The sequence below is a fragment of the Anopheles funestus genome, chromosome 3RL (genome assembly GCF_943734845.2).
Source record: "Anopheles funestus chromosome 3RL, idAnoFuneDA-416_04, whole genome shotgun sequence".
NCBI classification, from domain to species: domain Eukaryota; kingdom Metazoa; phylum Arthropoda; class Insecta; order Diptera; family Culicidae; genus Anopheles; species Anopheles funestus.
Window position 1 is genome coordinate 50,047,311 of NC_064599.1, and position 72,089 is coordinate 50,119,399.

Below are 72,089 nucleotides of genomic sequence, written 5' to 3' on the forward strand. Positions count from 1 at the left end.
ACGCAGAACACGCACATGCACACAGTCCGCGTTGCTGGATTTCGTGATCCGAGAGAGTGCAAAATGGACGCGTTGATTTGAGGAGGTTTAAAATAATGAATTATTTACGAACTGTGTCCTCAAAGGTATGTAAAAGTGTTGAAAAATATAGAGCACATTTATTCGAAGCTAATTATGTTCTTGTGTTTCGATTTCAAGTGTTTCAAAAGACCATTCAAGGGTGGAATCAAACAGCATCGTCAGCCGCAACAGCATGCAACAGTGAACAGTGCAGGAAGGTTGTTCATCTACAGCCATGATTCATCATATATGTGTTTTGAAGTTTTTTTTGTTCTTTTCAAGTGATAAATTTGATTAATTTACTAATTTAAAGTAGTTAAAAATAATAAAAAAGTGAATTAACAACACTTGTTAATATAGTGAAAAAATATTGTGAAATAAAAAAAAATATTTGAGGTGTAAATTTTTGTGTACGTGACTGTCGAAAGAAACGACGAGAGAAAGAAATGGCGCACGATCGGGTCGCTCAGGCCCATCTGGCAGAAAGACACTCACGGAGCTCATAAATTGATCGACTAATCGTTCGACCAGCTGAACGACTAGCGAAGTTATTGGTCGCGTACACATTACGGCTCATGAGACGTCCAAAAAAGCCGAAGTCATACAAAATTTCAAAAAAATTGGGTCCTGCCCTGGACGCGTCCACAAATCACGAGGAGAAAGAGGATTCGGGAATTATACCTGGGATCTTCGCGAAGTGAAAAAGGATTTGGAAATTATACCTGCGATCCGCATCAGAATACCACGTACGCTGCATTCGGGGTAGCAATCGGTAAAGCGTTGTTTTGCTTAAGCGTGCAGTAAGCATAGAGGGTTTGTTTCGGTTTTCTACGAAGTTACTTGTGGACGTGGCCAGGGCGTGGGCGTTGTGTGTGTACGCTCGCATTCGATCGATATTTCCGAAGCGACCCGACCGCGCGTCGTTGAATCCGAAGCGACCCGATCGTGGGCCGATTAATCCAAAGCGAGCCAATCGCGTACGCCGATTATCCTGAGCGACCCGATCGTGCGCCATTTCTTTCTCTCATCGTTTCTTTCGACAGTCACGTACACAAAAATTTACACTTAAAATATTTCTTTTTATTTCACAATATTAACAAGTGTTGTTAATTCACCTTTTTTATCATTTTTAACTACTAAAAATTAGTAAATTAATCACATTTCTCACTTTAAAAGAACAAAAAAACTTCAAAACACGTATACGATGAAATCTTGGCTGTAGATGAACATCCTTCCTGCACTGTTCACTGTTGCATGACGTTGCGGCTGTCGATGCTGTTTGATTCCACCCTTGAATGGTCTTCTGAAACACTTGAAATCGAAACACAAGAACATGATTAGCATCGAACAAATGTGCTGTATATTTTTCAACACTTTTACATACCTTTGAGGACACAGTTCGTTGATAATTCACTATTTTAAACCTCCTCAAATCAACGCGTCCATATTGCACTCTCTCGGATCACGAAGTCCGGCAACGCGGACTGTGTGGATGTGCGTGTTCCGCGTTTGCTTCTTCCTTTTTTCTTTGTAAATTGTTTGAAAATCACACTCGGGTCGCTCGGTCAGCACGATCAACACCAACACATTGACAAAACCGCTCACCACAGGGCACGAACGGCAAAAACCACTCAAAAATAGCGAGATGGAATGATGAAAAAGCGAGAGGTCAATATAAAATCTTCGGAAATTGTCAGATGGGGGATAATCGGCGCACGCGATTGGCTCGCTTGGAATTCATCGGCGCATGCGATCGGGTTGCTTCGGATTCAACGACGCGCGGTCGGGTCGCTTCGGAAATATCGATCGACTAACTTCGCCTAGTCGTTTAGCTGGTCGTACGATTAGTCGATCATTTTATGAGCTCCGTGAGTGTCTTTCTGCCAGATGGGTAATCTACACAGGACAAACCGAATGTTTTTTACCAGGCCTTGGTAGAATCTGTCAAATCGATTTTTACACATTCTACCATGGTAAAAACCAAGCAGAAGTACATAATGTAATCGGCCCTTAACGAAAACGTTCTCATAACTGTCTTGTGGACAAAATCGAACAGTAAGCGAACCAACAATCATCGAGTTAGAAGACTGTTCAATAACGATAAAAACGTCACGTTTACGAAGAAGCCACAACGATCATATGTCGGAGAATACCTAGCACCCATGTATGGAAAAGTGATGCACACGATTAAGCAACCCATAACAAACAACGAGTTCGATCGTATCGAAATCGATAACATGCGGAAGATAACAAAACTGCAAGAGATGAGCAAGTACCTACATCACGATGAATACGCAATCATCATCGGCACAATCATCCTTCTATTGGGAATATGCTTTGCATACCAAATTTTCATACTAAAGAGGAAAAATCCAATAAGGGTATTACCGCAGATCATAAGAATCGAAGAACGACCAATAGAGATGACATCCAACACTCCACCCAAAATCACCCAGAAGAAAAAGACAGTACAACTTCCGAGATTGAATGAAGATGCAACACCAACGTTGGTCACACATTCCAACGTTCGACTCATTAGTTCCATCACGGAAGTCAGGCAGACACAGGATACTCGTGTTACCGGCCTGATCTACAACGAAGGGTCGCCACCATGGTAGCAACGATCGTGAGGTCGCCACCACGGTAGCAACGTTCAACGGTACAGCGTGGGGTCGCCATCGTAGCAAGTGATAGCACAACCCCACAACCGGAATACAACCCTCAAGAACGAACGAAGCAACCACCGGAAAGTCGATGGCGCGATCTACGGATGACGACATCGAAGGACCGCGATTGGCTGAACGGTAAAAACGCTGAGTGTATAAGAAAGTTATTATAAATTAGGGCCAGATAGGGAACAAGCTTTAGTCTTTAGGCTACAGTCGCAGGCAAAGGTGTCTCCAGTATAAATAAAAAAGAAAAATAAAATAAAAATTTATTTCTTTGTTAGTAATCGACCACGAATTACATAACTTATAGTTCCGTTATTATAATGCAACACAATGCCATGGTGTCCGAAAATAGTCTTTAAAGTGCAATGTAGTGAGTGTGCAAAATGAGCATAAAACATAAACGGACGCGGAGCAAACATAAGTTCGCCTATGATTTTTTTTAACATCTATGCTACACTACCGACATACATATTATCAACGTTTCACTTTGTGGCATTGATCGTAGGACACAGTCTCTTGCTGACCCTCAACGGAGAAAGACGTAATTTGGCTATCGTTCTAAACCGGGATAAAACCTGATTTGTTTGGTTGTGTGAGTGAGGTGCGCTGCTGCTTGACAATTATTGGTGCGTAGGTAAATTGGTGTACAGGTATAGTGGACTGTCATAGGCATTACGGGTATTAGTGGGGTGGTATTAGTAAACTTGACATACTTCTGAGTACGTACTAACATCTTGAACGATCTGCTGACCGAAAATGTGGTGGCCGCCTGTCGGCCAAGAGGGTCCTTCCCTCCCCACTTCAAGTAGGGACAGGACTGTTCCTCACTGGATGGACAGTAATGATTCTTTCGGAGAGAAGAGGTATTTAGTTCTCAGGGCCGTGGATAATAATGAACTTCCCAAAAACCCCTGGATTATCAGTGACACTATAAAAAGAGTCACCGGAAAGGTAGAATGTGGCCGTCCTTTGGACGCACAAAACACGAAAATTTTAATAGAAACCAGATCTGCTATTGCGTTCGAAAAAATGCAAAAGATCACTAAACTTATAAACGATGTACCAGTAGTAGTGGAACCGCACCCTACACTTAACAGTGTTAAGTTTGTTTTCTCCGCTAACTCTGTTGGCAGTATGAGTATTGAGGAAATAATGAAACACCTGGCAAATGAAAAGGTTACCGATCTGTACCGCTTTACAAAAAAAGTAAACGATCAAATGTTAGCAACTAACACATTCGTAGCCACGATGAACGCTGTGCGTGTACCGGAACACATTCTGATAGGCATGGAGCGCGTACCAACAAGACCATACTATCCAAGACCAATGCGCTGCGGCTTTTGTCTGCGTTTTGGGCACACCAAAAAATACTGTAAAAATTCCGAAATGTGTGTGAACTGCGGATTAACTGCTCACGGTGCATGTCAATCGGAGGCTAAGTGTATAAATTGCGGTGGATCTCACAACAGTCTTGATAGAAATTGCGAACATTACCTAAAAGAAGTTGAGATAATTAAAATTAAAGTAAACAGAAACTGCACTTTTAAGGAAGCTCGTGACTTAATCACTCTCCAGAGACCAAAAACAACCGTAGTACAACAGAGAATTGAAGAAGCCCAGAAAACCGACCACAAAGACAAAATTATTGAACAACTCACAATCACAGTTGAAAAATTACAAAAACAAATTGAATCGCTTACAGAAACCATAAAAAAACTATCGACTCAGAAAACTGAAATCACGGACAAATGCATTACTGACAAACAAATATCTATCGAAGAAGATGAAGAAGACGATCTTGACTCTACGTATGAAAGCTCTGTTCATAGCGACAACTCAAGCTACAATCCTAAGAACAAAAGATGCGCCGCTTTTTCTCCCGATGAGCAAAAACCACCCACTAAATCTCCAAAAGAAGAAAAGACAAACATTGTAACTCGCAGGGCAAAAAACAATCATCGAAAATCTAAATTTAAATAACATCCCGGAATTTACTATTCCATACATCCAAAAACATAGATTCAACCCATTGCAATGAAATGCTGCCAAATCTTTATTCTCATTCAAATCAAAAACCTAAACCACTCGCCATTTCATGGAAGCATGACAAAAAATTTAGATGAACTAAAAATTATAATAACTAAGTATAAACCACCTTTTGTGGCCCTACAAGAAACAATGAATCCAGCCTCTATCGCATCTACCCCGTTAAAAAATTATGATTGGACATTTAAAACAAACAAAACCCCTCATCATAACGTAGCAATTGGAGTACTCAAACATATACCGATGAAAATCTTAAAATTGTCTTCAACTCTACCAGCCGTAGCCGTTAGAATCAAGGCGCCATTTGAAAGCACCCTTTTATGTTTATATCTTCCCCCAAACCACACCAATCTATCAGAACTTGATTCCAACATCCATGCTCTTATAAATCAACTACCTAAACCTCTTTTAATACTAGGTGACTTAAACGCCCAAAATAGGGACTGGGGATGCCAAAATTCAACTCGTCGTGGAATGCGGCTACAAAATATTTTTGAACTGCATAATTTGTGCACACTGTTCAATAGTTACCCGACCAGAATTGCTCCATCAAATGGGACAACATCTACTATAGATTTTTGTGTTACTTCTTCTTCCTTAGCTTCAAAATGCTCTATTTCGGGTTTGAAGGACACTCATGGAAGTGATCATTTTCCAATCCTTTTGAGTAGTAAACATGATGCTTCCTCTGAATCTTTTAGACCCCGATGGAAGTATAATGAAGCTGACTGGGATAATTATCAAGAAAATATATCCTCTCTTTTATCAACTCACGTATCAACCCCTGACATCTCAACCTTCAGTGAAATCATCATTAAAGCAGCTTTAAACAGCATCCCAAAAACAAAAGGAAGATATCGCACTAAATATACAGTTTGGTGGAATAAAACGGTAGCCGACGCAATTCATGCAAGAAGATCTGCCCTCAGGAAATTCAAGAAAGCGAGTAAAAATCAAAACAACATGTTTATAGAAGTTTTAGCAGAACAATATCGGGAAGCTAATAGAGTTGCTAAATCAGCCATTCTCTCAGCCAAAACGGAAAGTTGGAATAACTTCGTAAAGGGCATAAACCCATCCATGACCAGCAAAGATATGTGGCACCGTGTAAATCTTCTCAAAGGTAATAGTACACATAATAGCCCAATTTTTATAAAAAACAAAAAGCCAATTTCCGATCAAACCGAAGTAGCTGAAATTTTTGCAGATCATTTTTGTAAAACATCCGCGACTGCCAACTATTCCAAAGCGTTTAAATCGCATAAATCCCGTTGCGAGATAAACCCTATAAAATTCAATGCTCACAAAGACCAGAGCTACAATAACCTTTTTACCCTTCAAGAACTTTCCTGGGCTCTTAAAAAATGTCAAGGAAATTCAGCTGGGCCCGACGATATTGGATATCCGCTATTGAAAAAACTTCCTTTTGAAGGTTTGTTTACCTTACTGCGCATTTTTAACAACATATGGAAATCAGGCAACATACCTGAAGAATGGAAAGTAAGCTACATAATTCCTTTGCGTAAGCCACACAAATCGAACCACGAGGTGGACAGTTTTCGACCAATATCGCTGTTAAATTGTACTAGCAAAGTTTTGGAAAGGATGGTTAACAGAAGATTAACCGAAGAACTCGAAGCAAGAAAACTAATTAGCCCCTGCCAGCATGCTTTTAGATCTGGTCGCGGATCTATTACCTATTTCGCAGCGCTCGAAGAACTGCTAAATGAAGCAAAAACGAAACATCTCCACACGGATTGTGCGATTATTGATCTCAAAAAAGCTTTCGATCGGACATGGCACTATGGGATACTTCATCAGCTAAAAACCTGGAATTTTGGTGGTCGGCTCACTGGGTTTCTTCAAAGCTTCCTATCTAATCGCTCATTTAGGGTCCTAATTGGCGGTAAACATTCTAGTAGCAAAAAGTTGGAAAATGGAGTACCGCAAGGTGCTATACTCTCTCCAACTCTGTTTCTTATAAGCATGGAGTCCATAAACTCATATCTAACTTCTAATATAAAAGCATTTATATACGCCGACGATGTGACATTAGTTGCCACTTCTAAATCACCTGAGGAGTGCAGAAAAATCTTACAAAACGGAATGAATGGTTTACGGAAATGGTCAAAAACAAACGGATATGATATTTCCCCTACGAAATGCAAAATATTGCATATCTGTGGAATTCGCCACAATAAGAAACCTACACCAATTAAATTTGGAAACATCGCCATCCCAAATGTTCGTAAAGCATCAATCCTAGGTATTATCCTCGACTCTCGGTTGACCTTTTCAGCCCATTGCGCCCACATTAAATTGACTTCTAAAAATCGTCTCAATCTCTTCAAGATGCTAGGATACGGCAAACACCGCGCGTCACGAACTACTATGTTAAATATCCTTAAAAGCTGGTTATTGCCTAAACTTTTTTACGGTATTGAATTTGTTTCTTTAAATAGACACAAATTCGAAAATACAATCGCCCCATTATACCACACCGCTATTAGACTTTCCACTGGTGCCTTTATTACCAGCCCTATTGCATCATTAATCTGCGAAAGCGGCCAGCTCCCTTTCTCGTACCTTATAACCTACAGATTAGTGTCAGCAGCAGGAAGACTGTTGGAAAAAAATACGGACACCGAAGCTTTCATCAAAAGAGCTAAGGATTTATGGTTTGATCTCACAAGTCAACTATTCCCCGAGATCACCAAACAACCTCGAACTGGATATCGTCCCTGGAAGAACAACCATCCTATAGTTGACTGGTGGATGAAACGATGTATTCAAGCTGGTGCAAATTCTACTACGGCAAACAAATACTTCATTGAACTAATAACGGAAAAGTACAGCCAACATCATCATATCTATACGGACGGATCTGTTTGCGACGACTCTGCTGGTTGTGGTCTATACTCAACAACATCGAAATGTGCAATAAAGCTTCCTGATCACACCTCAATTTTTTCGGCTGAGGCTACAGCGTTGATGATAGCAGCTGATGAAGAGGCGCACCCTTCCAAACCTAACATTATTTTTACAGATAGTGCTAGTGTCTTGACTGCCATAGAAAACGGAAGATCAAAAGACCCATACGTTCAGTCTCTCGATGATCTTCCTCCTACGCTAAACATAACTTTCTGCTGGGTTCCAAGCCATGTGGGAATCAAAGGCAACGAAAAGGCAGACGTATTGGCAAATGAGGGACGCAACACGTCGTCCTGCGTCACACAATCAATATCCAGAAGAGACATGCAACGATGGGCAAAAAGAGTGTTAACTCAAACATGGCAGCAAGAGTGGAGCAGAAATCTGGACGCCGCACTGAGATATATAAAGCCATCAGTTAGTGCACACCTTGATCTTCGGAGTCATCGGGATCAGGTCGTCTTGTCAAGACTACGTATAGGCCACACGTATTTTACACATAACCATCTACTGGCAAAAACGGAACCACCACAATGCGTGTACTGTGGTGATAGGGTTACCGTTCGGCATCTGCTTGCTGATTGTATCGAACTAGATGGGGAAAGGAGGAAACTAGTAATGGATACGGGAATCGATGTAATATTATCTAACGACGATAAAAATGAACGAAAGGTGCTAAGCTTTGTAAAAAAGATAGGAATTTATGATCGAATCTGATGGATAACAAATTTTGCATTGTTACTGAATTTAAGTGAATTTAATGTATATGTAGTAGAATAAACGTTAAGAGGTGAAGGCAGCCATAAAAGGCTCAAAACCTCTATAATTTCAATAAAAAAAAAAAAAAAAAAAAAATTGATCGTAGGAACAAACTCTCAAACCACAGCAGCAACAGCAGCTGGAGGATCCTTTAATCCCAGCCGATTTTCCCGTCACCGAAGTAGGCGGGAACAGTGGAAGTGACGAGTCGCGACGTCGTCAGACGAGGAGGATATTTTCATCGCTAAAGAAACAACTTTGACCAAAATCGGTTGGTTGCAGTGATCTGCTTCTGTTGTTTTTCAAAAAGGGGAACTGTCTCCGACTTACTGTTTAGAAAACGGAGAAATGTCCCGGACCCGAATTGTTATAATTTTGTTTTACTTATAATTTCCTTTGGAATAATTCCAAGCGGTCCGGTGGGCGTACAGCTGAGAGCCAACTCACTACAAAAGCATCGCACTGCACAGAAGAGCAGTAGAGCATCGTGATACAGACCGGATCCGCGAAGTCACTTGCAGCTTGTTTTAGCATGCCGATCAACTGGTTGTCCTTAGCGTCTACTTGCTCTAGTTAGTTGTGGAAGATCATCTTTTCGTCAAGAAGCACTCCTTGATTGTTAACACAGCTTTTCCGCTCAATAGTAGATTCATTTAACTCGTAGTTGTAAACTAAAGAGAATCGCTTTCTCGCGAACGTAATGACAAGACACTTTTTGACGCACAATTCAAACCCATTTTAAGAACACCAGGAACGGAATGACACCACAGTGGCCCGAAGCCGGAGTTGATCTGATCGGTCGCGGATCAGCAGGAATCATTATCAGTAGGAAAACCATTGTTACGTGCAAGCAACGTGTGCATAAAAATCCATACGAGGCCGGCTTGGATTCATGTTTGCTGAACTTGTTACATGAACGGATCAGATTTGACTCCAATACAAACGACTGCTTCTTTGGGAAGAACCGAGAAAGTAATTAGCTCAACGATCTGCACTGTTATTTGTGAAGTGGTCATAACAAAACAGTTTCATTTGTTTTAAAAAAGAGAAATGAGGGATCAGAAAGAATCATCATTACCTTACCAAACCTTTTGTTTGAAAGTTTGCAGTTTCTAAAAATAAATAAAAAATTCATGCACTGCAATAACCAATTCTTATTTTTAGTTCATTTCATCACCTCACATAAGGCTAATTATAATTCAAATTCTAATACAAACTAATGCAAACGTAACAGCCCAAACCAACTTACTAACTAACTAACTAAGTCCAAAGTACAAAATATTATCAATTAATTAACAATTAACAATTAAACGTAATTCAAATAACAAAGGAAGTAATTAACGTAATTCATCCTAATCAATAATTTCTTCTCCCGCACTACATTTTCGAATGTACTTCAGCATATTTTTATAATATCCCTTACAATCTTCTGTTGAGATAAGTGCTGCACCATCTTTAATGGCCTGCATTAAATGGTCCTCATTTTGTGGTCGCGCTCTGGATACTATATTCTTCCACTTAGAGAACATGTTCTCAATCGGGTTGAGGAATGGAGAATATGGCGGAATGTATTGTAGCTTGATGTTATTTGCTTCAGCAAATTCATGCACTTGTCGCGATTTGTGAAACGCGACGTTGTCCATGAATATAATTGGTGAATTCATGTCTTTTTCTTCAATTTTTTCTTTCAATTCTTGCATGAAATCCACAAATGCTACTGTATTAAAAGCTCCATCGCGCGACCGATATGTCAATACACCATTCCTTGTCATGGTACAGCATATGCTTATGTTGCGAGATCTAATAGACCCTACAACATGAGTAGCCGGAGTTCCAATTTTGGAGCGGCCTCTATTGGTTCGCAAAGACACATTAAATCCGACTTCATCTAGAAAAATGAAGTTATCTGGATCCTGTTCCATTTGCAACTCCATAAATAATGATGCATATTGCTGTCGCACTTCTACGTTGGCAGCGTCATTTCGGCGTTGAGGAAGGATTTGCACCCGTTTCAAGGAATAATAGAACGCTTTGATGTATGCATGCAGCGTGGATGGTGCTACACGTATGTCAAACTCATGCAAACATTTTTCGGACAATTTTTTCAATGATATTGAGCAATCATCATCAATCCACGATTGCAAAATGGATATTTGTTCGTTAGTAAGCTTCTTCGATTTGATGCCACCGCGTTTGTGCACATCATGCACAATTTCGCCGTCCTTCATAAATTTTCGGATTATCTGGGATACCGTTGCGACTTTGTAGCCCATCACGCTAGCAATATCGGTAACCCGACGTTGATCAAGGTACGCTTGCACAATCCGTTGCTTTTCTTCGTACGAAATCGTTGCTCGTTTATTCGTATTCATGTTTTTTTTCTTCTGGTTTTAACAACCCAAAAAAATGAGGTTTTTCCGGAGGAGTTGCTCTTTGGCAAAATGAATATTTTATTACAACCAATTCACCAGACAACACCTGCAAAAGCACCTGCAAATACGTTGGTTTTGTGTGAGCTAGAAAAGCAAGTAATACACATTAGCATGTATGAAGGAAGGTGCAAGCAAAACGTAGATCGAAGGAATTACCTGTACAGTTATAAAAACTCTGACCACCAACTAATATGTATCGTATTCAAATGATTTGGACTCATAAAATGCGTGAATTGCAACACAACCACTAGTAGCTTGGTATTTGATTTGTTTACAAAATTGACAGGCTGACCCAGTGAAAATGCTGTAAGTATCAGCGCAGCTGCCAGAACGCAGCAAATGAACGATTCAACAACATTGTCGAACTTGTCAACGCCATCTTCCGTACAATTCAATAACTTTCTGAAAGAGTCAATTGTATGCTCGAACGATTCAATAGCTGACTGAACATGTCAATATAATCGACGAAAACCCTGTATATAATTGTTGCAAACGCAACAGGGCAACAAATAATCCGAATAGGAGTTCGCGCTTTTTAATATTGTTCCTTTTATTACTTTTACAAATTGTTTTGAAGCAGAAGCAGAAAAATTAAAAAATTTAACGTCTTCCTCTGTCGGATGTTTCTTCGCTACAAACTCCTATTTTCGTTCGCGCCCGCTCATCGCCTCGGTCATCGACATAGCACTCATCTTCCTGAGTGCATACCGGCAGGCGCACTCGCGTTTGGTAAAGCGGGCTCGTTTCACGCGCACGGCTGTCATCCTCCTGTCAATCGTCATCGACGTTGCTTTTGTCAACACTGGCCCCCAGTGTTTCAGCTTGTTGAAACACTTCCTCGTTGGTCGATGTCGATAGCTGCTATTTTAACAGCCGGTCGTTCGCATGTTTTTCCGGTTGCCAAACGCACATGTACTCGCCGAACTGCTCCGTCTTTGGATTGTATCGCGCGGATTATCCGACCTTTGGGCCAACAACCTCGTGGCAGATTTTCGTCGATGATCAGGACTACGTCTCCTTCTTTCAGTGGTTCACGTGGCTGGTACCACCTCGTCCTTCGGGTAAGGGTAGGAAGGTAGGCTGCTACCCATTTTCGCCAAAACATGTTGGCGTAGATTTGCGACGTTTTCCAATTGTTGCGTATCGTATCTGGTGAGTCGTCAAGTGTAACGTAGGGTTTTACTCCAGCCGACGACCCTAAAAGAAAGTGATTAGGTGTTATTGGGGCATCTTCCTCACTATCAACTGGCACATCCGTCAACGGACGAGCGTTCACGATGTGCTCGACTTCGATCAGCCAGCTGTTCAATATAGCGTCCGTCGGTTGACTCGTAAACTCGATCCTCGACCACTAGAATATATAATATATATAATCCGTCTTTATCTTTTTGGATTCGGATTCCCAGAAACCATTTAACGTCTCCAAGTGTAGTTATGGAAAGTTTTTTACGCAATGCTTCTTCGATCTTGGATATTTCATTACGAATTTTTGACACTACAAGTATGTCATCTACATAAATGAGTATGAACACTCTTTCTTGATCTTTTGAATGTTTTTCAAACAAACAAGTATCCGCACTCAATTGCTTCAATTCCATTTCGTTGAGAATATTTTTCATAGTTTTATGCCATACGTTTGCAGCCTGTTTGAGACCATACATGCTCTTACGTAATTTGCATACGAGCTCCTCCTGTCCGGGTGATATGAAACCTTCGGGTTGCCGCATGTAGACTGTCTCTTCTAATTCTCCATGTAGGAATGCTGTCTTTATGTCGAAGTGCTTCACTAGTAAGTTTTTGTGTCCGGCTATTACCAATAATGTGCGTAGCGTTGGTAACATCGCTACGGGTGCTGATATTTCTTCGTAGTCCCAACCGTACCTTTGGGCAAAATCTTTAGCTACTAGCCTTGCTTTGAATCGATCTATATTACCGTCTGCATTAAGCTTCTTTTTAAAAGTCCGTTTTGAGCCGATTACGCTGCATCCTTTCGGAGGGTTTACTAGTTCCCTTGTTTCATTTTCTATCAAGGAGTTGTACTCATCTTTAATGGCCTTAATCCATTTATCTTTTTCGTTTTCAGTAACTGCATCTTGATATGTGATTGGCTCGTGACTTGCTACGGATAATCCAACTTCAAAATTTTCATACATAGTTGATAGTTTACCTCTCGTTGATCTTATCGGACGTATGTTGGGCTTCGTTACGGAAATTTCGTCTATTTCTGAATCGTTATAATGACTTAGTGTTTCAACGTTTTCTTCTTCATTGTCTTTTGAAGGGAATTCACTTTGAGGAATAGGATTATTAGGATTAGTTTTGACGATCACTTCGTTGTTTATGTTAGGGTTTTCCAAAAATTTTACATCTCTACTAATCATGATACGATCAGTATCTGTATTTACAAATCTGTACGCCTTGTGGCTCTTTCAGTATCCCACAAAGGCCAGTTTCATAGCCTTGGCTTGCATTTTCTTCCGTTTTTCTACGGGTATCTGTACGTATGCTTTGCAGCCGAATATACGAAAGTGTTCGAGAGATAGTTCTTGTTTATGCCATTTTTCATAAGGTGACATTCCTATCGATTTGGATGGCAATCGGTTCTGGATGTAAGTTGCGGTCATTATAATTTCACCCCAAAAGCGTTGATCCAATTCTGCTTCCTGTAACATGCAAAGCGTCATTTCTTTTAGGTATCTATTTTTCCTCTCTGCTACTCCATTCTGTTGCGGAGAATATGGTGCCATTGACTTACACACTTAAAAATATTTCACGACCTCGGTTGAAAAAGCTGCCGAAATTCTTCGGCTCTTTCATGGTTTGCTGATATGTCAGTTGAAAATTAGCCGTTGCCGAAAATCAGTACTATTAACAACTAAAATATTCACTTGCACTTCGAAAGCAGCACAAAATATGACGGCCGAAGAATGACGATGCTGTCAGAATGGTTTTCTACACACACAAAGATATTCCATGAGCTCGATGTGTAAATACATACACAACGCGGAGCACGTCGAACTTCGGCAAAGTGTGAAAAGAGCGAGACAAGAACATGCTTGACGAACGAAAAAAAACAGAGATAGCTTGTGTTGACACGCAAGAGTATAGGCCAACGAGGGTTGGAAGGGAATGAAACGAGGTGAAACGCATGAAAGCTTGACCGCTGGGAAGTACCGCGGGCGTAGAGAGTTGCGTTTGCAACACTCTCTCTTCGTGGCTTTAGCGACCTTATAGTGTACCTTCATTTAATAGAAACTTTTGTAGATTTTTGTTCGTATATTCACCTACGCCGTCAGACCTGATAGCACGTGGTTTTCATGAGAATTGCGTCCTGCAAAATTCGACAAACTCCCGAATCTTTTCTTCAGCTTCCGACTTATATTGTAGTAAACACGTAAATACTATTCTGCTGAAATCATCGAAAAGGCATAAATAATATTTATTTCCTCCTTGGCGTACTTACGAAAGGGCCGCTTAAGTCGGTGTGCACCAAGTCTAATATTTCGTTCGTTGATTTGTTATTTTATTAGTTAAATTCAACGGACCGTATGACCCCCCAGAAGCGTTTTTGTTAGTAATTTTTACATTGATAGCGTTTGATGTTACATTGAACACAAATCGCGACAACCCACTTGGCAAAAGTCGTATCAAGGCTAATTAGCCGGCTTATTAAAGGCTATCTAGCAACTTAGATAGCCTCGTTCGTGGATCGTTCGCGGGGGTGGGGGAATCGGGTACAGGGGGCGGGGCGTATGCCGTATGTACGCTTGTATATAGCCTGCAAGCTTGCAGGCTTATTTATAATAAGCGTTGGTAGCCTAATAAGCTTCAGTGTGTCCCGTTCTTTCCTTCGCTTTTTTGCTCTTTCTCGCTTTCCCTTTCTTTCCTATTGCTGCATTCGGGACACCCTCGTCCTGAACACACCACGACCGTGAACGAAATAATTACCAGGAAATACATACGATCCCTTTTTTTATTGCACATACGCTCATCATGCGACGAACACGTAAAAAAAATTGCCGGCGTTCTGCGAAGCGGACGGTGGGATGGGGTGCCTATGTTCGGCAGAGGTTTCTGTAAATATATAGAAGAAAAAAACGGAGAGACATGAGAAATTTTTACACTTTGTTTTTTTTTCTTAAACTCATTTCGAGTGTTAAAATGCGTACCTCTCAAGACGGCGAGTATTCAGCACTCTCTCCGATGTGGTTTGTCCTGGCATCCTGCGGTTTAACTCCGGCTTCACCCTTTCCGCTTCACGGCCAAACTCTTTCCATCAGCTGATCAGCGAGATCGGCTCGATGGGATTCACTATGCACAAAACACATGGATTAGAATTAATTCACTAATCACAATCACTAGTTTTCACATTACTTACCGGACCAAAGAATCACTTCACAAAACACGATAACGCTTGCGCACACACCTCCGCCTCCAGCAAAGGCCAAACTCATATGAATACGCCAAAGACAGGGCAAAAGCAATTTTGCAGTGAAAGAAAGGAGACAGCGAAAAACAATATAGTGACACACTCCTCGACAGGCTTCAAAGTGTGGAACCAAAAATTGTCTAACACTTCGGCTATGGGACCGTTCAGGTGTCGGGTGGAGTGGTGATTCAGGTTGCGGTGAGGGTTTACATAGAATATGGGAGCGTGTGTGAGTGAGGTAGGGTGGTGGAGTGAGAGTTTGTCGTACGATCGCTCGAAAGTGAGGGTCAGGGGTAGCGAGAATGAAGAAATTTCCCCCCTCTCATGCGATTTCTGCCAAGTGGGAAGCGTACATACGGCATACGCCCCGCCCCCTGTACCCGATTCCCCCACCCCCGCGAACGATCCACGAACGAGGCTATTTAAGTTGCTACATAGCCTTTAATAAGCCGGCTAATAAGCCTTGATGTCGTACGACTTTTGCTAAGTGGGTGAGTGGGCCATATCTACAAACCAAACATACGACTCGATTGCGGAAGTCATGGAAGTAATACGAAGAGCAAGCAATTGCAAATTACCGAAAGATGCAAGAACCCTGCTAAAAATCAATCGAGACCCTTCTGCGGAAATTATTGCGGTACAAGCAGGCCAGTATTGGTATCGTGGAATTCAAAAATGTTTTTCAAGTGAGCTAAGGTAATTTATCATACGCAGAGATTCTAAGCCTTTTTATATTTATGTATATATTTTGTTTACTTGTAGCAATTCAAACCTTCGTATCGATGCAACGCTTAAGCTTAATACATCAATCGATGGATTACCCATTTTCAAGAGCAGCGGCCTTCAATTTTGGCCTATACTTGTTAATGTCCATGGAATGCCGGAAGCACCTGTAATGATAGTTGCTATTTATTGTGGACCAACAAAACCAGCAAGTATCGAACACTTCCTAAGGCCGTTTGTTGATGAAATGAATTTTCTCACAAAAAATGGAGCAGTCATCAAAAACAGGAATGTCAACATAAAAGTACGTGCCATTATAGCCGATTACCCAGTCCGAGCTTTTATCTAAAGTAATGTGAAACAATTATAACATATGAACTTAATACGTTAATGAATAGTTTATTATTTTTTTCAACAGGTGTTATCAGTTTCAATGCACTTAATGGCTGTTTAAAGGAAGGGAAGAGCATACGAGGAAGAGTAGCATACTCCGAGTGTATCGCTTCAGATCGCACAGATGAAGGATTTAGAAAACATATGTATGGTAGTCATCAAAAATTCGATTCTCCACTGTTAGATTTAGAAGACTTCGATATGATAAAACAAGTAATAGTAGCAGATATATTACATTTAATTGATTTAGGAGTAACAAAACGAATGCTTGTAGCCAGGAAATTAGGAAAATTTGGTGTGAAAAAAAAGTTATCGCCTACACAAATGAGATACATAGAAAATTTCGTTCATTTAGTGATTTAAAGCAGTGCTCCCCAACCTTTTTAGTACCGCGGACCACTTCTTGTTCGACATAAGTATATCGCGGCCCTTATGTGCCTTCTATGAACGGACTCGTAATGTATGTATGCCGCTCTTAAAGCGATTTTTTAAATACAACATTATCAAAAATTATAATTGTCCACAATCTGATATATCGAGAAGTGTAGAATGATTTCTTCACGTAAAAACGCTTGAAATGGTAAACAAAAAGTGTTAAAATAATCGGTCCAACGACGGAAAATTTATTCTGCGGACCACTTCTACTTAAGCCACGGACCACAAGTGGTCCGCGGACCATAGGTTGGGGACCACTGATTTAAAGTATTGGAAAGGAAGTGAGTTTTCATCCTTTTTATTTTCACTAACTCACTTTTCCATTTGCCGTTTTGTTGAATCTTTGCTTTATGAAACGATATTAACGTTGTATCTTTAGCGAGGCCGCGTAGCCGAGGGAACAAACACTATCGAACGAATGCCTTACTATAAACACGTTGGAGTTCAAGACCGGATCATGTAAGGATATCAAATACAGCCAAATAAAAAGTTTATCTTCAATAGGCACCACAATACACTGATTGGATATGATGGAACACAGACGCACGCAAAGAACAAAAGAGTGTGAGCGCATAAGGAGGAATATCAACAACGGCAACAAGGCAAATGAGAAAATGGAAGGGATAAAAAAGGGAGGAAAAAAACCCATAGGATCATTTTTTTCCCTCACAATGGTTTTTTTATTTATGACGTTTTAAAGACAACCAAGGTACACATATCATATTAGGTATCGATCTCGTTGTCAAAGTTAGCCTAACCATCTCGTTATACGGGCTACTTTCCGTAGCCCGAAGGGCGCCCTTTCGGCTACGGAAAGGCGCCTTTTCAGGTGACATTTGCAAGCTGGGTAGTAACGATAGTGAATCCCGTCAAAATCGAATTGCACGGTTTTTGTGACGCTTCAGAACTTGGGTATGGCGCATGCGTATATGTTACAAGTTCGGATCGTTGTGGAAAAGTGGAGTCTAGGCTTTTCATGTCAAAATCTAAAGCTGCGGGGCCACGACAGTTGAGGATTCCCTCAGAACTCAAAACCTCAGGAACTCATGAGTGATTTTGAGGGATTTGCGTTTTGAGAAAAACCTGGCCGATCTACAAAAACCTCAAAAACTTTTTGAGACTTTTTTTGAGGAATCGTTTTGACAGTTCCGATGCCACAGCTGTTCAGAATGTAAACAAAACATATTTTTGTTTGCGGTTTTTTTCAATGAAAGTACACTTTTTGTGTGCCATTGTTAATGCAAATACCCACTGAAGAACTAAAATTAACATTAATTATAATTTAAAACCGTATTTGTGTGTTTATTTTTTTTGTTTTTTGCGACGGTAAATTGTTCATTTGTTGCACAGTGTGTGACATAATTTATGTATACGTTTTAATTTAAAAACTAAACTTTTTATGTGAAAGACTATCCATGAATCTCGTTCTTCTGATTGATAAAATGTTAAAATACTTTCTTTTCTTTAAAACAACTTTTTATTGACCATATTTTCCATCGAATTGATCAAAAAACACCTTCGAACAAAGATTACAATTACATGAAATACGTAGCATTTGTCAAACACTGTTTGTTGTCGCTGACGAAAAGAGAGGCAGCATGAGTGATTGCTTGTGTGACAGAATTTGAGGAAAACCTCAAACGGCCACGGCAACACTGGTTTTGAGACGCTTTTTGAGGGAATTGAGTGACTGAGGAAGTTTGAGGGAAAGTCTCAACTGTCGTGGCCCCGCAGCTTAAGGTCACACCGCTGGACACTAAACACACGATTGCGAGACTCGAATTATGTGGAGCACATCTTTTAGGTCAGTTGCTCAACAAGGTATGCAATTCATGTGAACTTTCGATTCCAACTTATTGTTGGACTGATTCAGTATGACAGTGATTCACTGGTTAAACGAAAATACAAAGGCTTACGAACAATAACTATTGGAGACATGTTCCGGGCGTGGAAAATCCCGCTAATGCAGTTTCGCGAGGGCGATGGCCTAAGGAGGTGATAAGTGATACGTTGTGGTGGCAGGGGCCAAGATGGTTGTTGTTGTCAGAGGACAAATGGTCTGTATTAAAGGAGACTGTTGTAGATAATGCTGAAGTGATGATTGAAACAAAAATGGTGTCAGTGTCAACGAAGAGTGAAGAAAACTGCATTGATCGGCTCATAGATAGTTGCGGGACATTCAACAGGCTAAAAAGAATTATCGGCCACTGCTGTCGTTTTATAGACGGTCTGAAGAAGGGTACGAGACATGAGAAGCTGAGATTGTGTCATTTAAAGAGGGCAGAGACAATAATTTTGAGTCACGTACAAAAGCAGACATTCAGCGATGAGTTTCAAAAGCTATTGAAGTGTATTCCGGTCATCGCCATTGAGATGGTATTCTCCAATGCTGGACGAAAACAAGCTAATTCGTGTGGGTGGTAGATTATCAAATGCTGATTTGGAGCACAGTGCGCAACACCCGGAAAGCATCGGTTGGCGAGCATGATTGCTGAACACTATCACAAAATCATGCTACATTCCGGTCTGCGGCTGACATCTACTACAATCAACCAAAAATATTGGATTCTGGGCGGTCGTCGTGTTATAAAAAACGCAATACACAATTGCGTACGCTGTGCACGATGTCGTCCGAAGCTGGTGCAGCAGCCGGTGGCAGATCTTCCCATGAGCAGAGTGAGGCAGGCGACACCGTTCGCTATTACTGGAGTCGACTACGCGGGCCCTATTTATGTGAAAGGAGGTCATCGACGTGCTACAGCGGTTAAGGCATACGTATCAATATTTGTTTGTTTTATTACTAAAGCCACACACATTGAGTTGGTATCAAAACTAACTACTCTTGCCTATTTAGCCGCGCTGAGACGTTTTGTTGCTCGCCGAGGATTAGTAGCTGAAATGTACTCCGACAATGGGACAAATTTTAGAGGAGCATCAAACCCAGTGCTGCAAAATGTCATGAGCATCACGTGATGATCACAACTGAAAACAAACAATATCTCGACGGCAAGTGATGTTCATTACTGATAGTCAATGAAAACATGTCATGACTTGCCGAAAATGGCAGGTGACTACTTGAGTCAATCCAGGCTGCAAAGAACGCATAAAAAGACCGATTTTTGTGTTTATACCACTGATTAGCGAGTTGACTAGTTTTAAAATCGTTTTTAATGCATAAAAAGCGGAAAATCATCATGAAATCATGTATAAAGATAATTTCTCGATTTTATGCGTAAGTTTTGTGCACAACCAGACGATTTAGCAACAATTTTCATTTTTAAGCCAACATCTTCGGGCATTGTTGTTGTTGGTATTTGTGCTTGACGTCTGTTATTGTTTTGATTCAGAACCGACGAGCCATCCAAAGGAAGTGAACTCAACAAACATAGACAGGAAATCCAAGTGTTTATTTTATAAACTGCTTTTGATTGCCGTGAAAAAGTCAAGACCTGTTATTATGGGAGACCAATTTACAAAACGGGTCAAATACAATTCATATTTGTATCGTTATCGCGATGAAACCGCACGCCGGTCAGCTTCATCAAAGCAGGAGGAGGAAGAGCTAGCTGCAGAAAACGCTACAAATGGTATGTGATATAGAAATGTTGTGTTTTTCCATGTTTTAATACGACGTCTGTTTTGATATACAGTTATTCCAAACAATCAAAATATGGATGCTGCGCCAATACCTCAAACTTCAGACGAAACTGGACATCATGTCGATGAAGCAGTACTCGAATCAATCGAAACGATAGATGAATCTGACAACGAATTTGAGGTCTATTTAGTTGAAAGCTCTGATGATGAGCTAATGTACGAAGATCGCACAGATGGTTATTGTGTCGAAACCGCTTTACGTCGATGGGCAATAACTACGAATCAAACTTATGATTCCATAAGTCAGGTTATGGAAATCATACGTAACGTGAGTTCCTGTAAGCTTCCAAAAGATGCTAGAACTTTGCTGAAGACTAATAGGAATGTCTCTATCAAATTTGTGACGATAAACGGAAGCCAGTACTGGTATCATGGCATAAAACAGCGTATGCTGGATCACCTTAGGTGAGTAGGCAATATACGTTGTTTTAAAACTGGTTGCTTAAAAACTGCTTCGATTTGCATTTCTATTTGCAGCGATATAAACCTCCACTCGTGTTGTAAGTTGCTGCTTAATGTTTCTATTGATGGATTGCCCATATTTAGAAGCAGCAATCTACAATTTTGGCCAATATTGATAAACGTTCATAACATACCGGACGTGCCAGTTATGACCGTTGCAGTTTACAGCGGATCCACAAAACCAGGAAACATCGAACAATTTCTTCAACCCTTCGTAGATGAAATGAATTTTCTCACAAAAAATGGCATTATCATCAACAGCAGAAAGTTCAACGTTGAATTACGTGCGATTATAGCTGATTCACCTGCGCGAGCGTACATTAAAGGTAAAACCACAAAAATTACATTGTTCATTGCATAGGATATAATACATTTTTTCCAATAGGAGTTGCTGGTTTCAATGCACGACATGGCTGCTTGAAGTGCACCACGGTAGGAAGAAGCCTGAATAGAAGAACTGCATTTTCTACCCATAGTGGACCAGATCGAACAGATGAGGGGTTCAGAATGCGCATTTATGGTGAGCATCACAAAATTGATTCACCATTGTTAAAGTTAGAGAATTTTGACATGGTGAAGCAAGTAATTGTTGCAGATCCATTGCATCTGTTAGATTTAGGAATAGGCAGACGAACAGTCGTTAGCTTCATGGAAGGAAAATTTGGCTTAACAAAAAAAATAAGTCGCACACAAATCAACAATGCGTCTGCAATATTGATCAACATTAAATTACCTTATGAGATACATAGGAAGTTTCGTCCTTTAAATGATTATAAACACTGGAAAGGCTCAGAATATGCCTCATTCTTGTTTTACGCCAGTATTGTGGTACTCCGAGAGATAATGTATGACGAACAATACCAACACTTTATGTTGTTCTTTTGCAGCATTACACTGCTTTCTTCTAATGTTTACAAAGCATATTGGCCATTAGCGAACAGTTTGCTTCGAATTTATGTATAAGAATATGCCAAAATTTATGGCCCAGAATTTGTATCGAGCAATGTACACAATTTATTACATGTTTTTAATGACGTACAACAATTTGGTCCACTTTCCAGCATTTCATCTTACCCATTTGAAAACCATTTGCAACACTTAAAACGTTTATTGCGAAATGGCTGGAAATGTTTAGAGCAGGCGATTAACAGATTATCCGAAAGGGATGTTTATATTACTCGTCAAACTAATGAAAGCTTAAATTATCCTTCTCTTCATTACAAAGCTGGAAAAGTTGCGTTGCATGTTCGAAAAGCCTTTTTACTAAAAAATGGCGAACGTAACGAATGGTTTTTTTACTAAATGCGGTAAAGTTTGTCAATATATAACGGCACACCAAGAAGAATCCAACATAATAATCGTTGGAAAGAAGTTATCAAGAACTATCGATCATTTTGATTATCCTCTGAATTCAAAATTCATGCATATACATCGTGGAAACTTGGCCAATGTTGAACAAACAAACTCCGATCTTACCATTGACGACATTAAATGTAAATTGGTAATTATTGATCTTTCTCGAGAAAATGATTATCTTTTTGTTCCCTTGGTCCATACGCTAGTAGAATAATATGTAATAGTAACAAATACAATTGTAACAAATTGTATGACAAATAAAAATACGACGCGATACGTGTGGTTATAGTTGTTTTTCTTTAATTCGAAAGTAGAAGTATATAGAAGTTATTCTACATATGTCGATGTCGATGATGCGTGGATTTTCTTTTTCCTGACTAATGTAGCCTTTGATCAGCATGCTTCAGCTTATTTTGAAAGAAACATTTGATTTTTTGTGTTGTCGAAGTTACTCCGTGGAATGTTCCAATGTTTTTTAATAATGATAAAATATTTACATAACTACACAAGGGAATCTTGTTGTCTGGATATCCGATACCCGTCCAGCTCATCTCCGTCGTAAATGCTCTTCCGAAAATTATGTCCATTGCCTCATGCAACCTCTCTTCGGAACTATCGGTTGGTAACTGGCATTCCAAATAGTTCTTCATTTCTTGCTTGTATTCCTGTACTGTAAGTTGTTTTTCTAATTCTTCCAACTTTTCTTTAGTGGAAATTGGTTCCCAATCGAATGTAGATGCTGGTACCAATCCCGGCCTAGGAGAAAGTTCATCAAGGATCAAATCCAGCTTGGCTTTTATCACGCTCTGGTTTTTCTCCAACGACGTCACTTTTGTGTTGATTAAATTTTCTAGGTTCTGTTGCTGTTTCTGTATTGTGTTTACTTTTTCCATTACCGCGTCTATTTTCTTTTCCATAGAGTCTATTTCTGTTTGTGTTCTGTATGTTGCACTCGGTGGTTTAGATTTTGAAGCCATTGGTGCCCGGTTAATGTGTGTGAGGTTTGACGACTGAGGTTTGGGTACATTGGAGATGCTGCGTAACGGAATGCATTGAGAATCACTATTTTCTGGATAGTTGTCTTCGCCTGTAGTCAGTGTTTCTGATAGTTTTGCCAACAAATTGGCATGCCGCTTTGGTTGTGGGGTTTGAGCTGTAACACAATAACAAAAAAAAGAAAAATACAGTTTCCCGATTCTACCAGAAGAGGTGAAAGTATCTCCTTGGGATCAAAACTTCTATAAAAGATATACACACGCATTACAAACACACACGATTCTACCAGACCGGATTTCATTATTAGATTTACCTGCAGTCTGAGGCATTTCTGATAGAGCATATCTACCGTTGCTCATTTTAAGATGTACTACTTTGCGTTGTGTACTATAATAAAGGGGTATAGAAAATGTTAATTAATTGTTGGCTTACGTTATTGAAATACAATACATACTTTTCCATTTTGCTGTATGATGGCTTTTATTGGTTTCCTATTGCTCTGATATCAACACAGCCGTACGGACCAACTGGATCGAGCGCTACGCTTCGCACGTAACATTCATGTAAGTATAAGTTCAAATCTCATTTACTGTAATAATCATATGGAATGAACACTAAAAAAAGAACACACTCTACCAATACCGACTCTCTGTAATACCGACCACCCAATTCCGGTACATGAGGATGAATAGGAGAGAAAAAAGATGAAAGAGAAGAAAACAAACTTGTTTTTGCTTGCAAAAAAAAAGCATTTTTATTTTCTTCCAAAATTTGATAGATATTTGCCAAGATACGTATATATTTAAGGTACACCATGACATGACAGTCGGTCCGATGAGGTGTTATTAAGACGTCTTTTAGTAATTTTTTTATGGGTAAAAAGACTACAAAAAGACGTCTTTTTATATAACGTTTGTAGCTTGGGTCATGACTGAAAACTGAACTATAACAACTCACGTACACAACTGCGATGATCATAGGTGAAACGTTCATGAGACGTGTGACCTGGCTGGTGACATTTTTGCAACCAACTCTCTCTTGGTCACTCACTTTGTCATGACTTTTACTGCCGGGGATCATCACGATAGTCACAGAACATATGCGGCGTGTGCGAGCGATGTTTGGAATGGTTTTTATTCTATTTGCTGGTTCAGCCGAAGTAAGCATTTGATTAGCAGCTACTGATCGTACTGCTGGCTGGCCAGATGATTTCAAACTCCTCAACTAATTTGATTTTGCCTCGCGGTAATCGCATTTGCTGTCATTTAGGTAAAATCCCATACGAACAAAGGCGGCATTTGTATCAAAGTAGATATAATAAACAAGCGGGCTTATAGCTCTTTTCAGCAGGCCATTTTTAAATTTGACGTTTCGCGTTATGGTTTCAGTGCGTACTCACACAATGATACACAGACTAAGAAACATTTGAACTTTGTATGATTTCTAATTCCAGTCGAGATACTTCGTGACATATTGTGTTGGAAATCGTGGGACGATATTTTTCTAAGCTGCAAAACGCTGCAAAACTTTTTGATATCGCCCAAAAGCTTTCAATATGAATGTGCTCACACACACACCCTCAAATAACCGTACCGCGATCTGTCAACACGGTTCCTGCTTTTTTTACTGCGCAGTTGTCAAATCGTTAAGGATAAGCCCACTTTGCCGATCACTATGGGATAGCTTGTAGTTTGTGGTCAAAATCTCTGTTTGCAAGATGGTTTTGTTAATTTTATTTCATAGGGATAAGAATTTTTTCGATCTATTTTCATTATTCATTCAATCCCAATATTGCATTAGCACTTGAACAGCTTCGCGAAATTTCGGATCGATTTTTTGTTGCGATATTTACCAAACAGGTTGTAGTTTTTCGAGGTTCCAAAATGTAAGAGGATTTATTCCATTTTTCTAGCCCTATTTATAAGTTTTTTCATGAGTGTTCCTATCGTGAGAGACCATCTCACTACTCACTATTTTCTCACTACTCACTTGACGAAACTAGCTTTCGTCAAATGGCCCTCTTGACGTCTACGCGTCAACATACTCCCCCCCATGACAGAACGTCATAAAGAAAACAAAACAAGTTACACGTGCTACTAAGCAGACGGCTTCGCAACAGGTAACAGACAAATTTTAGTTACTGGACGCGTAATTATACCTTTCGCCGTTTTCAGCTTCACTACACGCGTAAGCTGATCCTCTCCGGGATGTATTTCGACAATGCGTGCGAGGGGCCATCGGGTGATGGGAAGCGAATCGTCCACTAGGATGACCAGTCTGCCAGGTACTATCTCACTACGATTCACCACCTTGTTATCCTTCTGCATCTCCTGCAGATATTCTGTTGCCCAATGCTTCCAGAAGCGTTGAACAAGCAATTGCCAGCTCTGCAATTCGTCTAACGTGTAGGCCTTCAAGCGGGTGTAGTCGGGAACAGGCACCGCATGCATCGACGTGCCAATAAGGAAGTGCGCAGGAGTAAGCGCCGCCAGATCATTCGGGTCATCCGTCAGCGGCAACAAAGGACGCGAGTTCATTGCCGCTTCTATCTGCTGCAGAATGGTGCAGTACCCTTCATACGACAGCCTCGAACTGCCTAGGTGCCGATAGAGATGTCGTTTGGCCGTCTTTACCGCGGCTTCCCACAATCCACCGAAATGTGGGGCCTTAGGTGGGGTAAAGTGCCAAGTGATACCCAAGTCGGAACATTTGGATGCGATGACGTTTTGTAGCTGTTCGTTCTGAAACAATTCAAACAGTTCATTAAGTTCGTGTGCTGCACCCTCAAAGTTTTTCCCATTATCCGAGTGTATATCAGATGGTAATCCGCGCCGGGATGTAAACCGATGCAAAGCGGCCAAGAATCCTGCAGTGGTGAGATCGCCAACCAGCTCCAGGTGAACCGCCTTGGTTGAAAAGCACACGAACACACACAAGTAACATTTAGTGGCAGCAGCTCTCTTGTGTGTTGGTTTGAGGTAAAACGGCCCGGCGTAGTCCACTCCGGTTACGGAGAACGGCCGGCTTGGGGTGATGCGTTGGTACGGGAGTTGTCCCGTTTGTTGTTGCGTAAGCGACGGATCTTGTCGTATGCAACGAAAACAATTCCTTACTATTCCTTTCACTAGACGTCGTCCGTCGAGTGGCCAATACTCCTCTCGTATCTGGGAAAGCAATAGTCTTCCCCCGCCATGCATAAGCTTTTCGTGGTAGTGGACTGCGATGAGATGAGCTAGCTTATGGTTCTTGGGGAGCACGATGGGATGCTTAGACTGGTAAGGAAGCTGTGCAAGCTTCAAACGCCCTCCCACTCGTACTATTCCTTCTTCGTCGAGAAATGGATTCAACCGTCTTAGAGGTGAGTGTTTTCCCACGGTTTCTCCTATTTTCAGTAGTCGGATTTCCGATGAAAACTCGTCTTGCTGCGCCAGTTTGCATAGTACGATTTTCGCTGCTTCGATGAACTTGGGTGTAATCGACAATGCAGCGGAGGTAAACGGTGCTGACGGTTGCGTACGTATCTTGTGTTTTGTGTTGTGTATAAAACGTGTGCAGTATGCGATTATGCGTAACAATTTGGTATATGACGACGACAAATTGAACCAAGGGTGAATGGTATGTATATTGGCGACTGCAGCACTCACCTGACGAGTTTCCATATCCGTTTCAGTAGCCAGTGATGGATTCGAAATAGGCCAGTTAGAGGCAGGTAAAGCCAACCAATCGGGACCACAACGCCACATCGAACTTTTCAGCATCTCAGCTGCGGACATCCCTCGGGACACCAGGTCTGCAGGATTCGATGTACCGGGAATGTGCTTCCATTGTCGGGGATGCGAATAATTCTGGATCTCAGCAACACGATTCGCCACGAATGTTTTCCAGGTGTTGGGTGGAGACGCAATCCAGTTTAGCGTCACAGTTGAATCCGACCAGAAAACCGATTCGGTCGCATCGATTTTCATCGCCCGTCGAACACGATGATGCAGATGTACTGCTAGCACGGCTGCGCAAAGCTCCAATCTCGGTAACGTAACACGTTTCAGTGGAGCCACCCGAGATTTCGACGCGAGCAGAGTCACTCGTACCTGTGCCTGCTGGTCCTCACAACGAGCGTAAATACAGGCACCATATGCAACCTCTGACGCGTCTGCAAATATATGGAACTGTATTTCAGAGTTAGGTAAAAGCACATAACGTTCACTTTTGAAGTCAGCCAAATCCTTCCAGTCGTCAGTAACCGATTTCCATTTGTTGCAGATATGTGCAGGAACCGGATCATCCCACCCGATTTTCTGCAGCCACAACTCCTGCATCAGCAGTTTCGCGCGTATGATGACTGGAGCGATCAACCCAAGAGGATCAAACATTCGAGCAATGTTTGATAATATGGACCGCATGGTGATGCTGGTGGTTTCCATTGTTACCGTCGACTCGAAACACAAAACGTCGAGTTCGGGCTTCCAAGCGATGCCAAGTGCCTTTACCGTCTCGTTCGGCGCAAACTGCAGCGATGACTGTGTGCCGATGTGTTCCACTGGTAAACCGGTAAGCACGTCCAAACAGTTGGATGTCCACTTTCTGAGCTCAAACCCTCCCTTGGATAGCAACTCAGATAGCTGCTGACGAAGCTTGCGAGCTTCATCCACGCTGTTGGCTCCACCAATGAAGTCGTCAACGTAGAAATTGTGTTTCAGCGCAGGTGTAGCAAGTGGATAATCAGCACCTTCATCTTCCGCCAGCTGCAACAATGTACGAGTGGCCAAGAACGATGATGGAGACAAACCATATGTCACAGTATTCAACTCGTACAATTCAATCGGCGAATGCGGTGAGAAGCGGAAGAAGAGGCGAACCAATTTTCGATCATCGGGATGCAAAATGACTTGCCGATACATTTTTGCAATATCAGCTACAACAGCGATCTTGTAGGTACGAAAACGAAGAATGATGTCGATGAGTTCATCCTGAATTATGGGTCCAACCCGTAAAGCTTCATTCAGTGAATGTCCAGTCGACGTTTTAGCTGAGCCATCAAACACAACTCTAACCTTTGTAGTGGTACTTGATGCATTAAAAACTGGATGGTGTGGTAAATAATAAGCAGCTGTATCGTCACATTCAGTGCTTATACGAGACATGTGCCCCAGTTCCAAATACTCCTTCATGAACGTTTGATATGATTCTCGAAGTGCAGGATCGCGTTCCAATCTCCGCTCAAGAAGCTCGAAACGACGGATGGCCTGTAATCTAGAAAGGCCGAGCTTTTGATCGAAGTCAGGCTGCTTTGGTAGGCGTACAATATATCTGCCGGTGTCGTCACGTTTGGTAGTGGTCTTGTAAAGGGTTTCACAATACCGTTCATCCGGTGAGTATGCGTCATTCACCGTTAAATCTTCTAATTGCCAAAATCGTTGTAGCGACTCCTCCAAAGATGCCATACAGACGACCCTATACGAAGCGTTGGAAACGGTTTTAGGTGCAGAACTTCCAACGGACGTTGCGCCGCTCACTACCCAACCAAAGACACTATTTATCATGACGGGTAGATGAGGTGCTGGATGGAACTGAGATGCATTCTCGAAAACTGTATGGTAATGACGAGCGCCAAGAATGATGTCAACGGGGGCAGCTTTATCGAACAACGGATCTGCTAAAGCGAAACCAGGTGGTATGGTCCAATCGTTGCGGTCAATATCGCGCGTCGGAATATTCGCAATCAAATTGTCTACGATCAACAACTCGGTGTTCACCGTAAACGAACTGGATCTAGAGACAATCTGGGCGTGTACGGATTCACGTACTGTTTTTGTAGATTGCCCAGCTCCAACAATAGTAATGTTCACATTACTTTTCTTTAAACGTAGCCGATGAGCGAGTCGATCGCTTATTAGATTCGGCTGCGATGCGCTGTCCAACAGCGCTCGCGCAGGATGAGCTATTCCGAAATCATCAATAATGTTGATCAACGCAGTTTGGAGTAAGACCTGCTCGGGTGCTTGCTGCAAAGCTGCTGCAAAAGTGCGTTGTGCGTTGTTGGTGGCTGTGTGATCTCTAGTGGTGTCGGGTGTGTGGTGCGGAAGTGCAGTAGTACTAGTGGTGTTGTGTACGTAGTGCAATTTCGTGTGGTGTGCCGCATTACAGTAACGGCATTTGTGCGGCGATGGGCAATCACGAGCCCTGTGATTCTCTCGCAGACAATTCAAACATAAACGCGCGGACATGGTAAAACGGTGACGCTCCTTCGGGTCCATCCCTTCGAATTGCGGGCATTTAAAAAGATAGTGCGCGGATTTGCATAACGTACAATTTGGCGTTTCATTTGATGTCGAAGCAAAACTGGCTTGGCGTGAAAAGGACATTCTCGGTGAGTGACTCAGGTCATGAACCTGTGACGTATGACGGTTGTTTACTAACAACGTCTCCAATACACGCATACGACGGTGAAGGAACGAAATTAAACTATCGTAACTCGGATCGGCGTTATTTGATGCGTGCTCTTCCCAATCGCGTAAGGTGATTATTGGGAGTTTAGTGCATAACAGATGCTCAAGAATGCTACCCCAAGTGTCCGTGTCTTCTCCCAAGTGCTGTAGAATCTTTTTATGCCGCTCAAATTCATCCACAAGATGGTGCAGTGTTGAAACGCTTTCCTTCTGGGCAGCAGGAATGGCAAACATTGCTTGCAAATGGCGTTTTCGCAGCAAATACTCGTTTGAGTATCGCTCGGTTAGCGTGTTCCATGCTAACTCATAATTAGCTGCACTTATGGTGATAGATTCTATCACTTGAGCCGCTTCACCTTTAACCGCGGCGCGCAAATAATGGAACTTTTGTATTGCCGGCAAATCTATGTTTGCGTGTATCAGGCACTCAAAGGTATCGCGGAATGTCAACCATTGCATATAATCTCCCGTGAATTCGGGCAGTGCAATAGTGGGTAGTTTGATGCCCTTTAACGGATTCAATCCGGTGCTCGTTTGTGGGATCGGAACTTGTTCTGATGGTAACTTAATCTGTAACTGCGATTGTACGTAGATCAGCCTATTCTCGAAATTCTCCCTTAGAGCAGCATTTTGCGCTATTTCTTCTGCAGTGGCAGCAGAATCTTCCAAACCTTGCTGAACACTTTCTAGATCAAGGCATAGCTTCTCGAACCTTTTTACACGTATTTCCACCTCTGCTTGGTCCCGTTCAGGAACGAAATCCTCCAAAAACTTCTCGTACCGCGAAAGAGACACCAACAAAATTGTCCGTCGGGACGCCAAGACAACGGGTTGCACGGGCATTGCGTAAGTGACTATGAGTGCGTGGGATTGACAGTGTTTTGCGTGCGGCGGCAAAATCAGCTGTGCGTTTCACAAAATCACGACGAATGTGATACGAAAGCAGGAAACGATGTTACGGTAACGGTGTGATGATCGAACTTCGCGATTACAAACCAGGAGCAAGTACCATCCTGGTCACGGCACCATGAACAGCTTCGCGAAATTTCGGATCGATTTTTTGTTGCGATATTTACCAAACAGGTTGTAGTTTTTCGAGGTTCCAAAATGTAAGAGGATTTATTCCATTTTTCTAGCCCTATTTATAAGTTTTTTCATGAGTGTTCCTATCGTGAGAGACCATCTCACTACTCACTATTTTCTCACTACTCACTTGACGAAACTAGCTTTCGTCAAATGGCCCTCTTGACGTCTACGCGTCAACAGCACTTTTTGTTAAATAAACGAGAATTAAATATTTAAACATAACAAAAAATAAGCAATCATTTATCCGGTGTTTTGACGAGTATTGTTTTCTTTTTGTATCATTGTGAAAACAGCATGTTGAAAAGTCAGAACCCATTTACTACAATTTGATCCTTGCAGTAAATTGGAAACCCATTCATTGTTTCAGTGCAAAAATATATATTTAGATATTATGGAAGCTTCTGGAAGCGGTAGTAATACCACCAAGAAAAAATGTTACGCGTCTACCGCCTGGAAGCTTAAAAAGAAGGTGGAAGATCGTTTTGTGTGTAACATCGATAATATAAATGGTTGTCGGTATGAACAGACACGATACGAGGGAGGAAATTTTATACGCCATTTTCGACTTTGTCATGAGGAGCTAGCGCGGATTCATGGATTTTTCGACAAGGAAAACGATCCATCAAAACGAAAAAAGTCAGTGTCGAAGCGTTATGTGGCAATCGACCACGAAACCATGTTTCGGTCTAGCGTGGAGCTTGCGACTGTTAATAACCTCCCATACAACTGCTTTGAATGGCCTGCATTCAGGAGGGTTTGGGGAGCGTGTTGTGATGCCCTAGGAATCACCATAAATCGAGACAACATAAAAACACACGTCCGTGCGGTAGTTTCGAGAGTAGTGGATTGGCTCGCCAACGAGATGCGTGAAAAGATTATGTTTGAAAGTGGATTCTGTGGTACGTTACAACAGGCATGTACTGAGTGTTAACGCCCAATACGAGCAGAATGGAGAAATGGTGTGTCGTACTCTGGGTAAAAAAGTCGATTTCTAAAACGATGAGATTATACTGTTGTTCCATAATCGTGTATTGTTACTGTCTTTATTTAAATTTTGCAGCAATGCTAGAAGTTAACGAAAGCCAGACCGCCAAATTCCTTAAGAATAGAATAATCGTCATATTGAATCGTTACAATCTAAGGTTGGAACAAATACTATCAATAACTACTGATAATGGGGCAAATATGCTGGCTGCTGCCAAACAATTGCAACAGCAGTTTGTAATTGTTCAGTCACAGTTGGGGAATGGAACAACTGACGATGATAATACCACAGCAGAAGACCATTTCATGGAAGCCCTAATATCAGAGCTAATCGAACAATTTTCTATCATCCGTTGCGCCATCCATGCTCTGCAGCTTGCCTTGAATGATGTTGTTAGTAATGATGACACATTTATGTAAAAACGAAAAATGTTAGTTGGGGGAAGACCACAGGATCACCCTGTATCGAAGGAGCGCAGAAAGAACCCCGACAGGGTATAAAAGGGGATCATTCGCAAAGGAACAGGAAGAACGAAAAAGGTTGTGAAATAAAGTTGGTTGCTCCCGTAAATTCGTCCAGCGACTTTGTACCTTTTTCCTCTTTTTACATTTATAAAATCGCTTACTTACATTGTCAAGCAATGCAAAAAAGTGAAATACAATCACTTTTTCGAGTACCACAAGGAAAAACGTCCTCCTATGTGGTCGCCCACACGCTGGGGTGGAAAATATAAGATGGTGCGGTTTATCTGCAAACGCGAGCAGTTTTTCTATGCACTTGGAGAACAGTACCCTGAACTAGGTAATTTTTAATAAAAATCATTTTGTTAATTTGTAAATAAAAGTATTTTATTTTTTTCCTACCCAGTTATCGATGGCGAGTCATGGAGCATAATTAAAGAATATGAGGAGGCCTTCAGACCATTTGACACAGTCGCAAAGCTGATGCAATCTCAACATCAGCCATTTTCAGAGTTTTACATGCAATGGCTAAATGGTATCCGTGAACTGACACAGCTCAAAAACAATCGGTTCGTGCAACTACTGTCAAACGGATTGATGAACCGATTGAAAATGTTGTAGGGAAACCAATTATTTCAATCCGCGCTGTACTTGGATCCGCGATTTCATTTCTTGGACTCACAAGTACTCACTTACGAGGAAAAACAAACAACACAGGTAATTTATGTAAGAGGTTCTACACTTGTTATGTGTCGAAAAATATAATTCGTTTAGATCCGCTACCCTCATGGCATTCTTCATGGCAAGACAGCATCGTTTCATTGCATTGTTTTCCATATTATTCTAATTGTTAAAATAAATACAATAGTTCAGTATTTGTTCCTTCTAACAGTGCAACAAGTTTACAATCGAGTCCACCAAAGATTCACTATTATGTGGACTTATAAAGTTATTCAAGGGACTTGAGAATTTTAGCGCCCTTTCGCGATTTCCTCTGAGGCGAGGTTAGATACTTGTAGAATCCGGTCTTGTAGATTCCTGGTCGTGTATACATATATAGTAGTGTTCCGATTATCTGGGGTCGCATCAGCAACAATTCCACAAATACAAAAATTATAAGATCGGAATAGAAACAGGACTATATGTACTGTAACACACGGTACTGTACATCCTTCCCAGTTCCCAATACACAGCTCCCAATAATGAAATAGTCTTAGGAACAATACTTTGAATGAACGCCATGTCAACAGCTAAACAGAACGTTAAAAAAGTAACACTATATTCAAATCTACATTTTTCTGCAGGAGTATTTGATTCGCATTTGGGAGAGAATTGTTTCACTCCGCTCGACTACATCTAGTGAGCCAGTGCCAGATACATCTATGAATGAATCATCAACGTCAACAGTAAGCGATATGGACGATTTCCTCACCGACATGTACGGTGGTACGCTGATTACGCCGACGAACTCGTCAATATCCCTAGACAATATCCGTCAGCAGATTAAAATGTTGGAGATCGAACCTCGGCAGCCGCACACTTGTGACGTGTGGAAGCATTGGTTGGCTAGAAAAACAACGCATCCGGAGCTTTTTGCTGTGGCTATGGTGATTCTCTCAGCGCCTTCGAACCAAGCATCAGTCGAAACAGCGTTCAGCGCTTTAGCTCTTGTGCTGACGAGCCATCGAACAGGTATGGCCGATGATCTGTTTTAGGATACGCTTTTGGTAAAGCTTAACCAGTCCATCGTTGAAAAAATAATGCCAAACCTGTATCCATGGAAGGACTTCAAATAATATGTTAATTGCGTCTAATAATATGAACTAATTTAGCTAATTTGAGTATCAGCGATTTTCATGAATTTTTTTTATTATTTTTTTTATTCATAAGGAACGGCCTGGCCGTATTGCTTTTTCATGAATTATGATGTTCAAAATTTAGGGATTTTTCAGATGCTTAATTATGTTTAACCGTTAATTTTCTACTATAAGTTTCTTATGAATACCAATTTAAATATCTAGTTATTATGAATTGGTTCATCAAATATGTTTAAGAATTATTATGTTTATGAATTGTTACGGCTATGTTCTGTACTACAGTTAAAATGTTATTTTGTTCGTTTATAATAAAGATATATGAACTAGAAACACATCATATGCTTTCCTCATTGTCTGTCAAAAGTTGGGGCCAGTAAAATCAAACCTGTAATGTAATCAAAACTGTTATTAATATTAAAATAATAATTAAATTATATTATTAATATTTTTTCAAGATATTACTATTTTGATTGCCACATTAAATAAATGAAATGAAAATTTCTACTTATTCTAAGGCCGAAACTACCGTTGTCGGTCAGGCCCGGCCTTAGCTACAATTGGGGCTTGGCTTTCTGTGACTTTTAAGTTGCCCACATCAGGATAGTTAGTCCTGCGTAAGTTGAGCTCGGTTTATTCGAGTAAAATCCACTTCTCAATCAACATTGAAATGAATTGCAGTTTAAATTCCAAATTTTATCTTAATTGTCTGTAAATTGCAACCAGCAGCAGTGCGTGCAGCCACCGAAAAAAAGATCAGCATACACATTGTAACGATGCCAAAAAGTTCAAACATCTCCAAAATTAAAAAAATAATTTCAACGTCGCGCTGCTGCTGTGCCACCTTCTTCTCGATCGCTTAGCAGTAGCTGCTAATCAAACGCTTACTTCGGCTGAACCAGCAAATAGAATAACCGCATATGTATAGTATAACGCCGCATATGTCCTGTGACTATCGTGATGATCACCGGCAGTAAAAGTCATGACAAAGTGAGTGACCAAGAGAGAGTTGGTTGCAAAAATGTCAACAGCCTGGTCAAACGTCTCACCGATCATGAACGTTTCACCTATGATCATCGCAGTTGTGTACGTGAGTTGTCGTAGTTCAGTTTTCAGTCATGATTGTTGACGACAATAACAGAACATTTTGCTCACAGTGAGAAAAAGTCATGACAACATGAGAGACCTAGAGTTGATTACTTGACGGTTTCCAATCATGTCACACAACTAACTCACTATGTGATTATCACTTGTGATGGTCGCAATAGAATACGTTACGCTGACATGGATTTTGTTTCAGTCACGATTTTTTGCGATATTGATAGTGACATTTTGCAGCACTGATCAAACCACCGGAGCGAACTTGTCGAATTTCTACGTTCCGAGTCACATCGAGACAAAACAACAGAATGGTGCTATGAGCGCGGAATAAAATGGAGTTTTTCACCACCTTCTTCCCCACATTTTGGCGGACTATGGGAAGCAGCCGTCAAATTAATGAAGCACCACCTAATACGTGTAGTAGGATCTGCGAAACTAACATTTGAAAATATGGCTACGTTATTGGTCGAAGTAGAAGCGTGTCTGAACTCTAGACCACTAACACAACTGTCAGATGATCCAAATGATGTAGAAGCATTAACTCCGGGACATTTTCTTATAGGGTGCAATTTGAAAACGTTACCAGATGTTAACTTAGAAGAGATTAATGTTAATCGTTTAAACCATGGGAGGCAGGTTCAACACTACATGCAAAACATATGGCGTAGGTGGCACTTAGAATATTTACAATAATTGCAAAGAAAGACAAAGTGGAACAAGGCACCGATGAAAATAAACCCAGGAATGTTAGTAGTGGTCCAAGAAGATAATCTTCCAGTATCTAGATGGCCTTTAGCGAGGATTCAAGAGGTCCACCCAGGGAAGGACAACATAGTACGTGTTGTGACAGTGAATTTCGGAAACAACAAGATAGGTCGCAGAACAGTCACAAAAATCGCAAATTTTACCGGTATTCGATTAAGTTAATCATCATTACATTACATATTAGCTATAGGAATGGAAAAACTTTGTTTTTGGTGGCCGGGAAATGTTAGTTGAGAATTATAGCAAGCTTATTTCGAGAAATCCTAACCAAGGTTACAAAAGAGTTAAGATAGGTAGGAAACATTACCGTCGAATTCGGAAGTTTCGAGTAGGATCGGAAGAGCTTTCATAGTGCGTGCGATCGGTTAGCTACGATAGTGGAAGAATTAATATAAGGAATCTAAAAACGAACCCCATCGATCGAAGACGTTTAAATTGAGCTACCGAAAGGGAATTGGTCCCAACATTGTGGAATTAACGCGTCGTATGGACACGGTTCCAGCCACCGGTACAACAATACAGTCGAGCAGACTATCCCGATTCTGAACCAGAGTCAACTTTACGCTTGTCAAGCAAATCTAAGAGATTTGCCTACGTTCTCCGGACGGCCGGAAGAATGGGCAACGTTTGTGTCCAATTTTGAAAGAACGACGACAATGTACGGCTACACTGACGAGGAAAACATCGAACGCCTGTCAAAGGCTTTGCGTGGTAACGCGCGAGAGCTGGTTGGACTGAGACTAACGTCCAACGATCTTCCTTAGGTTATGAACGTGTTACGTCGCCATTTTGGACGCCCTGAAATCATTGTAAATTGTCTGATCCGAAAGTTTCGTCAGCTTCCTTCGCCAAAGCTTGAGCGAATTAATTCTTTGGTAGACTTTGGCAACGCTGTGCAGGAGATGGCTGCAGTAATTTCAGCTCACGGTATGTACGGATACGCGTATAATTAGACCAACACATTTCATCGTCCAGTTGTGCTTTGTATCTGCTCCGGCTTTGCTGTTTTTCGTGATCAGGACAGTCTATGTGGTTAGCATTCATTGCTTAAAAGAACTCTTGGTGCACTTAACGAACTTAATTGCCTGGATCGACTTTAGTTTGTTGTGACGACGCGTATTTTGTTCGCATTGTGTTTGCTACATTAAGGCCGCTCTAAGTGTCATTACGATTGCCGGTTGTGTTTGGATTTGGCTTCTCACTTGCGAGATAGCTTCTTTATTCGAACTAGTGAAGGATGACATTTTGACCTCTATTGAATCATCGATCTCATCATTGAAATCTTTCGTTATGAGAGAGCTTAAATCGGAGTCTGCTGCTCTCTCTGACAAATTGGCTCCGTTATCTCATCTGTCGGAACATCCTGCACCTAAACTGATCACAACTACAACTACTGCAAATACTACAAACACGGCTCATCGCGATTTCATGGACACGTATACACCATTGCCACCGGCGCTATTTACCACCACACGCACTTCACTATAAAACACGATGGATAATGGAAACGATACTTGCTTACTAATAATGGGCTGTTGTCTTCCCAATCGACATCAATACACCATCAGGATAAGCGCAAGTTACCCATCACCAACACAATGGCTCTCGGTTTCACAGCTTAACAAGCGCACTAGCACTGATCCTCACAATAAAGCATGGCTTTATTTCACCAACGTTAAGCCTAACGTGTGTGGGTTACATCTATGATAGCCACCAATGATGTAGTAGTCCATCGGCTTACAAAACGTGGTGCTAACCTTGAAAAGATGTCTTTTATCTCTTTCAAGGTTGGTATACCATTATCACTGAAAGACACTGTGTTATCAACGATTGATTGGACACTACCTTTAACGGTCCGTGAGTTTGTTGTCGATCTTCGGAAAGGGTGCTGTTTGATCCTTCGTCACTACCTGGGTCCATTATTAACCTTCACGGAGATCCTGTTGGACCTGTTGCTGCTACTGTTCTGAATACTGTTGATACCGTTACTCTTGCGTCAAGCTTAGTGCGTCAGTGCCCAATTAAACCAATACATTCACCAAGCACCCCATCGCAGTCATCGGAGCTCCTAAAATCGCTACTGCCGGATTTTTTGGACTCACCACCTCAAGCCAATTTATGGTTTATTACCAAAATGTACGTGGGATGCGAACTAAACATGTCAACTTGCAGCTTTCATCGGAAGAAAATGATTACGATATCATCGCTTTGACTGAGACTTGGCTAAATGATTCCTTTTCTTCCAACCTGTATTTTGATTGCGAAGCCTACAACGTTTTCCGATGTGATCGAAGTGTCCAAAATAGTAATTGCTCACGTGGTGGTGGTGTGCTTCTTGCTTGCGCCTCTCGTTTTTGCTCAGTGCTTATACCAATTATTCACCCCTCGCTGGAAACGTTATGGATGCGTGTATCACTAGCCGGATGCCGTTTTTTCATCGGTGTTATATATGTACCATCATTGATGCGTTATAATCATTCGTACCTTGCTGAGATTTCTATGTGCATAAGTGATGTGATAGCGATGATGGATCCTGAAGATTACCTCTTACTGCTGGGTGACTTTAATCAAACGGATATTGTCTGGATACCAACGGGTTCTAACAATAATATTGATGTTATCAGCAATATCACGTCATCTCGCTTCGAGCATTTTATCCCGCTTAGCAGTTCTTCTGGCAGATCATCGTTTATGGACATAGTTAATGTGCAAGGTCTTTACCAACTGAATGGTGTACCAAACCCGAACGACCATTTCTTGGACTTAGTTTTAACTAATGTTCAGGCCGCTGCGTGCTGTACTGTCTCTCCAGCTATTTCAACATTGCTGCCTAAGGAAACTCATCACCCTCCTTTAGAAGTCTCCGTGGTTCTATCCACAGACCTGCATAGTTGCAGTCGTCCGTCGTGTGCGTCTAATGCGTGTAGTTTTAATTTTCGTCATACGGACTATCGTAAGCTCAATTCTATCCTATCTCGTGCTGACTGGTCTTTTTTTATTGTACATCAGTCGATGAGGCCGTTATATCCTTTAATATCCTGGTTACCTCTGCTCTCCATTCGTGTAGTCCTTTATTTCGCCCTCCTCCTAAACTAGTTTGGTGTGATCGTCGGCTTCGTCGCTTGAAGCGTGATAGGAGAAGGTATCTACGTGCATATCGCCGATGTCCTTCCGAATACACGCTGCGTTTATTTAAATATGCCGCCTCCGCCTACCGTTTATATAATCGGGCTCGTTACGGTTCTTATATGTCAAGGCTGCTGCTGTCCTTTTGGCGCTTCGTTAAATCTCGTAGAACCTCTAATATACTGCCCAATGAAATGTCTTTTAACTCACGCTCAACTCACTAACACTGATGTGTGTGAATTGTTTGCTGATTATTTTTCTGGTATGTTTGCTGATCCTGTCCGCGACCTGAATCTTTTTGATTCAGCTCTTTCATTTACACCACATCATGCTGTTGATCTAGCTAAACTTGAAATTACCAGTGAAATGATTGAGTGTGCATTAGATAAACTCAAACTTTCCTATTCTCCAGGTCCTGATGGCATTCCTGCGTCTGTACTGAAAAACTGTCGTGATTCTCTTGCTCCAGTCCTACTAAGACTTTTTAATTTGTCTCTCTCGACTGGGACTTTTCCTACTTCGTGGAAATCATGTTGGCTTTTCCCAATTCATAAAAGAGGCTGTCGATCGTCTATACCAAATTACCGTGGAATAACAAAAACGTGTGCCACGGCAAAAACTCTCGAATTATCTGTTTACCCCAGTATACTTTTTAGCGCTAGTTCTTTCATCAGCGTTAAACAACATGGATTTATGCCGGGCCGATCTACTTCCACCAGTCTCATGTGTTTTGTTGCCAAGATCTTCCGCAATTTTGATGCGGGGTTACAAGTGGACACCATATACACTGATTTCCGTGCAGCCTTTGATAGTCTTTCTCATGAGCTATTGTTAGCTAACTATCCAAACTGGGCTTTGGCAAGGCAATAACTGTCTGGCTATCTTCTTACCTAAAGGATCGTCAATACAGCGTAAAAATTGGTCCTTATGTATCTAGATGTTTTAACTGTTCTTCAGGTGTTCCTCAAGGTAGTGTACTCAGTCCCCTCCTGTTTGCTTTGTTTGTAAATGATGTTTGTAATGTTTTGCCCCCGGATGGTTATCTCCTGCTGATGCTGATGACATCAAAATCTTTTATACTATCTCCTCCTTAGACGATTGCTATCTTCTCCAGCAGTATCTAAATTCTTTCTCTTACTGGTGCTCGTCTAATTTTCTTTCATTATGTCCCAATAAATGTTCTATTATTTCTTTCACTCATTCTCGTAACCCTATTTCTTATAATTACTCTCTCTCAAATGTTTCACTGGTTCGTGTTTCGTCTATTCGTGACTTTGGGGTAATACTTGATGATAGGTTAAACTTCAAGCTACATGTTGATGAAGTCCTTTCGAAATCCTACAGAACCCTTGGATTTATCCTTCGTGTCACCTCGGATTTCAAGGACCCGATATGCCTACGATCTCTGTAGTGTGTTTAGTTCGCTCTGTATTGGAGTACGCCTGTGTTGTCTGGTGCCCTTATGGCAATAATAGGTGTATCGGTGTAATAATAGGTGTACTAGAATCGAAAAATTACAGAAGTACTTCACCAGAGTGTTGTATAGACGATTGTTTGGGTCTTCTTCTCTTCCGCCATATGAGACACGATGTCTTCTGTTTGGGCTGGACTCTTTAACTTTGAGACGTCACTTGGCCCAAGCTTGCTTCATTGGTGGCTTACTGAGAGGTTCTACTGATGCTCCGGAATTGCTTGCTTCTGTATGTTTATATGTTCCCTCCCGTTCCCTCCGTCCTCGTGATCCTTTGGCATTAGAAACTCGACAGACGCTTTATTGCCACAACGATCCGCTCCTTTCATGCTTCAGGTGGTTCAACCGATTCTACGACGATTTTGATTTTAACTCCTCACTTGCTTCCTTTCGTACTCGTGTTTTAAACACCCTTCATGTATTAGTTCTAGGTATATAATAGAATCATTGTTTAGCCTAAATGGCAGATATACAGGGTGTTCGAGATAAATTTGACACCTGGCCTTTGGGTTAATATCTCAGGGTTGAGTTGACGTGTCGAAATGATTGATATGTCATTCGATTGCTAAAAGTTGTGCGAACAAGTGTAAAACATGTCTAGCTCCGTAAATATGTGGAACCCGTCCGAATTGTAGAAGCGCGCAACATGTGTTATGATGGTTCGTGCCGGCCATACTAATGCCGAAATTCGGAAGGCGGCGATGTGTTCGCTGAACACCGTAAAAACAATACGCGTGCAGCTCGAGGAGTGTGGTGAAGACGTGGATAGCGTTATTGAGAGCGTTGAATTGTGTGCGGACCGACGCGTTCCTGGCCGGATTGCAGCAGCGGGCGACGGCCGATCCCGGCGTCGGCATCCGGGCCCTGGCGCGAGACGTTGGCGTGGCCCCGAGCACCGTCAAGGTGGCGTTAAATGAGGACCTGCGGTACGCGTCGTACAAGCGACGTAGGGGACAGCTCATAATAGCAAAAACGCGCGAAAAGCGGCTTGCCAACGCTAAGCGGTTGCTGAGCTGGCTGAAGCACCCGGCGCAGCCAGGCACGTTGTGGTTCTTCTCTGACGAGAAGAACTTTTGTCAAGAAGCACAACGTTCAGAACAACCGCTGGCTCGCTTACTGTGCTGCTGATGTGCCCCGTGTGCCGCAGACGAAGTTTCCTCAGAGGGTTATGGTGTTCGGGTGCGTCTCGTCAGAGGGAGACGTGATGCCGCCTCACATCTTCCCCCAGGGCCTGCGGCTGAATGCTGACGGCTACATTGACCTGCTGGCCACCGTGGTGAAGCCGTGGATTGAGACGGTGGCCAATGGGCGGCCGTACGTTTGGCAGCAGGATTCTGCACCATGCCATACGGCCGTAAAAACACGCCAATGGCTCGCTGAAAATTTCGACCGATACACCAGCACCGATGTTTGGCCACCCAGCTCCCCTGACCTTAATCCTATGGATTACTTTGTGTGGGGCACAGTTGAGCGGGACACCAACAAGGCGTCCTGCAATACCAAAGCGGAGCTGGTGGCCAGAATAAAGGCCGTGTTTGCGGCCATCCCCAGAGACATGGTTGTCCGGGCTTGCGCGCGGTTCCGGAAGCGGGTGCAGGCGGCCATCGACGCGGAGGGGGGGTACTTCGAATAAAAAATGCGGCAAACATGGTAAGCTAAACTTTGTAGATTTTTTTTATATATTTAACATAAATTTGATAAAAATTCCTTTCCTATTCCCTCAGAAACTGTCAAATTTATCTCGAACACCCTGTATGTATTTATAATAAAAACAAAAAAAAAAACCTCGCGTTGCTCCAAGAATTCGTAGACAAACTTCCCGCAGTGTTACGACATGAGTGGTCGCATCATTGTCTACGATTAGGCATACCGACCATCCAAGACTTCAGCGACTGGATGTAAAGGGAACTTGAGGCGTCCTGCTACAACACAATGCCCAGTTATGAATCTAAAGATGACAAAAACGTATCAGAAGAAAAGAAACGAAAGACGAAGCCTACTTCTTACCCGAACACGATGGTAAGCGGGAAAGCACCAAACGATGCTCCGAAAAATTGCGTCGCTTTTAAGGGTGCATGTTTAAGCTTAGCAGAGTGCAAAAGGTTTGCTGAAATGGATGTCGACCAACGGTGGACCATGGTCAAGCAGGAAAGGTTGTGTCGAAAGCGCTTGCGACGTCACATGAATATATGCAACATACAAAAGCTGTGTGGCAAAAACGGCTGCGTGCTACAGCATCACAATATGTTGCATCGTGATAGACTATCGAAGTATGCCGCATCGACGACGTCTAAAGCGACAGAGGCAACCAAAGACGCGCATACCACGGCGGTTGCAACCATAAACGCCCATACAGCAGCGAATGATGGAGTGCTTTTCCAATATATTCCAGTAGTTATTTACGGAAATGGGAAAAGCCTTGCAAACGCTCACCTCTGAAACCAAGCTGTCGGAAGGTCGCTACGAAACGTGCCTGCTGCGGCGTTACGACGATATCCGCCTTCCATGCTCCAGAGCAATGGCTCTTAGGCGATACGGATGTCTGCGAAGAAAGATGAGAACGGACCCAGGTCTCGCCAAATCCGTTCTCCAGAAAATGAAGAGCTATGAAGACCAAGGGTATGTTAGACGACTTACGCCAACGGAACTTACCGCACGGGGAGAACGTGATTGGTATCTTCCGGTATTCCCTGTATTCAACCCGAACAATCCCGGGAAGGTTCGCCTGGTGTTCGATGCAGCGGCGAAGGCTCGATTCGTGAGTCTCAACAAGAAAGTGTCAGGTCCGGATCTGCTAGCAGGACTCTTGACAGTGCTCTACAAATTTCGGGAGCATCGAATAGCCGTGGTTGGTGACACTAAGGAAATGTTTTTCCAAGTGAGGATGAAACCCGAGGACCAGCGCTCACAACTATTCTTCTGGGATCGGGAAGAAGTCATCGACCGTGATCCCACGGTGTACGCAGTAGCAGTTATGTGCACGGGCACCACAACCGAGAAGGTGTTAGGAATGTGGTGGGATACATCGACAGACGAGTCCACCTTTAGACTATCTCCGAAGCATGACGCGCAATTGCTTTCCGGTGAAAGATTGCCTAACAAAAGGGTGGTATTAAGCACACTAATGACCGTCTACGGGTTTGATAGACAATTTCTTAATTTACCTTAAGATTCTTTTGCAAGAGGTCTGGAGAGCAGGCCTCGACTGGAATGAAGAGCTCCACGGGCGATTAGCAGAGAAAGGGAAAGTGGTTCGGCACATCCAAACCGATTGCTGTAGGATATATTGTAATCGTGGTAGACGGAAACCTACCAAAAACACTTGGCCGAAGGGGCGCGTCGTAGCAGTGAAACAGGCAGAGGACGGACAAGTCCGACAGGCGAGTGTCTAACAAACCGCGCAGGGACTACTTCAGCGACCAGCCACAAAATTGGCGGTTCTAGATGTGAAAGCACATGGCACAGCGATACAGGATGCACACGAGTAAACATCGACCACCTCATTTGGCAGGTTGTAAACAGATGCTGCATCAACTAGGAGTTTTGCACTGGGCGGGAGAATGTCAAACCTTTTGACACAACCTGCCGTAACAGCAGTACTACTTGTTGACGAAAGAGGGCGCCACTAACGGACGATATAAGAGGGACACCAAGGAAAAAAGGGCTCTCTCGTTACAAAACCGCGGAAAAGGACAATAAATTTCGAACGCGCTTTAACTATAATAAAAGGCAGTTAGAAGATATTTCCGTATAAATCCGAAAGTTTTGTAACAACTATTGTTAAAGAAAACTGCTTAATGTCGCGATTTTGATTGGGGAAATAAATCAGTGATTGCTAGACGCAATCTTTGCTGCTGGACGCAACACCGCTATATTCCCAAACCCTCATTTACTCCTGGTCCTGATGGTATCCCTCCCTCTGTCCTTATTAACTGTAGGAGCATCCTTGCCCCTTACTTGTCGTGGCTCTTCCAAATGTCTTTGTCTCTCGGTGTTTTCCCCGCCTCATGGAAAGAAAGCTGGCTTTTTCCTGTACATAAAAAAGGCAACCGCGCCCTTATTTCTAATTACCGTGGTATTGTGCATTTATGTGCCATTGCAAAAGCTTTTGAAATGGCAGTTTTTCCTTCTATATCGTCTGCCTGCCGGCACTGGATTAGTCCAAATCAGCACGGGTTTATGTCTGGTCGCTCCACCAATTCCAACCTGATGGAATTCGTTTCATTTATCCACCAATGTTTCGACAGACACCTACAAGTTGATGCTGTCTACTTCGACTTCAAGGCTGCTTTTGATCGTCTCTCACACCATCTATTGCTTGCTAAACTAAAAAAGCTTGGATTTTCCTCTAGTCTCATTATTTGGTTAAAGTCATTTCTATCATCTCGTTCCTGTCGTGTCATTGTAGATTCCTGTTTGTCTGATAGTATTTTTTGCCCTTCTGGGGTTCCGCAAGGGAGTGTACTTAGCCCTTTCTTATTTCTCTTGTTTATCAATGATGTATGTGATATTCTCCCTAGCGATGGACATCTTCTATATGCTGATGACATCAAAATTTTCCTTCCTATCTCTGTAGTATCTGATTGTCTTTCCTTACAGTTATTTCTTAATTCCTTTTGTTCCTGGTGTTTATCTAACCAGTTAAGCCTTTGTCCTAATAAATGTTCTATTATATCTTTTTCTCGTTCACGTGCACCTCTTTTGTTTGTTTATACCATCTTGAATGTACAGCTTGAACGGGTTGATTCTGTGAGGGACCTCGGGATCCTTCTTGATCCTAATCTTTCTTTTGCCTCTCATATTGACCACGTCATCCACAATGCTAGCCGAGCGCTTGGGTTGTTGATTCGCACTTCCTGTGAGTTTAATGACCTGCGCTGTCTGAGAGTCCTTTACTTTTCCTTCGTTCGCTCCATTATAGAGTCCAGTGTCGTTATTTGGACACCTTCGAGCCACGCTAACATCAATAGACTAGAACGTATTCAAAAACTTTTCACGAGAGTTGCAATTCGCCGCATTTTCGGGCGCTCCCTCTCCCCCATCCCTTCTTACCCCACTCGTTGCCAACTGTTGGGCTTGGACTCTTTGGCTTCACGCCGTTCCATGTTTCAAGCCTGGTTTGTCTCCTTTCCCTTGTTGGTTTTTATGTTCCTTCTCGACCTCTTCGTTCTCGTCCTCCCCTCGCCATCCCCGCACGTCGCACTCTGCACGGTCAGAACGATCCTTGGCTTAATTGTTTAAGGAGCTTCAACTTGGTTTCTAATAATTTTGACTTCTTTTTTTCGCCTTCTTCTTTTCGCTCTTCTCTCCTTCGATCTGCCTCCTTCTTACCACCCACTTCTTTATAGTTGTCCTTTTCCTTTCCCTTTTCTCACACTACCTGTTTTCTTTTTCTATTCACGGGATCGGTCCTATTTCACAGTTGTTAGTTAAGCTTACTTTAGTCTTAGTTTTTTTTTTCTTCACTGTTTAGTTTTAAGTTAAGTATTGTCAAACCCTTGCGGCCTACAATAAATTACAGAAATGAAATGAAATGAAATGAAATTCCGCTATAACACCGTGTAGTCAAAGAAGATTTTTATATGGACGATCTTCTGAGTGGTGGACACTTTTCAGGTAGCTAAGCAGCTACGCGCTGAGTTAAGTGAAATGTTAAGTGAAGCAAGGTTTCCACTACGAAAATGGGTTTCTAATGTGCCGGCAGTGTTATCGGAGGTGTCTGCTGAGAATCTCGCGTTACCAAATGCTAGTAATCGTGGAGAGATGTGCGATTCAGATTCAGTGAAAGCGTGGGGTTTGTTGTGGAGACCGTGTACCGATGACATTAGTGTGCACAAAAAGCAACCATTAAAAGGCGAATCCCTTTGGGAATAGTTTCCCTGCAATAGTTTGGGCGAAAATTCTTATGCAACAGTTATAAATTTGTACCTCAGGATGGGACGATCCTGTTGGCAAGGAAATTGAAACTAAGTGGAATTTGTTCGTTTTTCAGTTTTCGGCTATAAAGGATTTTACAGCGTTTCTCAGATGATTTTGTAATGTGATCGGCATTTCTTCCAATGGCATTATATGACAAGGTAAACATATGTAGATGACATTGTTGACAAGGATACCATGAACGGTTCATCCCGACTAGCAATGTCAGCACTTTTTACATGAAAACCTTGGGGAAATGATGTAAAACTCGTGTACAAACACGAATTCTTTGATTGTATGTGTAGGTTGACATCCAGCAATCATTGATATTGACGCAGTTTGCTGTGTGTTACATCCGGAGCGGACGTGTTGTGGGAGTTAGAAAATATTGTATTCTTTTGTGCGTGAATAATGCGCGGAAGTTTGCATATATCCGCGTTATTTTATGCAGTGTGAAAAGTGCAGTTCTGAAAGTTGTGCTTTTCTTTCCGTGCCATAAATGTGTGGTGTTAGTTTTTCTCCTGCACTACGTGCTTGCTTCGGCAAGCACATTGAATTTGTAGTGAGGATAAAAACTTTCGGTACATGTTATGGAAATTGCTTCGTTTTTTACACACCGGTAAATACCATTGGTGCTTTGCGTTGCGTGTGAATTAGTGATTATTTTTCTTGTTGATATTGTGTCGTAAAATCAACAAGCCGCAAATTAGTTTGTGATTTGATTTCAATCGAAAATAATTTTAAAAATTTTGTACGCGTGCGTAATGCAATTAATTATACGCATTGTACGTGTACAGACGCCAACAGTGTAGGATCGTGTTTTTGTTTCCTTTGTATTCGTTTATTTATGCATCTTGGGAGGCTATGCATCTTGGATGGCAGACTGCTGTCTGCCGTCAGTCTGAGCGAAACCTTTGTAGAGTAAAGACATGTTTTCTCTGTTCTCCGTGTAAAGAAAAGAAAAATCGCGAATAATTCCGAAACCAAGAGGCCTACCATCTTGGATACACGTGTCCGATCCCCGATTCTGGTCCTGGATCCCCAGGCCAAATTTAGGCCCCCTAAGTGCCAACGGGACAGAGCTTTTCGGAGAGTGGTTCTCTAATTTTTTAAAATCGAAAATTTGGCGGATTTGAAAACCAAGAACACCATTAGACGCGCGCCGTCGGAGCGCATCCGCCGAAATTTTTGGATTGAGTGAAAGTGTGTGCGTGTGTGTGTTGTTAAAGGCTAAACGAGATCGTTAATATCTCTCTAGTGCGTGAAGTGTTTGACCTCGGACTCGTTTGGTGCGCGTTGGCGAGACGCAACTTTTGGTGTGTTTTGTTTGAGAATCCGTCCAGGCGTTTACGAGTTATTAAGGAAAAAAAGGTTCAGAACAAAGTGAGTGTACAGTATCTACTTGATTGTGATTCAAAACTGTTTGGACGATGGACGGGATGGTTCCGGGTTGGTTCTTGATTTTTTTAAAATTAACCCGACGACTTGGCGTGAATCCGAGAATAAAAACAGCAGTGGCCCATCGGAAGACACCCGTGAAAATTGGCCCCAGGCCGATCGGACCACAAACACTCGGTAAAACGGCGTATACGCGAGAAAAAGATGTTTTTTTTTACGTTTTGGGGTCAATTCCTATCCCCACGACCCACCCACCACTGAATAGGTCTCGGCCGGACGCATCGATTGATACGCGGATCATCGGAATCGGTCCATAAACGGTAGAGTTCTCCTATCTGAAAAAATCGGTATAGTGGTGTGTGTGTGAGTTAGAGCGTTTTTTTTCACTCGGTTAGAAAGGCCTGGCTGATTCAAGACTTATTTTACCACGTAGCCGGATAGTCAGTCCTTGCTACGGGGGGATGGTCCGGATGGGATTTGAAGTCGGTCCTGCCGTGTGGACAGGCGCCGTTATCACATGCACCACCGGTCCGCTCCAAGAAGTGCGTTTGTGTTAGTGTAAAAACGATTTTATTGCGTAATTTTGCGTAACGTGGACCGATCGGGACGTTTGACACCTTTGTTTTACTCGTCAAGACGCATCGATTGCAGTATTTTGCGTGTGAATTGGTGAAGAACTGTGGTTGTGAGAGCCTTGAAACTTGAAGTTGCTTTCTGGCGACCGGAACTCAGTCTATCTCGGTCATTTATTGGCTGATTGTGACGTGCGACACCTCGTCGAAATCAGCGGAAGTCCACCAGGCGAACAGTGCGTAGTACGGACGGATTGGACCGCCGGGTCGAGTTCTGGTCTTGACATTCCGGAGTGGCCGGAACTCGTGCACAGCTCCCTCAATTTTCGTCCGATCCGGGCTTGCGGCACCTCTATCGAATCCGGCGGAGGCGACTAGGCAGCTGGAGTAGGAACGGGAACGATAGGAGTTTTTCGTGGAATCGACTTTTCACCGGTTCTGGCACCGTGTCATCAGGTGAGCCAGAAAGTCTTATTTTCTGGTTTTTTATCCAATTTGTTCGTGCCGCACCTCTATCGAAACCTGTGGCGGTTTCCTGAGGTATGAAGGAGAGGAAGGCCCTTACCCGCTCTGCGGTGAGGGCCATGTCCATCGATGGTCGGCCTGGAACGGGGGTAGCATCTAGGCCCACCGTCGTGCTTCAACGACTCAGCACTTCGAAGATCCCATCGAGCACTGCGTCACCGAAGATGGGGGGCCGCACTTTGTGGAACGTGCTGTATGATGAGGTCCTGGGCGTGTCGCTGCCATCGGGTGTCGAGTTAGTTGGCTATGCTGACGACTTGGTGCTGCTCGTCCCTGTGGTGACCCCTGAAGCCGCGGCTTCAACAGCAGAAATGGCCATCGAAACCATCAGTGGCTGGTTAGACCGTCATCGCCTTTCTATCGCGCCTGAGAAGACGGAGATGATGGTAGTATCATCGCTTAAGCGGCCTGTGTCTGTAAGCGTCAACGTCGGTGGAGTGGCGATTCCTGCGTCGCGTACCATTCGCTATTTGGGAATATGGCTGCAGGACCATCTATCGTGGCTCCCACATGTGGAAAAGGTCGTAGCCAAGGCGACCAACATTGCGGAGGCGGTGGTACGGCTTCTGCCAAATCACAGCGGCCCGAAATCGTCGCGAGCCCGCCTGCTGGCGGCCGTAGCGGATTCCATCCTTCGTTACAGGGCCCCAGTATGGTCGGAGGGCCTGGAAAAACGACAATGCCCTAGGCTTGTCAGTCGTGTACAGCGAAAAACGGCGATTCGAGTTTGCAGAGCGTTCCGGACTACACGTGGCGCGACAGCAGTGCTGCTTGCGGGGTTGATCCCGATTTGCGACTCATCAAGGAGGACGGTCGCGTTTACAGTCGTCTGCACCAGGAGGACCAGACCGTAACTGGCGTGCAAATCAGGGCTGCTGAACGTGAACGGACATTCGAAATCTGGCAGGCTGAATGGGACGCGGATGTTGATAGCGAGGAGGCCAGCCGCTATACTCGCTGGACACATCGAGTCGTTCCAGACGTCAAAGCCTGGCAGTCCAGGAAACATGGAGACGTGACATTCCAGTTGTCACAGGTGTTGTCCGGTCACGGATTTTTCCGTGACTATCTGTGCAACATGGGTTTCACGTCGTCCCCGGATTGCCAGCGCTGTCCTGGTGCTGCGGAGTTACTGCTGACACCATCTTGAGTTGTCTTTTGGAGAGCCCCGAGCGCTTTAGCCGCATCTGTGAGGCTGCTGCTCGAATCACAGATGAGCTCCAGGCTAAATGGGACGCAGAACGAGAGAGGCTGGCTGCACAGGACGGTGCATCGCTGGGACAACAGCGGGACAACTCCTAGGCCATCGCACGAAACCAGCGACGAAATTCGGCTCGACGTGCTGCCACAGTGGCACGACGAGAGGGTAGGCGAGGTGGGCAGCCGCCATCACCACCCCCATCGCCCACAACAGCTGCTCGACGTGCAGCATTTCGAGAACGTGTCGCCAGGTGGAGGGAGCGGCGTACTTTGGCAGTGTCGCTGTACGGCGAGCACGTAAGCTCGTCCAGCGATGAAGAAGACGTTTTCCCGCCTATTAGCGGGGTGTTGGCCAGTACCACAACAAGAACGAGAGGCCTATCTGCCGCGGAAGCAGCCGCGGCATTAGAGGCAGATACTTCGTCCCGTTAAGAACATCTGAGAAAATCGAAGATTTCGAGAACGATTAGTGAGCTCAATGATACTGTGAACTCTTTAGGGATAGATCAGGAGGAATACAAATATATGTGCAGGTGCATTCAGCACGGTTAAGGCTAGTCTAAAGAGGCAAACGTAAACCTAGTTAACAGAACCCTCGCGGGCATTATAACTAGGTTCGAGTGGTAAAGGGAATGACACATTGACATTGTATCGTTAAAGTGCTGTCTGCTGTCAATAGTACCAACATAGCGAGCAAAACAAGCGTGCTGAATTTTTTGACACGACCCGACAGGGTGTCCGTAGCACGTGCCGTTGGGCCTCACGTACCGGTGTTGGTGTACATACAAAAAAACCGCTGTTTGTTACACGGGATGGTATTGCTATCGTATGATTTGACATTCGTAGTTAAAGAAATAGTAAACAAGTTTTACAGTGCAACCTGCAAGTATACACGCTTGCAAGGATTTGTTACAAAATGTTGCTTTGAAATCCAATGTTTTCGAATATGTGAATGTAAGTAACGCGTGCCGAAAAAGTGAATCTCAAAAACATGTTTTTGTTCGTGAAACAATGTGAAATTGCTTTCTAAAGATTCTGCTACCATTTCCTAACAGCAAATCCCTGCAAGCGTTTATACCTGCAGGTTGCACACTTTCCGGAGCATTGCACATCGATTTGACATTCGATCTCAAACGTCACGCGTCAAATGGAGTCTATGATATTTTCCACTAGTTTTTTTATATGGACTTTGACATTTGGCGGCTTATTTACTGCAAGCTTTCCATACAAACAGCTCAGCAAAATTAACCTGTGTTTTGCAGATTCGATATTTTTTCTAATGATAGTTTCGATCAGCTGCTCGACCAATATCAAAACAAGGCATTTTTCTAGCAGGCCTGGAACAGGCTAGCCCATATTATTCTAAAGTTGATTCGGGTGAATGTTGATTGAACTACAAGATAACTACTTGATTGAACTATTGTAAAATGAAATTACATAAGTTTAATTATTTTAAGTTTTTTTAGCTTTTAAATCCAACTCACACTCTTCATTGTAAATTTGCTTTATGAATAATTATAATTTGGGCTAAAGACTGAAACAAGACCCCCCACTCACGGGCACTCATCTGCATGTCAATTTTTCGTACAGGGTGGTTCGGAGACTATGCAATGTGGCCTGAATTTGATTTTTTTATAATTACGATTAAATTGTATGGAGGTTTTCGCATAGTGAAAAGCGATTTATTCATCGAGGAACCAAGTTCCATAGGCTAAAGTCTGAAACAAGACCCTCCCACTCACGGTCACTCATTTGAGTGACTTTTTTTCGTGCAGGGTGGTTCGCAATTGGTTGCGTGTTTTTTTAATTATGTTTCGAGACACAGACACCTAATGGCATGGCCGTCAAAGAAGAAAATGTAGCAATTGGTGCCATCTATCGACCACAGGTCAAAGATTGGCGATCCGTTGGATACCGCCCGAGTTATGGGACAAAGTTGGGTCAAAAATGCGGAAAATTGCACCAAATACCCGAAAAAGTGCAACAGTTGCTTTCGCGAATAGCTCCGGCCACAGACATGGTAGCGATTAGTGGTGCATGGACGAAATGTAGTCACAAGTGCCATCTAGCCAAATCAGAAGAAAGATTGGCGATTCGTTGGATACCGCCTGAGTTATGGGGCAAAGTTGGGCCAAAAATGAGGAAAATTTTACAGATTCACAAACAGGGTGTAGAACATGGTTCCTCGATGAATCGATGATGAATAAATCACTACGCGAAAAGCCTCCTACAATGTATTTGTAATTATAAAAAAATCAAATTCAGACCACATTGCATAGTCTCCGAACCACTCTGTACGAAAAATTGACACGCAGATGAGTGACCGTGAGAGGGGGGGTCCTTATTTCAGACTTTAGCCTAAAACTATTGTTGGAATTTATAGTTTATAGTACGAAAAATATTTGAATTCCGTTTTTTGAATTTACGACATGACGATACAGGACAACACTAGGAGCTATTAGTATAAATCGGATGCACGAAGTAAGGAATAGGGATAAGCTAAAATGAACTAAACGCATGAACTACGAATGAACTTTGTAACCGGACAGAATAAAAAACAGTAGCAAACTGACCCTCTAACGTGCAACACATCTTTTCTCTAAATATCACCTTAATACCGATTTCCCGATCAGTGAAATTCATACAACTATACTGTAAATTTTTTTATAACTTCCTCTCAAATTCTGTAGCAACTTCCTTCCACTCAGTATTCGTAGATGGAAACCAAAAAAGAAAAAAATATATTTTATTTATAATTAATGATTACGGCCTTGGTCGTATTGTCAGAAAACAATATATGCCATTATTGTTATTATTTTTAATGCTTGTATAATAAGTAAATTATTTTGTTTTAATTTTCAGAACAAAACAGCCCAAAAGCAAACGAATCAGCAAAGCGATACCACAAATAACGAACATGACTAGCCTCCTTATAAACCTCCTCCTTGTTTATCCATTGTGGATGAAGTACCACAGCTATCCTCAACTATTGAGGAACAAATCCAGCCTTCAACCATGCCATGCGGTACTGTACAAAATGAAGATCTAGGTTTGAACGATGAAACCGTAATGGTTGAACCAGAACAACAGACAATTATACATAGTTTGAACGTTCAAAACAGTAGGAACGTTGCTTTTGGCAACCTCGTCACAGAAACGCTGAACCAATTACCTGTGGCTCGGCAGGAGGAGTTAATAAAACTCTGCAATGATGCGATGCACCAGGTTGTAACAGGGCAACATGAGGAATAAACCAAATGAATGACCAAACATGAATTACCAAATGATTTTTTACATTTAAAAAGGACTTCTTCTTTCATGGCTTAACACTAGAACCGCCGATGCGACTTTTTTGTCCCATCGCACTCGAAAAAGGTGTGTTATTCCGCTTCCCGTCGTGATAACCCTTTGAAATTTTCTGACTTCTATTTATTTTAAACTATCTTTCGAATGCGCTTTTTAAAAATTGTGTATTCCATATGGTACTTTAAAAAAATCATTTCCAACCTAGAACCGCCATATGGGACATTTTGGTCCCATAGGCAAAATACGTTGTGACGGCTGGTATAGCTGCTGTCAACGAGTGACAGATGTCAATACGAATACAAGGGATGTCAATACGTATAGAACAGTAAAAGTGCGCGAAAGTATTCAACTACATACGTGCTTTTACTTTTGTTTACTACGGGCTTATTTTTTCGCTATCATCAATCGGCTAGTCTATATACCCACTTCGACTTGCCGGCTTGCTTGGTCGCTGTGTATTCTTTCCCGGGGCAACCAGTTTGCCTGGTGCACTTAGGATATTGCAAGTGTTTGCAAGGTGCAATATTTATTTGTGCGCTTTCAAGAGTATGTAATTATGGCGCGCCAGCCTAGTTTACGATCCGAAGAGATTGTCGCTGCCCTGAACGACATTTCCAGCGATCAATCAGAAGGGGATCCTCTGTCCGATACCTCTGACAGCGATTTATTTGATACATTGGTATGCTCATCTAGTGACTCATCTGACTACGAGCTGGAAGATTGTGTTCCAGAACAAGTACAGCGCTCTGTTGAAGGCAGGTATCATACAAAAGTGATTTGATTGTCAAACCACTTTTATTAACTTTTTCACACGTATGCTATTTACAAGCATTATTTTATTTTATGTTTATTTCCGATAAAGAATCTGCAAGCCAAGGAGCTGGAAGAAAGCGTACCTCTGTCGCAGACATTGGCACTGGACCTTCAAAGGAAACTCGTCGGGTCAGCGGCACTCGTCAAACTACAGACTCTAACGCTGGAAGAGCTCCACGTGTAGCCCCTGCAAAATCAAGAAATGACCAAGTTGATATACAGTCAAAAGTAGTAGCTAAAACGAACCGCAAACTGGAAGGTTCTTTAGATAAACTTGTTGTTGGATCGATCGCAGAGGCACCTGACGGCACAGAGTGGAAAGTAGTGGAAATTAACAATGCTAATGGAGGTAGAATTGCTGAACTAAACGTTATAAGAGACGTACCTGGTCCGTCTCCTTATGCTAAACGATACGTAGTCGCCGGTGCAGCCTCGAATTCATGGCGTCTTATCATTGATAATGGTATTCTAAATCGAATTCGAAAGTGCACTGAAATTGAAGCTAGAAGAGTATTGCAAACTGAAGACTGGACTTTATCTCTCGTTGAGCTGGGTGCATTTCTAGCAATTTTGTACATTCGCGGAGCTACTGAGTCCAAAGGCATGGAGATTGACCTGATGTAGTCTGAGAAATACGGACTTCCTTTCTGCAAGAATGTTATGTCACGTAATAGGTTTCGCGAGATTATGAAGTTCCTGAGATTTGACGAAAAATCGACTAGATCGGAACGATTGCAAACCGACAAATTTGCCCTGATATCAGATGTGTTTTCAAGATATGTTTCAAACTGTCAAAGCAACTACGTACCGGGTCCTAACATTTCTGTCGATGAACAGTTGTTTCCATCCAAGACGAGGTGCCCATTTACGCAGTTTATGGCGTCGAAGCCGGATAAATACGGACAAAAGTATTGGATGGCTGTTGACGTAGATTCGAAATATGTTATCAACATATTTCCTTATCTCGGAAAAAATGATCAACGTCACGCGGAGGAGAGACTCGGAGATTTTGTAGTCAAAAAGTTAGTAGATCCGTACCTAAACAGAGGAAGAAACGTTACTTGTGATAATTTTTTCACCTCCTTAAAATTAGCTAAGTTTTTGAAATCCAAAAAAACTAGCTTAGTTGGCACAGTCAACAAGGCTAGAAGGGAAGTGCCGATGTGCGTAAAGAAAGCCAAAGAAAACCTTTACTTTACAAAAGCGTTCAAAAGCGACGACGTAACTCTTACAGTCTATCAAGGAAAAACTAAAAAAAATGTTGTTTTACTGAGCTCAATGCATCGTGATGTAAGAACTGGAAACGATCAAAAATCAAAGCCTGAAACTGTGTCTTTTTACAACTCGACCAAGTTCGGAGTTGATGTAGTTGACCAAATGTGTAGAAAGTACTCCGTGAAAAGTGCTAGTAGAAGATGGCCTGTTCATTCATTTTTTAACATTCTGGATTTGGCGGGAATCAATGCTTGGGTCTTGTACAAAGAACTTACAAAAGAAAATATATCTAGACGCGATTTTCTTTTCAAGCTAGGCGAAGAACTTGCCAAAGAGTACGTTGAAAATAAGAGCGCCAACGCAAACTTGCCTGTGTCAGGTGCTGGAGGTTCTCGTCGGCGCTGCCAGGTTCAAATGTCTTGCCACGAGGGCAAAAGTGCTAACGAATGCTTCACATGCAATAGACCAGTATGTAAAAAATGTACTAAAAGAGTTTCGTACGTATGCGTTTCATGTGAACCAGGTTCTGATGAAAAAATGTAATATTTTGTACTGATGTCAAGAAACCTAAAGATGTGTTATAGATGCTTGAAATAATTAATCAAGATGTTCCTTTTGCTTTCGAAAAAAGCTTTGTCCGCTTCTTTTGCTCATTTGGAGCTGTATTGACATCGAATTTTTGTAATGTTTCTAAAAGGAGTCACAGACGCCCGCGTAGACCAAACAACGTATGATCTCAATTTGATTTTTTTTATTATTATTTTTTATAATTTTTATAAAACAATACTTAATTCTTTATATCCTCTTCTTACATGCTATTTCCTGTCCGGCTGCGTATAATTCAATTATAGTTCTCCTTGAATTTTTACATTATTATTTGTTTCAAAGCATGTTTGTCGTAGTGCGAATCTATTTCGTTGTTGTAAATACTTTGAACGTAATTGCTAAATATCGATAGTAAAGTTATTCGTTTGTTCCTGTATATAAATCTAAGTTCTGGATTAACGAGGTCGTTGAAGGGTGGCATTTTGTTTTGATTATTATTGATTGAGTTGCTAATAAAGCTTTGTTATTAATAATTATGATGCTTATTAACAATTTAACCACCAAAAACCTTTAGGTAATAATAAACTTGTCTAAATACGTATACCTAACGTATGGGACAAAATTGTCCCATATGGCGGTTCAAGTAAGGTTGAAAAGTCCGGCGGTTCTAGTGTTAACGAGCTATAAAGCCATGTCCAGTTATAGTTATAGAAAAATGTGTAAAACTAATTATACAACATTAATGTTCCTCTTAAATTTTTTATGTTATCGTTTAACACAACATAGACTGATTACGTAAATATTGATAACAAAAAAAATTTTACCTTTACATAATCATGAAGAGCTTCTTTGATGGCATCGTATACTTCCGGGATAATTTTTGAAATATTAGATTTTGAGACCTGTATGTAAACAAGGATATTTTTGTGAACAGTAAAAACTTATCTTACATTAGGTGTTTAAAGAATGTATCAAATTATTATTCGGAATAGGACGGACAACGATTCATATGAATCGCCCGTTGCAAGGAATCGCATTGTTATACATAGTCTCTCCAGAGGAGAAATCGCTTTACGCATGGTTGTATCCTTCTTTGCGATACGATTCCTTACAAGCTGCAGCAGAGGATTGAAATCATCTCTATTGAGCTGCACGAAATTCTTTAGAGTATCTCAAACTCCTTCATTTCTCATATCTTCCAAGTAGTATTTCTGCGATGTTCAAACAATGTTTGCGTCCAAAAATCACGACAACCCCGTTGTCGACGCGCTGCCGCAAATAACCTTATACCATTTGATACCGCTAGTAAACTTCTAGCTAACATCATTTTGCTATGATACATGTTTAATTCTGGTGAAAACAATATTTCTGCTGCTATTTATTTCACTTAACAGCACTCCGTCAACACGCAAAAGCACCTTGCACCGAAGAAATAAAACCTGTCAAAAAGATAAGTATCGTGAAAAAGCGAAAACACCTACCAATCTTTTTGTTACAGGCTCCTATGCTCGGCATTGTGTAGACGCGCCTAATGATTGCTTTATAGTTAAACTAAAAATGCTCTTTTTTGCTTTCTTTGTGTGCTGTTTGGTAAAAATATGACCGGAACTCAATTTGCGAATCTTTAAAATGGATTCAACGATTGGAAATATCTAAACCCCTGCATCCAAATCCATGAAAACTCGAATCAACACTGGCAAATGTACATGATATGGAAAAGCTTCGAGTAATTTCTTCAGTTGGGCCGAATTATAGACTTGAATTTGGCAAGTGAAAATCCAGAGTGAAGTCGAAAAAAACTGTAATATTCTGAAGGTTTTTGTGGATGCTATCTTGTCTTACGCCCGCAATAATCGCACTTTTCCTGAGGATACTGATGAAACTGATAATTGTGAGGGTGGTATTTTTCTAAACACTTTGGAACATATCGGTCATTTTCAACTTCAACTAGCTGGTGACATGACACATATAAAGGAAATGATATTATCGTGTTGCCTGGATGCCGGATCAAAACTGAAATTATCAATGCTGCGAAATGTTCTAAATATTTTTCAATAATGTTCGATTGTATTCCCGATAAAAGTCGTAAGGAGCAAATGAAACAAATTATAAGATTTGTGGATACTCGTGAAAGCAACTGTGAAATTGTAGAACATTTTGGAGACTTCAATCATAGAAACTAAAAGACATATCTGTTGAATAATATCGAAAAAGTAACACCTAGCGTTCTTCTGAAATGTATTCAGAAGTATTCATTAGAAAATATATTTAAATATTACGACAAGCTTGCGTATTGTTTTACGCGTCTTGCGAAAGACGTAAATTATTATGAAAGATTTCCGCTCGTCTTGAGATTATTCAAAATTAAAACTTCGGTCGCTCTATGGCGAAATTGGATGACAGCATTTTGGAAAGTGGCCAAGGTCTTGAAGCGCAGTCCCAGGCCTGTTTCTCCCTTGGTTAGTCCATCTGACCGGACTACTTTGGTTACTTCCTCAGCCAAGGCAGATGCTCTAGCAGAGCAGTTCGCCATTGCGCATTAACTAGGTGCTGATATTTGAGGCTAGGGTGTTTGCTACCGTGTCCATGGTAGACGAGACGAGACCAATGGTTTCTCCAGGTGGTGGTGCTACGACCAGACGGATCCGATCAGCGTTAAGAAGGCTAAAGAGCATGAAGACCCCGGGATTCAATGGGTCCTTCAACATCTTGCTAAAGGAACTCCAGAACAGGGCCATCTGCCTCATAGAAAACAATTTTCAAAGATGTATTGAATTAGGTTACTTCCCTGAGGCGTAGAAATGCGCCAGAGTCGTCCTATCCTCAAGATCCCACGCTTCCTGCGAGTTATCGTCCTATCAGCCTGATCTCTTCGCTGGGCAAGCTTGAGAGGATGGACCAAGAGGGTGGTTATTGAACTTCTTCAGGATGCTGTAGAGGCGCTCCACAGTTCACCAGTGGATTTGAGTGGTTGAGACAACTGATCGAAAAGAATAAACAGGAGTCTAGGTCCACTGCAGTCGCCATGTTGGACGTCGAAAAGGCATACGATAATGTGTGGCACGGTGGGCTTGTTCACAGGCTCTTTACTTTTGGTGTCCCTTTGTATCTGTGTGAAGATTATTTCGAGCTATCTGAAGCGGAGAACTTTTAGGATGGCACTGTGTGGGACGCTTTCTAGCTCTCACCCGGTACCTGCTGGTGTGTCCCAGGGTAGTTTGCTGGGTCCGCTATTGTAAATCTTGTATACTGCGGACATCCCTACACTGGTCAATTATGATCAAATGTTTTTGTTCATGGATGATACTGCTATCGCCTCGAAAGGTAGGACTCTGACAGAATTGTGGCTTCGGGCGCAGCGTTGCCTTGATGTCTTCCTGCGGTATGCCGTTAACTAGAGGATACTTGTTAACATTACTAAAACCCAAGCCCTGGTTGTGCATAGATTCAGGCGGTCTTTGATACCAACACCGCACTGTGGTTTGGTGCTCAATAGGCGCGTCTACACGATGCGATTCCTGCTCGATTTTTCATATTCTGCGAATCTTTTTTGTATGTATTGGTGCGTTCGAGCAGAGTTGGACAATCTTTTTCGCCTGAAAAGATTAACCAGCTTTGGTGGATGCCTCGAATCTTTCGCTTGTAATCTTTGGTAAGAAACGGTTACTTTGATGGAAGAACATATCTTTTCAGACACTTTTAATTTGTGCTGGAAGTACGAAGAAGAAAGCAGGCCTGGTAAAGATTGGTATCGTGAAAACACGAGAACACCTACCAATCTTTTTGTTACAGGCTTCTATGACTGTATGTGTAAGATTTGCCGGTACCTTGGACAGATAGGGTGAAGTATTTGGGCCTAACGTTGGATCGCAAGATGCTCTTCCACGGACAGGTTGAGAGTATTTTGCGTTTGGGACAGATTCTATTAGTGAGTCTTTACCCCTTTAATCTGTCAGAGGTCAAGGCTCTCCTTCGACAATAAGATGGCAGTTTACAAACAGATAATTCTTTCGGCTGTCCCTTATTCCTGCCCTGTGCACGTTGGTCAGCTCGGAACAAATTTCGGGATAAAATTATTTTGGCGGAAATTTTATGTTTTTATGGATAGTTATCATTGATAGAGATGAAAAAAGGCATTTTTGATTTAGTTAATACCAAAATCACCAGATGGCGCTCAATAAATTGGTGTTTTCGGACGTTCAGGGGATCCAAGTAAAGGGCTCCAAGCCCTGCACTGTCCTGTTAATCGGTATCAGAATCTAGATCCTGATGTTGCTGATCATGGGACCGTTTGGTCATGCTAGTGCTTGCCAAATTTGTTTCAGTAGTTGATTAAATAACAGAAAAACGTTTTAACAACATCTGGAAAGTCAGACTCATTCTTGGTTTTCAACCTTTTAAGTAGCGAAATTTAACTGATTAATGGAACAGATGAAGAGAGCGCGTTCATAACAATGTCCTTTAGGTTGAGAATTCTTGAACATTTTCTAGCATGCTCTCGTCTATATCTTCTGTAAAATTTGTGACGGCGCTCGGCTGCTTCTTCTCCAAACACCACAAGTGGTGCTGGTGCATGCAAGACAATTTCATCGACATGGGCTAGAACTTTGTGAACAGTAGAAGGCATTTCGTACCAATTATAATGATTCAAATAAAATACATGTGTATCTTTGCAATATTTGCTAATAACAACATGATTAAGCGCCTTAATCAGCGAACAAACATTAAGCGAACAATTGATAGCAGTTAAAATATTTCGAAACCTTACAACCAGCTCTTCTTCAATCTTTAAAACAAGGCTCAATTTTTCGGTGTCCAAAAATAACCTTCTACATACTAGGCTTGGGCAATTCGGTTCTTTCATATGAACGTGCACGAACCAGTTCTTTCATTTAGATGAACTGAACGTGAATCGTGGTTCTTCCGTTCACTTTAAATAGATTTGAAGCAACTGTATTAAAAAGACAAATAATGCATACATTGTACACAAATTGTGTTTAATTTAAAAAAGATAGTATTTAACAACTATTTTGTTTATATAAAAGGGTGTCATTCATTTACTTCCTGCAACTTTTTTTTTATTATAATACTTTCAGGCAGTAAAAGCATTTCGCTCCCGATTCCACCTGGGTAAAATGATCCCAAATAGGGCTGGTTGTGGTATTTATAGGCGCCATCAGATCTGAAAAATTGGTTTATTATATCCTTTGAACCTTTTATATGATCCTATTTCAATAATATTACCTTTTAACGTATCGTAGCTATAATTTATTTCGTTTGTATCCAGAAATTCAACGCAGCTCAATGCACAGTTAACTGTTCACAGACTCAAAGCGAAGTGAAGTTCAATACAGGAAACATTTGACAAATTACCAATACGATCATCGTCTTATAAACGTTCTTGATAGCAAGACTACAATACATTTAAAGATTTTTAATACTTTAAAAATAACCGTCAAAAATACTAAATCAAAATTAGATCTATAACCAATACGAACACCGTCTTACCAACATTCTTGATATCAAGGGTACAATACATTCAAAGTTATAATATTTTTAAAATAACCGTCAAAAATACTAACTCAACCAACGAACGAATATACTTGTTTAAGTGTTTGAAATTGCACATATATGTAGTGTCATGTACCTGTCCTTGTTTCACAAATTGGGATATCTAGGACAATGCGAATGTAAGAAAGAAAGAGCATACAAGCTTCTCATTAGCAATGTATTTCTGTCTTTCTAGAGTTTCTCGTGATAGTGCAGTTCATTTTTTGTTGCGGTAGAAAGAACGTTCTGCGTATCTATGCATCTCGTTCTGAAACTGTGACGGCGAGAAGAACGACCTACTAGTACTGGACGTTATTAAAAACGACGGGTAGGTCGTTCATTCGTGGAATGACCTACTGTGAACTGAAGAACTGGCGAGAAGAACGACCTACTAGTGGGGTCTATGATACCTTCAACTAGTTTTTTTATATGGACTTTGACGTTTCGCGGCTTATTTGCTGCATGTTTTCCATACAAACCGCTCAGCAAAATAAGCCTGCGTATTTCAGATTAGAAATTTTTTCTAATGTTAGTTTCGATCAGCTGCTCGACAAATGTCAAAACAAGGCATTTTTCTAGCAGGTCTGAAACAGGTTAGGCCATATTCGATTCGGCTGAATGTTGATTGAAATTGGATTTAAAACAACAATGAAATTACATGAGTTTAATTATGTTCAGCTTTTTATGAAAAATAATACAAATTTTTACTTGTGCTATGCCTTTATTTCGAACTACATTTCGACGCTGTAATTCCTGTTTCATCAAAACGCGGTTCTACAAAACCTAATGTAATTCTTTATGTCAAAATGCTAGGTCCTTGAGGAATCCTTGCATGATGATATTACCTGTCAACAATTTCTCGCTCGATTCTGCTCGATGTTTTGATAGATCCGGGCTAAAAATTTTAGCTTTCTAACTTAAGGTATCATAGACCCCAGTACTGGACGTTCTTAAATTCGACGGGTAGGTCGCTCATTCATTGAACGACCTACTTTGAACTGAAGAACTGGCGAGAAGAACGACCTACTAGTACTGGACGTTCTTAAATTCGACGGGTAGGTCGCTCATTCGTTCAACGACCTACTGTGAACTGAAGAACTGTTGTATCTTGATCAAATGAACGTAGGTCGTTCGTTCTTTGCAATGAACTGAACGAACCGTACGATTCTGATTCTTTAAGCACACCTCTACTACATACCCACTGTTGGAAGAACTGGAAGATAAGCTTCCTGGTGAGATGAAATTGAATTGGGCAGCCTTTCAAGAAGAAACAGGTGTGGAAGGATTAGTGGGATTTAGTGTTTATGCTTCAAACCTGGCAAGGCGCGCATGTGCAGTGACAAACGATCCACATGAAATAAGCAAAATAGGCGAAAGAAGAAAGCACAATACAGTTGTTTCGAACACACATCTGAGAACAAGTGCTAAACCAGAAACGCCACACGATAGACCGGCATCATCTTCTACAGTTCAGCGCAAAACGTATGCAGTGTGCCAACGCGAAGGACATCGTGTTTATGAATGTGAGCAGTTTAAAGCCGCCGACGTGGACGAGCGTTGGAAGCTTATAAAATTGAAGTCCCTGTGCAGAACGTGTTTGAATAATCACGGTAAGTGGCCATGCAAATCCTGGGTAAGCTGTGGTGTAGATGGTTGCCGCCTAAAGCATCACACACTGCTCCACTCCACGGTAGCCACTGAAGGGACAGTCAGCGCATGTGCAACACACTCTCATGATGCCTACGCCGTAAGTCCATTGTTTAGAATCTTACCAGTAACACTATACCATAACAACCACACTAAATCGATATATGTTTTCGTAGATGAGAGATCGTCATACTCATTAATCGATGAATTAATAGCTAGAGATTTGAACGTGCATGGCCAGAAGACACCGCTCACGCTACAATGGACAGGACAATTAAAAAGAAACGAGCCAAATTCCGAGCTGATACGACTAAACATTTCCGGAAGGAACAGAAATAACCAGTACAAGCTAGAGAACGTTAAAACGGTCAGCCGCCTCATCAACACAATCGCTTAACTACGAAGCACTGAAGGAACGGTTCCCACACCTCAAAGGGCTACCGATGCAAAACTACACACATGCGCAACCACAGCTACTAATCGGACTGGACAATATTAGACTTGGCGTTCCACTAAAGCTCCGTGAAGGAAGATCGACAGAACCTATTGCTGCTATGTGTCGACTAGGCCGGGCGATCTACGGAGGAGGAAAAGCGCGCACATCACGAACAGCCATGGTAAATTTTCACGTTGCACCACCGTCAGATTGTGACAAAAGAGACTATTTCACGATGGAAGACTACAACACTAAAGGATCATTCGAAAGTTTGGAATCCGAAGACGACAGACATTCAAACCGCATGTTGGCAGAAACGACAAAGCGAGTAGAGCCCGGTAACCGGTTCGAAACTGGGCTACTATGGAATACGAACCATCCCAAATTTCCTAATAGTTATCCCATGGCAGTAAGACGATGGGAAGCGTTGGAAAGAAGGTTTCAGCAAACACCGACGTTAGAAGCAAAAATACGACAAACTATAGCTGAATACGAAACAAAGGGCTACGCACATAAAGCAAGTTTGTAAGAACTATCCTCGGTCGACGTAAAAAGAATCTAGTACTTACCGTTGGGAGTTGTACAAAACCCCAAGAAACCGGACAAGATTCGACTAATATGGGACACAGCAGCAAAAGTAGCAGGAGTGTCGTTCAACTCGAGAATGCTGAAAGGGCCTAATCTCTTAACGCCGCTGCCACAAGTGTTAAGCCATTTTCGACAGTTTCCTATAGCAATGGCAGGGGACATAATGGAGATGTTCCATCAAATCAACATCCGCCACCCTGATCGCCAATCGCAACGCTTTGTGTATCGTAACAGACTGTCAGATCCTATTCAGGTATACGTAATGGACGTGGCGACATTCAGTTCATCATGTTCACCAGCTGCTGTCCAGTACGTTAAAATCCTCAACGCCCAAGAATATGCGAATGAATTCCCAAGAGCGACGAACTCGATAATTAAGAATCACTACGTAGACGACGATCTGAAGAGTTTCAAAACAGTGGAGGAAGCAACAGAGATCGTGAAGGAAGTGAAACTGGTCCATTCCAAAGGCGGTTTCACGCTTAGACGTTTCCTATCGAATTCACCAGAAGTTATAAAAAGCATCGGCGATCCAGCGAACGAGAAATCGAAGGATCAAACGAAAGCATACAACGTATTGTTCGAGAAGACCATATTCCTACGAAACGAGAGGTGCTGAAAGTTGTAATGAGCCTATTCGATCCCATGGGACTTAACATATTTCATTCTACCTTGTGCATTCCACCTTGGAAAACTCTCATTCAGGACATATGGGTGAAAGGCATTGATTGGGATGAGGAAATACCAGGCGCCCTGTTTCCTGACTAACCTGTTTCCGCACCTAGAAGAGTTGCGCATTCCACGATGTTATTTTCACGCACCTTCCTCGACAAGGCTGGATGACATACAGTTGCATGTGTTTATCGATGCTAGCGAAACAGCGTATTGTGCCGCAGCTTACTTTCGCTTGGAAATCGATGGAAAGACCCAAGTTGGACTTTTTGGTGGGAAAACCAAAATGCCACCACTGAAGACAATTTCCATACCGAAACTCGAACTGAAAGCGGCCGTGTTAGGCTATCGAATGCTGCCGAAGATAAAAGAGCAGCATTCCTTCACGATACATCGTCATTACTTGTGGAGTGATGCTGGCGTCTGCCTGGCATGGATAAAATCAGCGAATCCAAGACGGTACCAACAGTTCATTTCAGTGCGTGTGGGAGAGAAACTAACAACAACAGACCCGCGAGACTGGCGATGGGTTCCCTCGAAACTGAATGTTCCAGACTTGGCTACAAAGTGGAATACCCAGGGTGGCCACTCAAATCAGGATTTTGGATTCCCGGTTTTTCCCGGTTATCTCCCGTTTTTTTCCAAGTTTTTCACGGTTTTTGGCGGATCATTACACTTAGTTTCTTGGTTGTAAATAAACATTGCGCGGTACTTTAATGCCGAAGTTCTTTATCATATAAAGTTGGAAATAGACGAAGCGAGATTAACGCGGGTGTCAATTTTGGTATAAAGCCGGTCAAACAGGCGAGTAAACCGCGCCTCGTGTATGGACCAATAGCTAAAGAAAATCTATTTACTGCAGTTATATACCTACTCATTTTGTTGTATTTTTAAGTCCATTTAGCAAAATCTTTATGTTTTGGTTCTTCCTAACCAGAAAATCATCAATAAAATTGTAAACAACTCTTTATGTCATCGATCTCGCTACCGAGTAAACGCAGAGTTGCTGCACTTCAACAACTCTGCGGAAACGCGGGCGCGATAGCAGGCGCGGCAAATTTGACACCTGAACTGGGCTAAATCTGGTATAAACTAACCGCGTATTACTCGCTCCGCGTAAATCTCGCGTCGTCTATTTCCAACCTAACATTTAATACAATTTCATGCAAATGGCTACTTGGGTAGACAAACCGATTTCGATTGCTCATTTCTCTGCAACTTTAGAGGCCTGTAACTTGTTACTACGTGATTCAATTTCGATGCATTATTCTAAAAAAAATTTAATAACCTGTTCTAGTTTCAAGTTAGTGCAAGCCGCTGCCGTCCTGTTTTGGTGTTTCAAAGATGACACCATTTTTTTCAAAAAATAAATGGGAATGTAGCAACAACGGCCATTTTAAGAAGATTAGTCAGGACATTTTTAATTCATAATTAAACACAACAATATCCTTAATAATATAATATAACAATGTAATATAATAGGTATAACAACATACTTTGATTGTGTTTGTTATCTATGAATTTAATTTAATATGCTGCTCCCAAACACCGTATTAACATCCATAAACTGTTAATTAAAAGTCAATCTTTCACGTGATGCTTATTTGTCAAGTTGAGCTAAATGGACAGAGCTATGGGCTAAATTAACCGAGCTATGGGGCAAAACGGGCATTAGTATTCATACAACATAAATGGACTAGCGATACAAGGTGCTGATAGGATCCGTGATCTTGGCGTCCTGTTAGATGATAAGCTTACTTTTTGAAATTACTATGAAAACATAATAAGTAAGGCAGATAGCAATTTTGATTTAGTTCATAAAAAGACTAGCGAATTCAACGATCCTGTTTGTATAAAAACTCTGTTTGTTAGTCTAGTCCGTCCTATCCTTCAGTTTGTAATCCTATCCTTCAGTATCTAATGTAGGGTGCACATGTACCGAACGATGCATCAAAAGAATCGAAAAAATCCAAAGATACATGTCTAGGTATGAAATAAAGTTGTTAACATGGACTAGGATTGGAAATATTAGAAAATCACCGTGAAAACGCCAAAATCATGTTTATTGCAAAATTATTGAAAGGAAAAATAGATACGCCTCAAAAAATAAGAATCCATGTACCTCGAAGTACTCTATAAAGTATTAGAGTTGTACTAGTAGACACAGTACTGTGTCTCTACTGTATACAAAAAGTAAATAATACTTAAAAAAACTATTGCGGATGTGACTTAATTATTGCATAAACTATTGACTTATGAAAACGGCAATAAAACGCAGTATTAATCAAAAATATGCACATTTTAACTTTCACCAATCCTTAACCAGGATGAGTGAGATTCTTCTTTTTCAAATCAGTTAGTGCATAAGTCATATCCATTGTAACGTGCTTCCATTTTGTGAACCCAAAGTTGCGGGCAAGGTATAACGATAATAATAAACATTATCAACAAAACATTAATTGTCAGAACACTGGGGCATGGGTCACAACAACAGCTCCTACGTAATGGTCACAGCTTTTTCACAAGCGTCGTGAAATGTTTTCTCTTCCTATCTTTTGATGAACTATTCTAAATTGCTCTCATCTGAGGAAGCGCAGGAAGCTCGACGTGTATACATCATTCGTACCTCCCAACGTAAGGAGCCAGAAAAAGAAAAGATGTGTGCTAGGAAGAAGGTGTAGGCACACCAAACCCGAATAGTAAACAAAAATTCATGGTGACATACTCTTCAGCAAAACGGCCAGGCCGTTCGGTATAAAAATAAAAAAAAAAAACACTTGAAATTGTATGCTTTGATGATAAATACGGTATTGCAAAAAATAAAATTTTCCCGGTTTCCCGGAGAAATTCCCTGTTATTTCCCGGTTTAAAACAATTCCCGGCTAATTCTCGGTTTTCCCGATTTCCCGGTTGAGTGGCCATCCTGACAAATGCTAGACCGACTGTCCTGATCGGTAATCAGCTATTAATGCCCCTGAAAAAAATAGTGGGTAAACCAGAAGAACCCGTAGCAATTAAAACAAAATTATGTTGGGTTATTATTGGAGCAGATTTTATGAGTATGTGGTGTTCGCCTGTACAAAGTAATTACAATCTTTGCCCATCACTTGAGGTCCGCGATATTAAGGGTTAACTAGGATCACAAGTGAGACAGTAAGCGATTAACGGGAGAGTCGGGTAGGACACGATTAGCGCGAGAAATGCGTACGTGCGTTAGAAAGGATAGGTGCGTGAGCGGAAGCTTACCAGAGAGCGAGAATACGATAGGGAGATCGCTATAGATATAAAATAGGTGTCCGATCGTACAAGGGCCTCTCGGTTTCAGTTCCTACGTGCGCGAACAACCACTCTACTGTAATTTAAATAAAACGTGCAAATAAATTGTAGAACCCTACAAATTGGTGACCCCGACGTGATCTGAAGCGCGCGGTGAAAAGTGTAGCGATTGGTGCAATCAAGTGCTAAGTGCTTCGCTGGTGAATAGAAGATTCGACAACAGCCGTTGCCAACGCACATCACTATCCAACCTTTCTGGCGGATCGCATCCCATCATATTATTGCGCTACAGCCAAAGGACTGGAACAAACACACACACATTTGTGTAACGAGACATTAAGGAGAGCGCAGCGCGTTACAGATTAGACGATGCACGATCATTACTGAGAATCCCGTAAACGCCACGCATCGTGTGAATGTCATCGTGAAACCCGCATTCCCAACCATGCGGTAGTCCATATTGTGAGTGTCGCAAAGCAAATTTCGCACGGGTTATTTTTCGTTGAGGAAGTCCTACGAAGCGGGAAGAAGCCAGTCCTCCGAAAAACCAACGAATGACACACGTTACAACGCCGGAGCTACATCGTAATAGTTTTTTCCGTGTGAAGGACAAGACGGAGAAAGCATCGTGATCTGCCAAATTAAGCACAACGTGGAGCAGCCATCGCGATCTCCTACATGACGAACAACGTGGAGCAGCCATCGCGATCTCCTATATGACAAACCACGTGGGCCAGCCATCGTGGACGACGTGTACAGTCCTTCATCGGAGCAGCCATCGTGGATGACGTCTTGAGTTTCTTTTTGTTGGTGCAGCATCATCTGCATTGCATGATCTACGACGCCGCAGCTGCCATCGATAACAACGGGCTGAGAACCTCGTGGTAACCACCGGATGCTCCCGCAATACGCCACAACATCGGTGAGCTCGTTCCTTTATTTTCTTACTATCACGTATTTTTCTCGATTTTTATAATTTTATAACATTCCCGAAATCATAAGATGTTTTCTCACCCGCGTTAAATTTTATCTGCCTATCTTTATACATTTACATATACATGCATAATTGTTACGGTATACTTTGTGCACATTACAATCAATTTCATTATACGATTTTTTTTTAATTTTTTTTTGTATATTAAAATAACAATTCAATAGTGCAAGCAATATAGCGAAAATTAGTTACAAACAATTTTTTTTATTAGATAGGGAATATTTGTAAACCCAAAAATGTCAAAGAACGAAAGTGATGATAAGAACGTTGGTCCTAGTGCAATTCCAGTACAAGCCACGGCGCCGTCACCGGTGGCGAGAACGATAGAACCGGAAAATTCTCATTTGGTTATTGAAAAGATTTCTACAAAGCTGCCAAGTTTTTAGGAAGACGCTCCAACCGCATGGTTTGTGGCAGCGGAAGCTGAGTTCGACGTTTCAAACGTTACAAGGGAACGCTCGAAATATTCACATGTTCTAAGCGTGCTCCCGAAAAACGTCTTGCCAAAAATAATGGACATAATAACTACGCCATTACCAACCAACCCGTACTCATATTTAAAAAGCCAACTGCTAGAAAGGCTCAATGTGAGCGAAGAACAGCGGATCACTCAGCTGTTGTATCATGTACAAATGGGTGATCGTAGTCCGTCGGATTTCTATAGACACATGGTTCAGTTGGCCGGCGATTCTGCAAACCTCACTTCCGAGCTTATTCGCAAGCTTTGGATATCAAGGTTGCCAAAAACTGTCGAAGTAGCACTCATTGCCGTCGGAAGCCGAGAAATCAATGAGCTGATTAAAATCGCAGACAGGCTATGGGAAGCAACTCAAGCCGGAGCGGTATCATCAATCGTAGGCGTTTCTTCTAGTGAAAGCTCGGGAAGAAATCCCTCGAATGAAACTACGATGTTAAGAAAGGAAATTTCTGAACTACGTAACACACTAAGGAGACTTTCCCTAAGAACAGGAAATAATAGAGGACGACAGCGAGACAGATCTCAGAGTCGAAACCGTGGTAGGACTCCATCACAGGTTCGAAAGCACCCTATGTGCTATTTTCATTTTCGTTTTGGTGAAGAAGTACGAAAGTGCCAAAAACCGTGCAACTTTATGCAGCAAAAAAACCAATTTGCTCAACGGTGCCGGGCAACCCGAGAGCAATATTAGGCTCCTATCGTCTTTTCATTGACGATGAAGAAACCAAATTCACTTTCCTTGTGGATACAGGAGCCGACGTGTCCGTCTTATCGTTCAATCTGTTTGGCATAGTAAATAAACAAACGGAAAATTTACTAGTAGCAGCTAATGGTAGCCCTATTGCTACCTATGGAACCAAGATGCTACAAGTAAGTCTTGGCCTCAAAAGAGTGTTTATGCACTGTTTTATACTGGCTGAAGTAAACCGACCAATTATAGGGGCTGATTTTTTGGCGAAACACGATTTGTGGGTCGATTTAAAAAGAAAAAGGTTGATCGATCATTTTACAGGTCAAGAAACGATCGCAACCATCGCTTTGGTGGATACACCAACACCTAAAAACTGGATGATCGAATCAAGCGAATTTGGAGATATTTTTAAACAATATCCAACCTTAAGGGATCCACCATATTACAAAAAACCAGTTAGGCACTCGATAGTACATCATATCGAAACCAAAGGAAGCTTGCCATTTGCAAAACCCCGCCGTCTGGATCCCAAGAAGCTCAAGATTGCCAAAGAAGAATTTCAACATATGTTAGATCTAGGAATCTGCAGAGTATCCTCATCGCCAACTTCGTCACCGCTACACATGGTACCCAAACCTGATTCAGATTGGAGACCTTGTGGCGATTATAGGCGTTTTAATGCCATCACAATACCTGATCGTTATCCGATCCCTCACGTGCAGGATTTTACGATGAACTTGGATGGTTGCAAATTCTTTTCTAAGTTGGATATTATACGGGCGTATCACATCATACCCGTTGCCGAGGAAGACATCCATAAAACGGCGATAACCACGCCATTCGGATTATTTGAGTTTCTGAGGATGCCTTTCGGACTTAGAAATGCAAGCCAATGTTTTCAACGTCTCATGAATAATATTTTTCATGATTTAGATTTCGTATTTGTATACATAGATGACATCCTAATAGCTAGTTCATCGCGTGAATCCCATTTAGAACACTTGCATATTGTTCTAAAACGTTTAACGGATCATGATATAAAACTAAAGCCATCAAAATGCGTTCTTGGTGTGAATGAAATAGAATTCCTTAGCCACACTATTTCCGCGAAAGGGATAAGACCATCATCGGAAAAAATACTGGCAATTCAAAATTTTCCATCACCATGCACGGTGAAACAGCTTCAAAGGGTTTTGGGAATGGTGAATTATTATCACCGTTTCATTCCCAACATCTCCGATAAGCTAAGAGTCCTGCACCAATCAGTAAAAGACCATAGCAAAAATAAAAAAGCCAAATTTGAATGGTCCGATGCGAGTGAGCAAGCACTAAACCTAATAAAGAAGGAACTTTCAAACGCCACCATGCTCGTGCATCCGAAAAGTGATGCCACGTACACACTAACAACAGACGCTTCAAATGTCGCTGTAGGGGCAATGTTACAACAAATTAGTGAAGGCATTTTGGAACCTCTTGCGTTTTTTTCTAAAACAATGACGCCCACGGAACAGAGGTATTCCACATTCGATAGAGAATTACTTGCTATCACTCTTGGAATAAAGCATTTCCGGCACTTCTTAGAAGGTAGATCGTTCACGGTTTATACAGATCACAAACCATTAATCCATGCCCTAACTTCAAAAACGGAAAAATCTCCAAG

The 72,089-nt window shown here is 41.8% G+C and overlaps 3 protein-coding genes and 1 pseudogene across 3 annotated transcripts; 2 read left to right on the plus strand and 2 right to left on the minus strand.

Moving 5' to 3' along the window:
• Window positions 1-22,478: 22,478 nt before the first annotated feature.
• LOC125769667 (uncharacterized) lies at window positions 22,479-25,150 on the minus strand. The gene is made up of 3 exons (XM_049438475.1): window positions 23,806-25,150; window positions 23,665-23,738; window positions 22,479-23,508 (listed from the first exon to the last, which is right to left on the minus strand). The coding sequence occupies exons 1-3, from the start codon at window positions 23,811-23,813 to the stop codon at window positions 22,733-22,735; spliced, it is 858 nt and encodes a 285-aa protein (XP_049294432.1). The 5' UTR covers window positions 23,814-25,150; the 3' UTR covers window positions 22,479-22,732.
• A 297-nt stretch (window positions 25,151-25,447) lies between these two features.
• LOC125769478 (uncharacterized) lies at window positions 25,448-27,316 on the minus strand. Its single transcript, XM_049438211.1, has 2 exons — window positions 26,996-27,316; window positions 25,448-26,257 (listed from the first exon to the last, which is right to left on the minus strand). The coding sequence occupies exons 1-2, from the start codon at window positions 27,314-27,316 to the stop codon at window positions 25,448-25,450; spliced, it is 1,131 nt and encodes a 376-aa protein (XP_049294168.1).
• A 5,364-nt stretch (window positions 27,317-32,680) lies between these two features.
• Window positions 32,681-36,932, plus strand: LOC125769479 (uncharacterized; annotated as a pseudogene).
• A 16,614-nt stretch (window positions 36,933-53,546) lies between these two features.
• On the plus strand, window positions 53,547-56,892 carry LOC125769653 (uncharacterized). Its single transcript, XM_049438461.1, has one exon. The coding sequence runs from the start codon at window positions 54,997-54,999 to the stop codon at window positions 56,092-56,094; it is 1,098 nt and encodes a 365-aa protein (XP_049294418.1). The 5' UTR covers window positions 53,547-54,996; the 3' UTR covers window positions 56,095-56,892.
• The last annotated feature ends 15,197 nt before the right edge of the window (window positions 56,893-72,089 follow it).

Bases quoted from the DNA above. Each gene is read 5' to 3' on its own strand.
- LOC125769667 (XM_049438475.1), bottom strand. The intron at 23,509-23,664 runs GTAAATCTAATA...ATTGTGTTACAG, and splicing joins AGAAATGCCTCAGACTGCAG to CTCAAACCCCACAACCAAAG.
- LOC125769478 (XM_049438211.1), bottom strand. From the start codon at position 27,316: ATGAAAATCGATGCGACCGAATCGGTTTTCTGGTCGGATTCAACTGTG. The intron at 26,258-26,995 runs GTGAGTGCTGCA...TTTTCAACCAAG, and splicing joins CGGATATGGAAACTCGTCAG to GCGGTTCACCTGGAGCTGGT.
- LOC125769653 (XM_049438461.1), top strand. From the start codon at position 54,997: ATGTCACGTAATAGGTTTCGCGAGATTATGAAGTTCCTGAGATTTGAC.